At 44.9% G+C, this 72,089-nt stretch overlaps 1 long non-coding RNA gene across 2 annotated transcripts; it reads right to left on the bottom strand.

Annotated features, from left to right (window-relative positions):
- Positions 1–36,274: 36,274 nt before the first annotated feature.
- LOC130153223 (uncharacterized) lies at positions 36,275–71,388 on the bottom strand. Of its 2 annotated transcripts, none has more exons than XR_008823275.1 (3): positions 70,889–71,388; positions 40,609–40,670; positions 36,275–40,511 (listed from the first exon to the last, which is right to left on the bottom strand). It is a non-coding gene; the product is annotated as an uncharacterized LOC130153223 (long non-coding RNA). The 2 variants fall into 2 exon arrangements; XR_008823276.1 differs by lacking the exon at positions 70,889–71,388 and adding an exon at positions 59,914–60,016.
- Positions 71,389–72,089: the final 701 nt, after the last annotated feature.

Below are 72,089 nucleotides of genomic sequence, written 5' to 3'. Positions count from 1 at the left end.
TTCCAGTTACCACCAGAAGGAGCTTAGCAGATGATATTTTCATTGGATTGTGCAATAATGCGAAGTCTTCTCTAATCTTATTTGGCACATTACCCATTGGATTTATGGAAATCCTCGATGAACTTTAACCTGGAGGTGTAGCCGTCGCATAAACTCTGCATGTGAGTGTGTGCTACGGTGGTCATGATGACTGCCCTTGACATTACCTACTGCTGGAGTCTTTGGCTAGGCCTGTAAGTAACCCTTAAATCCAAAGGGAATGAAGTATAAAAATCAGTCTTCTAAACACATAGCACTTTGGCTGATTAGCATGGAGAAAAAAAGAATTAATAATGAGGAGAAAAAAAAGATAGCCAGAAACTACAAACACCAGGGAGCCCATTTCAGCGTTACTTGAAAATAAAGCAACAATAGCAAGACTAGTCATCTCATTAAATAATAATTTGTTATTTCCCTTTAATGCTGCACAAGTTCTTTAATGGTTCTGACTTCTTAAGACAGTTGACTATAATTTCCACATATTTATCAATAGGAAGCTTGTATAACTTTTAATGAGTCCTTGAACTGACCACCTGTGAACAAGAAACATCATAAACCTTGTCCCTTGAAATATGAAATATAATTTGAACATAAGTTTTCCTTGATCCGGCTGATGTAAAGTGGGTTGTGAAACTATCAGCAGGCAGCTCAACCCACCCTCCCTACAAAATTAAAACATGTCTACCGCTTCTGCCCAATGGAAATGAATAGAGGATGTTCTCATTTCCCACATTTGGAGAATTGCAGGTAATTAGAGAAGGAAAAAAGTCTTTGCTTATTAGAGATTGATTCTTTCATTAGAAAGGTATATTGATATATTTTTTTTTGGTCAGAGTCCAGCCATCAGGAGAAATTTCCAGTTGTTGAAACTAGACTGATGGTCCTTCATGTCTACATGATTTGTAAGTTGGACATCTTGTGACGAGAGATGAGTATGTGCTTTGATCTGGATTCTGGACTTGGGAATTTCATTTTCATATGAAATTAAATTATTATAACGTATTGCAAAATTTCAGAAAAAAATCACGTGAAGAATGTGATTTCATTTCAGCTTGAAACAGCTCGTAAGTTTTACCAGCTCTGATTGCAGTGCTGATGACTGGTTATAAAATGGAGTCTAACTTCATTTTATTCTTATTTAAGTATCATCCATCAGGTTTTCTTGCTTCAGATTGACTTCACTGTTCTGATTAAATGTTAATATTTCGGGTTTAAATTACATATCCACTGGCATGTGCTGCCACATGCAGAGATTTCCTTTAACCGTGTAATTGGGTGATGCTGTATCAATATATCTGTAGGAAATTTTTTTTAAATAGTGAAACAGGAATTATACGTTTTCAACAAAGAATTTTCAAATATATTGAATTAAAAGAATATTCCGTTCTCAAACACAAAACATGTAAATAATGCTTTTGGTAGAGAAAGGTCTTTTTCAGCATTTCTTGTAAATTTGTTATGTTGATGCCTTCAAAGCCAAATATTTTCAAGGCATCAATTTTTTTCAAAATATTTGAAATTCTGTATTTCCACCCTAAAGCAGGAAGAAACAAAATGTCAAAAGCTGAATGGAATTTAAATTCCAGGTTTACACACATTTCTTTAATTTTGAGTCTGTAGGTACGGGTTGTCCTCAAACTCTGAACATCCTGCAGAAACAAAATGCGTGTATTGGAACTCCAATGCCATTTCAGGGAAGACTGTAGATACCTTGGATGCATTTCCCAGTCTCTGATCTGCAAGGGAGCATGGTGAAGAAGCCAGAAAAAATGAGAAGGCAAAACCACCACAAATGCACAAACTGTTTTTACAGAAATACTGGCGTGAGCAAGGTAACTCCATCCCTTCACTCAGATGGCAATCACATCACAGGTAACATGATGTTTTACCGCTTTTGGCAACATTACAGAGCTAACCTCTCTGTGATGAACAGATCTGCAGCAGTTTTTCCTATGTGCTGGCCTGAACCAGGCTGTTCTTTGATGTTAAACATAAATATCCTAGCATTACTCTTATTCTTGCATAAATAAACTGTCTACAGGCAGTGGAAAGAGGTACTTCTTACTGCATTTATGTTGTGAGAATATAGAAAAGAAAACGATGCTAGGCTTTTCCAAAGGGCCATCTTTATCCTGACAAAAATCCGTACAGAAAACGTAATTGCATCCTTTTTAAAATATCGTCCCGGTGCCACAGAACATTGTGTGGATCTATTGAGTGATTTGCTGCACCAAGAATACTGCCCTTTCGTTTTCACACAGTTTTAATGGCAATACCTGAAAACTTGGAACTACACAGTATTTTCCTTTGCGGCATTGGTCTGAAATGAGCTAGGTCCCTCATTTTTCCATTTGAATTATTAGAATGAATATGCAGCAGGAGGATTACGTTTTCCATTCTTCATGTTACACATAATCTCCCAGCCTAAGTGCTGAATCACATCTCCCAACTATTTCCTGCTCCAATTGTGCCTTCACTTGTGTTGCTTTTATTTCCCATGTCAGCTTGCACCTTTCTTAACAGTGTTGCTTTTCTTCCCCTTCAAACAAAAATATCCTTTTCTCTATAGCAATTTTTGAAATGTGTGCTCAAGTCAGGGGTTAGACAAACCTTATCAGTATGCGTGTGTGTGTACGTGTGTGCACTTGTGTATGTAATTCAGGTATTTTCTCTTACTGAGCAGGACGGTTGCATTGGAAATCTCGTAAAAGCTACAGTGGAACAACAGCACAATGCATCAAAGGGGGAACCAAGATTCTTTTTTTCCATAATTTTAGCTGAATGCATCACAAAGTGGCAATTATATGGCACATTTTTCTTCTAAAAAATTGGCCTCGTTGTGCCTCTAGACAACAAAACAGCATGAAGAAACCATACAGGCACAGCTTGGTTCCAAATAACCATGTTTACCTAATATACACAAATATGCCAGGCCTAACTATATAAATATTGCTGTTCTGACTTATTTCTGGAAGTTTCTAAAACACATAACATGGTGAGTAGAAAAGAACATTCGCCATTTGTTTTTACTCTAGGAAAAGGCAGTAAGTCTCAAGCATAAACATATTTGCGATGTGATAGGGAAAGGTGACAGGAGTATCTATGGAGCATTTTATACTCACTTATACAGTGAAAAACACACAACGGAAAAATTCATTTCAGGTGTACAGCTCAAATTTATATGAGGCATTTTGATTTCTCTAGAAAGTGTTTTCTATAGTATTTAATTTGAATTGATTCCTGCTATGATTTTCTTTTTTTTTTTTCTTTTATAAGATATTCAAGAGATTCTCAGGGTGACATGAAACACTTTTAAGAGAACTACCCATTATCACCTCTTTTCTTATCTCTAGGGCAGCTTTTTCCAGCATTCAGAACTAGCGCTTGAGTTTTAAAGCTCTGTCCCGAGATCATTGTCAGATGAGGTCCATTGACAGGGAGGTTTTGCTCTGGGGACCTAATGTAGTATTTGAACGCATCAGAAATTGCAAATGATACAAAATGACTCAAAAAAAATATTCCTAACAAGAACTCAGGAAATTCCCAGCCCAGAGGCATGACTGACTTTAATAAATGGCATGTTAAAAATGTAACAAAAAGTAATTTCAGTCATTGCAGGGGAATCGATGGCACATGAATCTCAGCCTGTGGCACATGTACCTGGCAATTCTGTCTCAGTGTGCCCACGTCAAGGGCGCAGGGCTGAGATGGCAAGTTCTCCTTCCCTGCCAAACCTGCCCGATAATGGGATTAAGGGCTGTAAGAGGCACCCGCTATCTCTTAGTCAAGTTTTGACTTGAATCCTCCTGTTGGTGGCTTCCATGAGAATTCTCAGAAAACAGAGTCACAGCAGTCATTCCTCACTCATGATCACCATTCCAAGGATTTTCTCCAATTTTTGGTTTCTAGAAAATACAGGGAATTTATAGGGCCCAACTTACCTCTCAGCTGGTACAAAGATCAGTGCTGAGATCTAGCAAATATGACTTCCATGTGATACTGAGGCTGCTAAAAATTATTATTGGTGTTCATTTCCAGATGCGCCAATTTTGGGGATGTGGGTGACAACTGGACCTACTTCCAGCCGCTCCATCTCCTGCCTCTCACCCATCCTGATGCTCTCCCGGAAAGTGTTCTGTGATAGGGGCTGCCCCAGGGCATGAGGCGCTGGAGTCCTGCTCACATGCCTGTTTAAAATGGTTAAATTGAGGTACATCTGATCCTGTAAAACTAAACATTACTGTCATTAGAAGCAGTACAAAAAAAGAGGTGGAAGGAAAGAATGCTGGAGGGGAGGACAAGAGTATTTATGAGAAGTGTGAAATGGAAACACTGCTCATAGTTCAATTTTAATTTATTTTCCAAAATACCTGGCACTGTAATTCACTTGGAGTCCCAAATTTTATTACTGTAAAAATACCCCCCAAAATGTCTCCTCCTCATTTTGACATTTGTTTGTTTTTTAATGCATTTGAAACATGACTTGTGGTTTGGCTTTTTGGTTTGCTTTTATTTGGTGGGTTTGGATTTGTTTATTTGCAGGGACAGAGGTGGCTGCACTTAATTGCTTTCTTATTCCTCTCTATTTGTCCACTCCATGAACTTTAATATCTTCCTCCAGTTTAGAAAAAATTTTGACTAAATGACAGTGTCTTCTTTCCTCTGGCCACTTTCAAAAAGCCAGAAAATAGTTTAAAATTCTAAAGCAGCTAAAGAAATGTTGAAAAAAACGTAAAAAAGAAGGAACAATAAATCACTAACATTCTTTTGCACTTTTTGCCCACCGAAATTTAAAACTCAAAAATCTCCTTAAAAAGATCAGTCTTTGAGACTAGAATTTTAAAATTTCAACTTCAAGTGATTGCTTTGTAGTTATATTTTACACTCCTATAGAAAATAAGTTATTTTGTTGCTGCCAACCTATTCACTCATAAGCACATGTATTTTATTAAAAATACTTCTTGCCAGATATTTTGAGGCAAAAAAAAAAAAAAAATCAAACAGATCTAATAAGTCCAAAATGTAATCAGGCTTAAATTACCTACCAGTAGATTTGCTGGAGAAAATAATATACTTATTTAATATACAGCAGTCAAAAACAATGGAAGATTATTAAAAGAGAGCCTTTCCATGAAGAAACATGAAAAGATCTCATTCAGCTAGGAGAAACAATGAATAAAGCAAGAGAGATTCTTCAGGGAACTTAATTAAAAAATTCCGTTTTCTTCAAAAAAACATTGTGTAGTGTAGGTCCCTCTCTCCTGACACCATTTTCTTGTCTCCTCACTGCAATACTGTGGTGTTAAGGTAGGGATTTTATGCTCCACCAAAACCAGTTCCATCATGGATCTAGTCCAACCAAAGTAAAATTTAAGCTGAAACATTAACTTCCTTTTTGTTTGTTTTGACTAAATAAGAATAATCTCCTCCAGCTGTGATAATGGGATGGCTCTGGATCTTTTCCACTTCTTAGACCTGCCCCTTTATTTCTTTTCTAGAAAACATTAGTCTTTGATCACATGGGTCCAATTGCTTCAAAGCCACTACATCATAAACATATTTTTTTCCACCAATTTCATTTAGCTTCTATGACTTCTTCCCAGAGTTCTGATCCTTATTCAAATTAAAAGCAAACAAATAAAACCATCTTTTTATTCCTTTTCCTTGTCTGGTTGCCTTGCAAGGCAAAGACAAATAACGGCTTAGATCTGGAGAGACCGGGGATTTTCTTTCTTCTTTTAAACAGGCAGGGGATATTCGTGCAAGTGAAAGATCAGGGTCAGGACAGGCAGAGCTTGTAACTGAAGTTGTCTATCTTCAGGCCATGCAATTCTGCTGCAAGTTTCCCTAATGCCTTGGCAGTGATCCATAGCCTGACCTGGATACACTGAGCTGAGACGAAGAAGCCAATTAGGTTATAACCTGAAGTTAGTTCAAACAGAGGTCCTGTAGGTGAACTCTGGCTGCCTTATCCACTAAGCTGCCCTGAATCGGCATGTGGTTTAAATAGGAATGGCTAGGTTTTGTCAAAAATCATAGTTTCCCTAGGAATCAGAATGGTACAAAACACTAAAAAAAAAAATACAATTACAAAAATTGTTTTCTATGCAGTGGAAAAGCTGTTTTGTTTAAATTTATCTTCTTTGCTGTTTTCCTTTGGGTAGATTCTGTAAGGATACACTTCTAATTGCGTCATTTCACTAGCAAATCTCCTGTTGTATTTAAATGTGTATATATAAGAGCAGTGTTCAGAAAAAAAAAAAAAAAACAACACATTCTGTTGTATTTACATCTGTTGAAAGGGACAAACCATGAATGAATGCTACAACAGCATTTGGAATTTCCCCTGTATTCCCCTATTTTCTTAATACATTTGGAAGGGGGAAAAAAACAAACAAAAATTAAGACATGAACACAGAACCTCAACTTCCACAAATTGTCACAACTCCATCCACATCAGTGGAGCTGCTTTGATTTATATCAATTGAAGATCTGGCCTAAAGGTTTACAGGAGTAATGGGAATGGGAGAATTTCATCAGTGCTTCACCGACAGAGGGGAGAAGATATGCTGCGGGGAGCTGCACATGTAGTGCATGGCCATGACAGCTTACACACTAATTAAACCAGTTTTATATTTTGGTACTGGAAAGATGGTTAAAACCATCTGTTTCTTAGAATATTCTACTAGCTAAGAAGAAAATGTGGTCAAGATTAGATCTAGGTGATATATAGTTGTTTGGGTTTTTTTGTTCTGCAGCTGAACATAAAGTTCTAAATAATATTTGCGTCAGTACTTAAGTATAGATGTAAAAGTTTATTGCAACGTGACAAACAAAATGATCTTAGGTTAATCTGCAATGTTTTGTTCCAACCAAAGCAGTGATTTAATTTCATTAGTATTTTATTTAAGTTTCCCTCTTTCTGCATGTTTTAAACCTTGCAATATGAAAGCAGGTAATCTATTTTGAAACAAACGTTGAAAGAAATATTACTGATTTTTTTGCTAAAACTGAATATGACCCAGTCTGAGGCCTCTTACACATCAGGCAATCAACAGGCTGATGCCTCAGTGGAGCGTTCCAGCAAATTACCTGGCACAGCCATTGCAGGGTAGCTGTGCTGGAGCACATCCCTGGAGCTGAATTAGAGGTTGTAAATTGCCTCCACAAATCCCTTCCCTCATAGTCACTTATTGTCCCACATAAGTAGCTATCATTTTAATTGACAGAGTGTTGTATGAGGGATGCAAAATCATGAAAAATATGAAGTGCATCATACAGAGACAAAACACAGCTCCATTGAAATTATACCTTGTCAAGAGGGAAAATATTCTGGTTGGCTGAACATGAATCAAAGAATTTGGAGGACCAGAATGCTGGAATTACCTGGACTCGGAAAGTAAGTATAGAAAAGAACCCAGCTTGCTTATTTAGACTCATCTTTCTCTTGACTTATTTATATTTTCTGTTGGTCACAAAAGGTGAGAGTTTAAAAAGGAAAAAAAGGGAAGAACTAAAATATAAATAATTACAACTTGCATTTGTGGAGTAGATAGTCCAGGAGACAGATAACAGCACAGAAGCATTTCCCTTGGGAAAAGAGCTTGAACCCAGCCAGAATCTGAAGCCATGGCCATCCACAGGCTGTCCAAGGGCCCAAGTGCACTGGGTTTCTGGTCCGTGCTTCTACCTCATAACAGTGTTTAAGTGGTTCACAGGCTCCGCACTGGCCCTATAAACAAAGATGAATTTCACTCTCTGAACCCATCTGTCATGTTAGGGCTCTGACACCATGCATGATAGTGCTTAGCAGTCTTGGTACTGTGCACACGAAGAATTTTAGTGCTACCTTTTCTCCTCTAAAGCAGATACTTAATTAAAAAATAAATACGTGAACATACCTGTAATCACAGTTCTGTCATCTGATGCTGCAAAGCCACACATGGAATATCCAATTCCCACACCTTTCTTGCCTTTGTCTTCTGCTCCATGCTATGTATTGCCCTATGAAATACAAGCATTAATAAAATGAAGATTGAGGGTTATTTTCTCCCTTTGTAAAAAACATGAAAATGAAACATACATGACCAATAGGATGAAAAATGTGACAAATAAAAATGCCTTATCCCACCTGAGCTCTATTTAATTTTACATTCTGATATCCCTTGCTGACAAGGGAGAAATACCTTACACTACAGATTCTAGTGGAAGTCAACAAAGCTATTTCTGTCTTAAAGACTAAGGGTAGAATCTATACCTTAGTTTTTCTACTGAAAAGAGAGATTAAAAAAAGTTTACATCCACTATTGATTGATTTATTTATTTAATCCATCCACTGATAGCACGAAAGCTTCTGCTTTAGCACTTTACTGTTGACGCTTGACTGAACTATAGAGCTTAGGTTTTTTATGCAACCCTGAAATCAGCTTCAACATTGAAGCAAAGGCCATGACACTAGAGATTTTCAAGCAGATGGAGTAAAATATATTGGTTTTGTGTGTATCGGTGCAGTAGGTGTTGAAAATATAAAAAAGAAGACCATTGATCAAAATAATAGACAGAAGCATTTTTTAATCTGCACAAGTCCATACATGTTTGTATCTCCAATTGTACACACACATACAAAGACATGCAGAAGTGTATCTCTGTCTCCTGAAGTATTTGGCATTCTATATAGCTTTCAGCTTTTAGCCTGATTTCATCGACAGTTCAGTCAGAATACCATTTTCCCTTCCCTTGTGGCAAGCTACACACGTTAAGCCTGTTTTTTTAACAGTGCTCTTGTGCTGTTTTCTTTCTTTTGCTTGATACATGTTTTGTTTTGTTCCTGAAGCAGAAAAGCACAAGTTACCAAATAGATTTTTATTGCCAAAACCCAAATGTGTTTACAGCACAGCCACCTTGGTGAGGGTTTGCTTGAAGGGGAGAGGGAGGTTTCTCCTGCTACCCCAACAGCACTTGCAAGTGCATTGGCCAACAGAAAAGTCAGTCCCAGGGTGAGGACCAGGAAAACTCCTGACTCCCCTTTCCTCTCCCCAGAGTGCAAACCTGAAGGCTCTTGACATCTCCTATGATTTAATCATTAGGACAAGGTGCTTTGCTGAGGAGCAGCCTCAGCAGAAGGTCTGATTTCAAGAATAACACTTGCACCAACAGAACAGTTTAAAAGAGATCTATTTCCACAGTAAAGATATTTATTAAATATATTGTGAGTGCCACCAGCGTATTTTCTGCCCTCACATTCCAAGCACTTTTAAGGAAAATGTGTATCACTATACACAGCCTATACATGAGTAAACTGAGGCACAGCAAAACCAAATGGTCTGATGCCTCAAAATTAATAACTAAATCAGCAACATAAGTTGCAGAGGAACTCTAAGCAACTGGCTCTGGTGGCTTTTTTGTTATGCTAAACACGTTAACGTTAGTACCTCAGGACTGACAAATGTTCCTGAAGGCCAGGCTTTTTTGATGCAAAGCCTCCTAATGCACCCAACTTTGCACTGAATGCTCTAAGAAGTAAGAGTTAACTTTAATGAAAGCCTGTTTGTGCTTTAAAATGTCATATATATAGCTTGATTAATGGAAATAGTTTAGAAAGAAATGTATTTTCATAGGGAGAACGTACTTGCCAGTGCACTATCAGAGCACAACTGACATGGGACACAGTCTAAACAAAAGTCAGCAGCTACTAATGAGGCTTGTTAGTGATGCTAATCTATGTAAATGTTATTAATTGAGAACATCTATCTTTTATCTCCAACATTTGGTAATCAGGCAATTAAAAAACAATGACATTCCCGGCGGTTGTTCTCCCAGTAAAAAAAAAGTGATCAAAGAGTCCTGAATAAGGAAAGGGAAAGTCCCTTATCAAGAGCTGGGCCTTGCCTTGGGCTACCAGGCCTCATTAAAGGCAGAAAAGCTCTGTTGATCACCAATTAACCTGATTTGTAGGAACTCTGATAAAGACCTCAAACAACATGAGTTTTCTTAACTATAATAAATGACACAGTTTATTGACAAAAATAAAAACGTTTGGTTTAAAAAAGAACATAAAGGAGCTATTCAAATTGGATAGCCCTACCACACACCAGGCCTGAAAGACGTGGGATAGGTTTAACTACACCACATTGGTGGCATATTATCAATGCCAGATACAGTCAAACCTATTAACAGCCATATACACAACAACCAAATATATACATATTTGGTAGCTGTCACATAAATTTCTGTCATCTCTAGTCATAACAGACAGCAGATTGCATTAATTATGTATGTACTATGCTCATGAATGGAAATTCAGCGCTCTAGGGTGAACTCTGTATCTCGAAACACGAAAGTAAAAAAAAAAAAAAAAAAAAGGATATTTTCTTGAGGCTTAATTGGTGGACATTTTGTGATTATACTTTTTTTTTTTTTAATCTTAGCAGTTGCTTTAAATTATCCCTAGTGTAAATATGCCTTTTTAACCCATTCTTTCCTTTCTGGAGAATTCAATTCTTCGTCTCAGGTATTGTTCATAGTGTCATGACGAGTACGTAGAGCACTGCAGTGTGACTGTCAACTATAATTGTAATTATTGCCAGCAGTTCATTAATTCACACGGTGATGGCCTGCCCCTGTTTGTCTCTCTGGAGAAAGAGGGAATAATAACTAAATTTAAAACTTGGGCCTAGAGTTGAGTGAAAAAGTAACACAAATATGATACCAAACCCAAGCCTTCTCTGTATTTAAAGGTTAAATGGTTTTGTCTTAGCACTATACCTATTCCACCAGACGTATGCATTGTGAATGTATCTGCTAAAGATAAACTGTCTGCATGTTGGGGATCTTGCCAGCATTAGCATGTCTTATCAAATTGTACCCTGGGCTTACATTATTTCATATGCAAAACTTTAAATGTGTTTTAGATCTTCTATGATAATATGCATTTGAGACTGGAAGACTAAACCTGCCTTATTAGGTCTATCGAGTAGCTGATGTCCATGATCTTTATGGGCCAGATCTGACTGGTAAGAATCAGATTGGGTCATAAAGTGAAAAAATACCACTGTCACTTTTTCTGACATACCCATTTGACACATGCAGGACTGTATCTCAGATTTATACATCAAAAATTCAGCTCACTTTTCTTCCTTATGATGGAGGCTGCTGTCATTTCTATTAAAATATTTTCCACTATAAAATATCTTTTCCTCCTCACATCTGCCTTTTTCATTCTCTATTCATGCCTATTCAATGCAGAACTGAAGTAGTGAAGAAAATCATATGGGGAGGTCCAACGCCTTTAAATGAGCAATTTTTAAGAAACTTCAACTCTAATACACAAATTGATGATATGTCACATTTAGCAGAGACTGTTGGGTATCAAAAGACATATCTGAGAAGAAACAAAAAAAAGAGATAGCAGTAAGGGTAGCATGAAGTGTCAATAACCCCTTTGAAGCTCAGACCTCTTTCTTAAGACGATAAAATGAAATATCAGCTGCTTAATGTTGGAGCATGTGAATATTTTGATCTGAGATGATGTCTGGTTTTGCTTTTTTTGCTTTCTTAACTAATGCATTAGTGTCTCCCCCAAAAAAAAAAAAAAGGTATTGGTTAGTGATATCATGGGTGAGCTTTTGTCTTACCATATAGATCTGAGCATCTTTTACAGCAAAGATAATTATCTCTAACCAGTGATTTTGGTTGGTCTTTGATTTAGCTGTTCAAGCAGATGCCACCATAGAGATTCTATTATGCACAAACAATTGTATTTCATTGGTAAGTGCCCCGCATGCCTACTTCATTATTAGAACCCAATTAATTTTTCTTTGTAATAAAATGGAAAGACTTAGAGCTAACAGGAAGGCTAATCTAAAGAAATTTGGACCAACCGCAAAGAGTACCTGGAAGAAGCATAAAGAAAGAAGAGCGGTAATTACGTGACACATGCACACATACAAAAAAGAAAGAACATGAATTGAAGTTTCAGAAACAGGCCCAGGGAGCACAGATCGCAATCTGGCTAGATTGCGAAAGTAGTACTAAGATGTCTTAATTATATGATTGATGTAAGCTTCAAAAGAAAGCTCAGCTTTCACAATGGCTACAAGGTTATGAGTGTTATCTAATGTATAAAGAAATCTACCACTGAAGGCAAACACTACATGTGAAGCTTGAGACCTTTCTCTTTCAGAACCAATCAATAACATCTTAATTTTAATCTATATAATGTTTAAGAAAATGTGATGACATCCTTGATTGAAGATCACACAAATAATTATGCTAATAATGGCTCTCTTTGTAGGATCTACAAGGACTGGATCTACAAGAAGTGTCGTTTGAATTCCTGTGACACTGTATGTGAGGGGACCTAGTTCAATTACCTGATAGAAGTACACAGACTATTTGTTTGAGACAAACTGGGAAAAGCACTGCTTGGGGACATTGATTAACACATTCTAACACAGTTCTGATTACTTTAATCCAGTGACTTAGCTCACCAGCAAATTATCTGTTTTCAAGATAGTGGGGTTATCTGACAATGGGAATCTAATCTTGCAGGGAATTCCAGCATTTCAAAACTTGTTTTTCTCCAAATCAGATGATAAGCCCCTCAAATTTCATTATTTTAGGAACTTCTTTTTTTATTTCAAGCTTGTCACTAGAATTTACTTTCCATTCATTTTTACCATTACAACTGTTAATATCAATGGAAAATAAATAAAGAAAACTTAGATTTCACCAAAACAACATATTTTTTATAATTTGGGGTTAAAAATCCAATTAAGAAATCAATACAAAGTGGTTTCCATTTGAAAATTGTAAACAGAAGGTGGTATCTGAGCTTGCTAAAAATTTGCAAAAGATGACCAAATAGCATTTCTCTGGCTACCAGTATCACTCTCAATGAACCGCTTTTCTGCCTCTTTTTTTATGCTGAGCTCTTTTTTCAGGGCATATGAGGAAATGTTATCTTTGCATATAAAATGAACTTACCTGTGTACACCCAACAAAGTTTATTCTAAGGAACTAATAAGTATTTCTTTGCAAGTATCCAAAATTGCAGGTAAGAGAGATGGACATGAAATAGGTCTTTACCCACAATGGACAAAAGAATGAAATTGAAAGCTATAAATGCACTATGGCACAGCATATGTTTTTAACGCAAGCATCCACATAAACATCTTCCTCTGAGATGGGTTTGAGTAGTTCGAATTACCTGATCTTTGTCAGGGCTGTAGGTGAAGCAGTCTTCTCCTCTACCTATCCAATTTGTTTATTATTGAAGGATAACTCCCCTGCTTGGAGATACCCAAATATAATCTTAACACAGTTGGCCCAATTCTATTTAAAAGTCATTTTATGAGTCCTGATTGACCAGGTCTGATGGTAATAGAGTGAGAGTTAATGCTACAAGCATTACACAGAAGAGGCAAAAATAAAAGCTCTACTGTGCAGACAGGAGGGGTGAAGGGTCCATTGAAAATCAGAGAGATTAGCAACTCATCACATTATATGTGGGTTATCAGGAGACAGAGGTAATGAAAGTGAGACCTATATCCTTGATCAATAAGAGTTTGACTGCATTTTGAGTTCATTTTCCCCTGCCGAGAGTGAGACAGCAAGCTTACTATTGATCATGGTGTTAATCCATAACTAGTCTGGGCCCTAGCCTAGTGGAACAAGGAGGAAAAATAAGATAATAAGCAGGAACTCTTGATCTTTTATTATGGTGTGCTAGATAAAGAGAGTGCAAGGTTCAAGGTGAAATACTTTATGGTTAACCCCTTCTTGGCTGCTTAACTCCAAGTGCATGAATGAAAGTAAATTAGCCAGACCTCATTTATATATATATATATTGACCTTGAATCCTGTTGACAAACCTTTTGCTAGGACACCCACATGTGTGTATGGGTTACGACTCCACATCTCTTCAAAGCCCAGGGACAGAGGCACTCATGTGGCATGAGTGAGATGCTGAGACCACATCCTCAGCTGGCAAAAGCCTGTGTCTTTTCCCTGAAATAAGGAGATGCAAGTTGCGGTAGCTGAGATGAGCTGAGAAGCATCCCTAAACCTCACTTTCAGCACTGTTATTTGGAAACTGAACGTGCTGACCTTAAGGAGAGCAACAGTTTCCATTGCTTGTGGATTTGTTCTAGCCTTTGTTACAAGCACATCTAGATATTCTCTGGTCTCAGCTTTTGGTTGTGGTGTTGGGTTGTTGCTTTTTTTTCTCTGATGTTTTTAACTGACAACATGTGCAATTAAGACAACTTAATCTTTCCCATGGCAACAGCTGACTGATGCCAGTGACAGCAACTGTTTTGAGGTGAGCAGCTGATGGGAAGTAGTAATGGCCAATTACCTTTTAATAAATCATGGGAAAAGGAGGAAAATTAACATTGTTTTTGCAAATGTGTTTTTAAACCATGAATATTCCATAAACTGTAGCTTCAGTAAAATTTAAAAATAGCAGCATTCCTTTCAAGACTAAGATGATCTCCGTTTCTTGCTTAAATTTGCTATAAAACATTAGAAATACGAGTTATAAGTTCCTTCCATTTGAAGATGAGGAGCATACCAAGAGTCTGGTAATGCAGGAAACATCTCCTCTAGCTGCTCTATTGGTATAAAAGAAATATTTGCACCTATATATGCATTCAGCCTTACTGCTTCATTGTGTGATCCTGTCACATTTCACCAGATAATAGTTCAGTACTGGCATTCCTAGTCTGGTTTAGTGACCCGTATTCCAGCAGAGCAGTGGCATTCCCTGTGCTGTTCAAGATATTTTTGGGATGTGACTGAGAACTAACAGCCTTGTAAATGCAATTTATGAGGAATGGTTTCATTTTCTTTGAGGAAAATAAAATAAAACAACAACACAAAAACTCCTCTCTATTCCTTGAATTTTCGGGCAAAATTCACAAGTTTGGCCTGCCTAAATAAAAATTATTTTTATTCTGTAGACTGCATCAATGCACATCACCCCTAATGAACTGAAACACAAAGATGCCAGCACACATAGCACTGACAGAGCACTCTTACAGATCTGAGTGTGAATCTCACCACTGTGTGATTATTTGATCCTATTACTTGGCCAAATCATAATTATACTCTGCCTGCTAATGCCACACTGCACCTTTGGTTGGGTAGCAGACCTTTCAGCTCTCCTGGGCTACAACCAACTCATTCAAATAGCCTGTACAACTAATTTACAACCTCTGTAGAGCTACCTCACAGTTAGCTCCTTTTAGTAGTTGTTAAATTATCCTTGTGCATCATTTACATGTTGCATGAGTTGGTTGGGATAATTAATGCATGTAAAGAACTCTGAGTTTTTTGGATTAAACATACAGTAGAATTACAATTAATTATCCTGGTGATGATGGTGATAAATAAATACTACAGCAGCTGTGAGTGCCCTGTAGTCTCAGATACTCAGAGAGAAGATTAATCTTCAAGTGGTAGATAGCCAGTTGTTCTATAGCGTTCGGCATGTTTTACACAAGGGTGTGTAATGCAACTACATTGTAACATAAATCAATTTATGGACAAAACAAGAGGAGGAAAAAAATACATTGTTCTTCGGTTTAATAACACACACAAAAATAATACAGGGAAAAGTGAATTATAAGAGTCCCAAGAAACAGTAGAGTTGGGTTTTTTTAAATATCAAATTGTTAAAATATTGCTGTAGGCAGCACCCACAGGTTAAGCTGAGTGGTTCTTCCTACACGATATAGAGAAGCAGAGACTCCTGTAGATCAAAAGCAAGCATCTCTTCGCAGTTTTAGGGATTTTTCAGTTTTTACCAGACTTTTCTTCTTTATTTTATAGTATTTCAGTAGTTCGATGCATGTTATTAGTTTTACATCCTGAAACCACAGCTTTGACTGCAGTCTCTCAAATATTTGACACCTTTAATTCAAGGTGTTGGTTTTCCCTAAAAAGGAGGTTTCCCCAAACTCTCCCATCTCGTTTCTGCTGCATACTTGAAAGCACTCATTAAGTTTGCAATGAAACGAGGTGGTTAAAGCAGAGGAAGTTGTAAAGTGGATTCGTGCACAGGAGCTGCTTTTATAAGGCCATGATCTAGACCGGACACTGATGCCTCGATTTTCTTGTGCAGGTATTTATATATGCATGTGAACAAGGCATAGATTTGTGTGCTCTGAATGACATCCCCTAAATCTTTATAGATTGTATTTTCTGACTACAACCTCCGTTTATGCACATGCCAATATTTAGTGCAATCCCTGCACAAATAAAGGTTATTGTCTTCATCTAACCAAGGCAGCAACCTTAAAAATATCACTCATGACAGATATGTGTACAAAGATTCAGACATACAGATGAAGCCATCTATATTCATCTGTTACAGCGTGTGCCAAACCAATAATGAAATGCGATGTAACATTTATAGTCAGATCAGAGCTTTGTGGTTTTACTCTCTTGAAAGTCCTACGGTTCTCAGGCTGACATTTCTGCCCAAGGTGCCCCTAGGGAGGGCTACAGAGCCCTGCTAAATATTTGCAAATGAGTCTACTTCTTGTGGAAGTCTAATATGGAAAAGTTTACCTTCAAACTGTGGGGTGAATGACTCTCTCAATTCATTAAGGAAGGGGAGGGACCACAGTTTGGAGTTGGAAGGCTGCCTTTCTCTTTTTGTTAGAAAGGTTTCACCTTGTTTCTAGGCAGTGTCTGGAGACAGAGCAAGCCAAGGCTCCAGTTCAGTATATTGAGTTATGAATTGTATTAAATGGGGAATAATACATAGGAAAAAAGAGATATAGAAAACCATTAGAAGAATAATTTAAGGAAGATGGACTTTGATCAGTTTGTGGTCTAGTTGTCATGTACAGAAAGTGTCCAGGGTGGAGGCATAAACAGGGCCCCTCAAGTCTACATCTGGTGCATTCTTACCTTCCATGTCCAGTAGTTAAATAGGCTAGGATAGGTCATTAACTGCCTCACGAAACACTTCTAAAAATCAGAATTAACCCCTTGGACAATTTTTGGACAATTTGTCAAGTTACAGTTGGATTTCCTTAGGCAAAGTTAGACATTTAGTTCTACTATATTCGAGGTGCTTCCAAAGGACAGAGATGGATATGGCAGAAGCTGCCAGGTAGAACAGAAATGAGAAGACTTAGAGGACAACAATCACATGCCAGCACAAATCACATAGTGTTCAAAGAATAGCTGCCTGCATGGACAACAACAATAAAAAAAAAATTGCTTTGGAGCGGAGGAATGTTCTAAAAATGGGTTACTTTCCTTTGGCTTTGGGAAATAGCTGGTGTGAACCTCAGGAGCCATCCTAACCTTTGAACAGTGCCACACTAGGTGCAGCACAGCCTCACCATTTCACCCACTACTTCAGCTGTCCTAACAGGTATAAGTGTATGCTTCTCTGTCTCCCTGACTCTCACCATAGGACTGGAGCACCTGCTCCAGAAATATTTCCCTGGAAGATACTTTTCCTATAAAAATAGCACATCTATATGACTACATAGAAAGTGCTGTACCATACTTACTATGAAATGAGAGCTGAGGAAGGTATTTTTTCACCTAGAAAGTAAAATGTTTTCTTTCATTCATCAAATTGTAATGTCATAAATAGTAGATTGGATGATTTTTTTATTAATTTTTCCCTTTCAAAATGTTCACCAGTGGTGTAAACTGAAACTGATGGATTTATTTTGGGGAAAAAAGAAAATTAAATTATTTTGCATTTGTTGGCTTTAGTGCGGTTTAATTTTAAAATTACTTCAGATTAAAGAGAGAAAATAATACTGTTTAATACATTTCAGCACATTCAGGATTTTTAAAGTATCCGAAGAGGCAATGAAATTTTCATTTTCTAAAAATCATTTTCCAAAAACCATTTTTTGTAACAACACATGGCAGATCATTTTTGTCTGATGTTGTATTTTACATGGCTTTCATTCAAACACACAAGATAGCTGCGTTTTATACGCTTTTTTCATTTGAGTGCATGTAGCAATCTCACAGCCTCACTTACCACTTGTGAACGCTATAATCGCAAAGACGTTGAGAGATGAGCCACGACCCTATTCTTCAGCTGGATTTAGTGGGAAACTGCCATGTGGTGGAAGATGTCAATTATATTTGGATGGTTTGCAGCTCTTTAGTGGGCTACACAAAATGTGTTGCTCACAATTAGGTCCCCGGGCCATTTTGTAGAAGCCAATGCCTGGATGTGCTGGAGGTATCGGGCATAAAAATTAATTCTCCTGTACATACCGTTAAAACGATAGTGGGATATTTTACTGTAACACACACTGTAATGACTCCAGGGACTACTGGCATAAGATGTTACAAATAGAGTTTCGGCTCCAGATTGTCAAAACTAACAATAATTTATGTCATTATTTTATATTAATTATAGATTATCTACTAATATCTTTAATTAATTAATGCTGTAATATGATTATGTAATTCATAGTTGCTGTTGGAAAAGGTTAATTTGTCAAGAAAGACACAAGGTAAACAGAAATCTTATTAAAACCCCATATAAACATTCAATTCAAAACTTGAACTAAGCATAAAAAACCTAAAATAAGCATAAAGAACTAAGTGCCTAAACATCTATGTATACACATCTATACATCTACTGCAAGTTCATAAAATAGTTGGACTTCTTATAGGTCTTTTTCTCTCCTTACAAATGAGACAACTTCAATTTTTATTTTTGTTTCAGTGGGAATTTTAATCTAAAAATATTAATTTTCCAGTCCCTTGGAGAACATCATTCCTTTTTGCAATATTGTAGCTAAAGGAATTATTTTTAATTATGGTTAAATTATTATTGTGATTTCATTTACATGGAAAACAGTTCTTGCTGAGGACAAGTGTAAATTAAAAGATAAGTAGTTCTGTAATCACCAGTAACATTTTTGTAAGCACAATTTAAAATTAGTCTTTGAAATGTAAGCAAATTTTTCTTTAAATTATATATATTGTCAAAGATTTTGCAATTTGCTTTATTATCAGCCCTAAGAGGTGTATTTACCACATTCTTGGCTGAATTTCCCAGTACCATAGGGCTTAGGAAACAAGAATTACCTTTGGCAGGATTCACAGATCATTCTCAAAGGTCCTTTCCATGCTCAGGGTGGGCAAAGAGGACTTTTAGCCCCTGGAAGCCTTCAGATCCCCATTCTCCCAGCGCATCTTAGAGCCGCTGTCAGGTTTCTTACATCTCTACTTGCTGCTGGATCTCGCAGGCTATTTTATGCCTGAGTAACTTTGTGCAGCAGAATTATTTTTTTTTCTGAATTGACTGGAATCGCTGTTATTCATTTAGTAGCTGACAGCTGCTGAAGTTCTTGAGAGTTCTTTGAGGCACATTGCCTCTTCCTACGTGCTTGTGCAGGACCAAGGGTGTTTTGAGTTGGGATAGTCATCTACACCACGATGAACGAGGCAAACAACTGACAAAACCCATGCAATTGAAAGCCATGATGTTAAACAGGTGTAGTGGGATCAGAAGCCATCCCTAGTGTTCATTACTGGCATATGCTATAATACTATCAAATTATTTCAGCAACCTGATGTGAGAATGGGGTGTGGCGTAGAAATTTGCAGATGGTAACAAGGGCAAAAAATGCCGAATGAATTTTAAATCTGTGCAGCATAACATTTTAGCATCAAAGTGAGCATTTAGTACCAAATACCATTAATTAACATTTCCATGGGCTTTTTATTAAATGCTTGCTCAGCAAGTCAAGTGTCTTTCAAGCTCAGAACAGCTGTGAATGTATAAAAATGTATTGACACAGATATATTCATGCATGCAAATAATGTACTTCTTTCATTTGTTGTGAATGATTGTTATTATAGGTTTTTAACAAGTTAGAAACTAATTTGCATTATCAACCTGAACAGGTGAAAGGGGGTTATACATTAATACCTGTCTACCTGTTTGTAATCACTCTGTAGCATCTGGTCACAGCTAATCCTCTGTTTCCTACTTGTTAACAGCTCACTCCAAGGGGTATGTGCCCTAACCCAGATTTCACTTCCAGCATCTCTTTTAAGGCTACTCAGGTACTCATTTAATAGCAGCTTTCAATCCAGAAAAGAGTCAGTCACTGCCAAACAAGAAATAAAAAAGGCATAAATTAAGTTTAAAATAATGCATTGCAACAAACAGTTCTGCAACTATGTGCAGTTCTTACAGTTTAATCATCATATAGCTTGCTAATACCAGACCCAGTTAGCAGTCACCTGATAGCTTTTGTTCTTACCCTGTGATAGTAACTAAATTAATTTGTTTCCTAATAAAATATTTCAGGATGTTGAGAAAATACAGATAAGTAGACAGAATCCTTATTAAGATCATCAGCATTAACATAAAATCCTTTTGTGCTCATTAAAGAAAATACAGTCAATTTAATTAATGCACATTAATCCCTAGTTGACATTAAAATCAGCTAAAAAACAACACTGATATAGATTATTAAAATGAGACCAAAAAAAAGTGTACAAGGTGGCCCCTATAGGAAGAAAATCATTACTGAAGACCTAGGTTTCCTTTTTTTTTTTATGGAAAATGTAATCCAGCTGGAGCTGCAGTTGACTGCCTGTTACTCTAAGGACAGTTTGCACCACCAGTCATTTGTCTGTGGCATTTTGGAGCAGAAAGGTACACCAGGGATAAAAACCTGTCCCATGCAATGGTGATGTGAAAAAGCCCTAGTTGTTCTTAGTCCTTGCTGGAAGTGAAGTGATGGGGTTGGCACAGGATACTGGGCTGTACTATTTTCAGGACTATTCCTAAGCTTGAGAACCTGTTTTTACCTTCTTCATCCCATGCGTGATTTTTGTACCTTGGCCATAGTTCAGTAGCATGTTAAGATATCATGTGATCTCTAAGTGGGCGACTGATGTTATCCCTGTTCAGCAAAGCCCTTAATCTCACATTATAGACGCAGGATGTGTCAGTGTCTATGAGTTCCTTACTTGGCATCAGTTAAGCAGGTGTTTAAGAGTAGCATTATAATAAAATGCCTGAGTGACTCAGGTGTGTCAGACATCTTCCAAAGTATTGTAAGTGTTTAGGCACCAAAATGTCGAAAGTCTTACATGTGCATTCAAGTGTGTCCTATGCTTGTATGTGTGAGTGCACATCAAATGCGTTTGCTCTGGGAACAATGCAGGTATTTGAGCCCCACCTGATTAGGAGTTGTTTGCTGGCACAGGGCCATGCTAGCATGATGGTATCAACCATGGGACATGAGATCTTGTTTACTCAGGGACCTCTAAACATAGCACTGTGCTGAGCTCTGCAGGGAAGTTAAGCCAAGATCAGGCTCATCCAGGTGAATTTCCAGTCCATCATCAGGGACCTGCCCTGGTGCCCAACATGGAGTGGGAATCAAGGGACCATTCAACATCCAGTCTCCTCCCCTTAAGAGCTGAAACAACCTGAGGAATTGGGGAGTTTCAGGGCTGGGATTTGCAGCAGCAATGCTTTAGGTGCCTGCCACCACAGGGGACACCAGACTTACCAGGTTCACCCAAAAGCTAAGTTTCCTCCTCTGCTTCCCCTTCTCTCGCCACTGGATACAGAGCCATGCTCATACTGGCATGTTCTCTCTGGTCCAATTTTTCTGCAAAGCAGAACCATTTCAGGAGGAATTAATGGAAATGTGGCCCATTTCTTTCCTTCATCTTCCAACAGAGATAGGGCAGGGTCCCCTCAGATGGAGTAGGACCTTGAGATAGATCACCATCCCTCTGGGGCTAATCTGACCCCTTGAGGGCTTGTGGAAGTGCAGAGAAAACACACCTTCCAGGAGGAAAAAGACAGCAGGTCAGTCCTCTTTCTTCACCCAGTTCATTTTCTGTTTTAAAGCCCTGAGAATTCCTTCTGATGAGAGCCCTTGGGCAAGCGCAGAGGCCTCATTTGTGAAGGGCTCAGAGCAAAACCGGAAAACACCAAGCTGTTCAGCACTGTCAAGGGACGGAGAACTCTAGACCTGCCCAGAGGCAAATTCTAGGCACTTGCCAGGCTTCAAGGAGAAAAGCTGCAGTGCCTACAAAATCCGGATTTATTTTGACCAGCAGCTGCACAGGCATTCTGAGAAGCCACATTTTGGACAGAGGTGCGTAAGTGCCTTTGTACACCTAGCCTAAGTTGCCTTTGAAAATTGATTTTAGATGTCTCTGCAAATATTATCTTACTATTACTTTGTTGAATGGGGACTGAAATCATTTGCTTGTGGAAGGTGTGTGTCGACAAGAGATTGATCTTCAATGCGTAGCTTAGATTTCAACTGAAGATGGCAGAAATGTTTCCTGAAAGAAAAATATAATAAGTTCTGGTTTAGAATTCTTGCGTATATAGCAGAAATCAATTCATTTTCATAGAACATAGGATCAATAATAGGTATCTGTGCTCCTGGACACCAGTATTTCTAAAATACCATTCAAGTCACGGCAGGTCTTATTTAAGTTAATGAGAGTTTTGCCATTGATTGTTTGGTTACATTTCACTTTATATTTCTTCATTGGTACCTGATGTTTTTATTTTGCACAGATTTTAACTCCAGAGTGACAATTCTTTTCTTTCTCCAGGATTTCTGTCCCCTATTAAAACCTTATGCCCTCCCTTCACTATCGATTACACTAACAGACTCTTATCTTCATCTTATAATTTATTTGGTTCACTACCTAAAAATTAAAGATAAAACATGCAAAAGGAAAAAGGGAATTGTGTGATTATCCCATGAACAGTGAGGTTTTATTTTTAGAACATACCTAGTTGCTAACAAAAGAGAAGAACTTTTTCTTTTTTTCTTTATGACACGTTCCAAACTATGATAAGGTTTTGGTCTAATTAAATAAGAAGGAAAGTTTGTTAATGTACAGTTTTTATGATAGATGGATGTTAGCAAGTCGAGTCTTTCCTTCTTCTTTTTGCTTCATATTTTAAAGTTTCCTTTTATGTATGTGAAAAATGAGTAAAAGTGTCAAGCCTTATCACACCTGACCTTGCTTTTTGGCTAGCCTCTTTCCCTTATCTATCAAACACATTACTCTCCCCATCATAACGTGGTAGTGCAAACATCGCAGCTGGCCAGCAAACATGACCAAAGCTACCTTTAAACTACCTCTAGACTCTTTAAACTCAACTAAAAGGCTGATTAGGTTCCACCTCTTTGGTCATTATCTCATTTCGATAGCCACGCAATGAAAAAGCAATCTAGTAAAAAGCTGCCTCATAGGAAAACTAGTTAGAGTGTGTGCTTGCTTAGGACGGTGCACCTAAAGAAAACAATTTATTCGTTCGTCAAAACCAACTGTGTAAACTAGTTCAGCTGTTTGCCCAGGCTTGGAATGAACAAACGTTGTTGTTTTCCTCCCACAGCCCGGCGGGGAGGGGAGGGAGCGGGCGCTTGGCGGGGCCGGCCCCGGGCGCTCCCGCAGCGCAGGGCGGGCAGGGCGCCGGCAGCCCGCCCGGCACCTCGCCGCAGGCAAAACCCGCACCCAGCCCCGCAGCGCCAGCGGGGCGCCTGGAACCCCCCTCCGCCAGCACAGCGGCGGGGGAAACCCGGCCGCGCTCCATCCCGCTTGCTGATGGCAAGGGGATGCTCGCCCCGGGGCTGCCTAGGCAGGAGGGGTACCGACCCCCGCTTGCTGTTTGATCCGTTCGCCCTCCCCACCTTCCCAGGATTTTTTCTTTCTCTCTTCCTTTTCTAAACAAATTTAAAAGGCAGAGATTAGGAAGAGGAGGGAGAGGCTGGCTGCGAGCGGCAGGGTGGGGTGCGAGGCTGCAGCCGGCATGTGTAAGAAATACACAAGCCTTTCCCGGGCCATGTTTGCTCGGGTTTCTTTTGCAAGCGCGGCACAATGGCAACTATTCAGGAATCGGTCAATATCACCTGGCACTAACAAGCCCTAAAAACATATATGCTTCATTCTCACAGAGCCTAGGAATCATGTTTTTAAGTGAGATTTCCTTCCTTCCCACTTTTAAGTGGGATTTACTTTCTTTGTCAACAGAACAGGTAACGTGGGAAATCCCTGCCGTAAAAGCGCTCACCATCCTCTCCGCCCGAAGAGGATTTGGACCATAAAACCACTTTTCCTGGCCAGCTGACGAGGTCCCAGTACAGGTGGTCCTAAGCGACAGGATTTCCCCGGACCAAAAATAACCTGGAAAGGAGAAATGCCCTGGAAATGCCCGAGCAATCAAGCCAGGCTCCCCTGGGTGAGCTTCCCAAGGGGTGAGCTCACACGGGTGCCGGGAGGGTGGGCAGGGAGAGGGCCTCGGCCACGAAGGGGTTACAAGCCCGACTATTTGTCACCGACATCCACCAGAAGAAACACACACAAAAAAAAAGAATTACTGATTAACGTGAGCTGTCAATACGCCTTTGCCCCGCGGGACTGGAGCCGATCTATTACCTGGCACCTCCTTTGCCATCTCCCTCACCTTGCTAAGGCGCTGCATCCCTCGCCTGGCCCTGAGTCATGGGTAAACACCGCCGGGTGCCAGGCTGCGCCCGGGTACCGGCCCCGGGGCTCCCGGGGCCAGGCCAGCCTCCCTGCCCCGCGGCCAAGGCGCGGGCTCTCGGGCTGGGGCTGGGGGCTCCTGCGGGGCGAGGAGAGCAAGAGTGTGAGCTCCCCCCCTCTCCGAGGCGCACAGGCAGGGCAGGGGGGGAGAGAATCACTCGCAGGCATGGAGAGTCGGTAGCGGGGGGCCAGGACTTGCCCCGGAGCGCATCCCTGACTCTGCAGGGGGAAGTTGGGGGAAACAAAAATAATCAAAAAAAAAAAATAAAGAGCAGTTGAAAAACGTTACTTCCCGTAGTAAACCGTGGCTGCACGCAGGAGAAACAAACAAAAAACCCAAACAAACAAACAAACAACAAAAAAAAAAAAGCCAAAACACAACCAAGTAGTACCTGAACCAAACCTGCCGCAGATACCCCCGCAAAGGGGGCTGCGCAGGGCAGCAGGGCAGCAGCCCGGACCCGGACCCGGCCGGGGACGCCCCTCTCCGGCACCGCCGCTCCCGGGCTGCCCGGGGAAGCGCCGCCGGGAACCAGACCTCCTTGAGCAAATTAATTCATCCCAGACCTTGTTAACCAATTTGCAGGGTGGGAATGTTGTGGACTGGGGTTGTTTTGGGGGCCGGGGTGTGTGTGTGCTTTTGGGGGGTGGGGGGTGTTTAGTTTTTAGCTCCTCTCAGGGGGCAAACAGTAGCTGGGAGCCAAAAATCTAAACTGTTTAATCTGGGGAAAGTGAGGAGAAAACCAACGTCTGACTCCCTCCTAATTTTAAATATGCTTGAATATAATGGAGCTACCGCTGCTATTAAGCATTTGACGTGGCTGATGGTGCTGTACTCGGGTGCTTTGAAAGTCCAGAAAATGCTCATTTGCAGGAAGAACTTGTTAAAAATAAAGGGCTTGGATTAGATGAAGAGGCTAAAGGCATTTGCTGTGCCACCGTTCACATCATGATTGTGTAAGCACTCCGCCACCTCTCCCCGTATATAAAATTTTTAGTTCAGAAAAGCCTGGTAGCTGTGCGGCACTAGTTCATAGAAACCCCTCACTGTATTTCCCGAAAACCTCGTCTGTGCTGTAGGACCTGCTGTGTTAAATTATGATCCAAAGGCTGTGGGGTGGGAACAATCAATCAGAATACCTGGGGTAGTGTGTAATGTGTGTGCTCTTGCCAGCGGGAGCAAGCGGCCCCTGAACACAGTCCCCCAGCAGGTTAAATAAATATGATACTATAGACAAACCGAGAGGATCACATGGCCGCATCAATCAGCTGTTGATAAAATACAATCTTCCTTTAATACACGCTGGGAAAGTTATTTAACACTTACAAAACCTGAATCCAGTGCTGTTTCTTTTAGTAAAAGGGGAGAAAAATATTCTTTGAAAGTGCAACTCTTCTTAAAAGGCAAGGAGAGGTGACAGTTGCATTTTCCTGGGGGATATAATAGAAAGCTTTTAATGAAGCCACAGACACTGTACAAAGTACGTGAGCCACGACGCTAGAAAAATACAGAAGCTGTTAAAAGAACAAGTTAATGTAGAAGCGGCCGGAGTCGATTCCAGGCTGCGCTTTAGGGTGTATTTCCTTTTCATTCATGATTTCACAGGCAGGGTGGCTGAAAGGCTCCCGAGAACTGTTTCTTCTTGGCATGCAATTAGGGACGAGCACCTCCAAAGAAGAAGCGACCGGGGGCTCTTGCCTCCCAGCTCAGCATTTCATCGCGGCTGCTGGACAGTTTGAGAGGCTGAAGAAGCAAGACAGACACAGATTTTTTTTTTTTTTAAATAGAATGTGTCAGAGAAATAATTAAATATTGGAGTTTCCTAAAAGAAATCAGTTCTCTCGGGTATTTGTTGAAACAAAAAGTTGTTGGTAGTGGCTTATCGTGGGGCTTTGGGGTTGGATTTTTCTTTTTCGCGGCCAGTGTGAGGGAGTGGGGCGGTCGGGGTGCAATGAGTTTTCCCCACCCCAGGTAAGGGAGAGTGGAAGAAGTTTTGCCTACCGAGATATAAAGGGCTGTCGCCCAAGCACGTTTTGGGATTCTTGCCCATTCGTTATCTTCCCGCTTTCCACTTACTTAAATGAGCCTTTTCTTGAATGACCGTGACGGTGCCATGAGGCACTTGCACCCCGTGGCAGGCCCCGATCCTGCCCGGCTCTCCCCAGCCGGCTGCGGGACCCCCGGCACGGTTGCGGGGCTGCCGGCAGCAGTGCGGGTTAAACACCTCCCCCGGTCACCGAGCCCCTCTCCCGCTACCTGCGGCTCCTGAAGGCACGGGAAAAGTCAGCACCAAGCCTCGGGGAGATAAGGCATAAATCACTGGGCAGCCAAACCTCCAAGGCGAAAGGCAGGAGGAAATTCTGACAAGGCTTCCTCTAACAAATGAAGATTAATGCCCACTAGAAAAAGGAAGCGGTTGGAAGTGGTGTTTGTACAAGAGAAATCCTGGAAATAGGGGAAAGGCGGGGGGGGGGGGGGGGGGGAAGCCCGGGAGGCTGCCAGCCCGGGCTGGTGTCATCCCAAGCGTGGGAACCCGCTGCCGATGAGCCAGAAAGGCGTTTGACGTCCAGTGCCCTCCGAGGCGCGGCTGCCAACGCATCCCTGGCCGCCGCGGAACACCCGCGCTGCGCGGCCGCCCTGCCGCGGGCCGTGGGTCAGCCCCGGCGCGAGTGGGGGGCGCGGGGTTGTCCTGAGCCACCGCGGGGCGGGGGGAGAGCCCTGTTCCGGGGCAGGGGCAACCCACGCGTGGACACGGAGCACGGGAGGGGGCCTGGGCGCGGTGCCCCCCGGGGGCGGGGGCAGGCGGCAGGGTCCCCGCAGCCAGCCCCGAAGGAGCCGCGGGAGCCTCCGGTCCTCTAATCTGTTTGGAAAGTTGCGCTAAAGAGCTCTTTACCTGCAACAGACACCCTTAAGCACTCTCCAGGGGCTTGTTGGGCAGATGTAATGGCAAGGCCAGGGGGTCTTGTTTGGCTAGACGTAGGGACATTTGTCATGGCTGACCTGTGAACTTCAGCTTCTGAGCCCAGAACTGTAAGGAGAGGCTCGGGCTAATGTAATAAAGCAAGAGAGACAAGAGGAAAGGCCTATCTTGCCCCAGGGCCACCACATGTTCACTCCGTTTTACTGTCAGTGCTACATGGAAGCTGTGGCTTCATTTCATATTCCATTAATATTTACAGCGACGATTGAATTTCCCATTACAAAGTTCACCATACACACACTGCTAATATGAAATATTAATAGTATTGTGCACATTATGAAAAGTCTTACTATTAAATATATATATATATCTACTGGGCAATTTGCACGGGTAAATTCATTTACCGTGACCAGCCGGACCAGGGGACCCGCGGCGCGGGAGTTGCGCGGCGGAGCGCGGGGGCAGAGCGGGACCGCACTGGGAGCAGCCCCGGAGGCGGGTGGCACCGCGGGAAGCAGTCTGCCCCTGGCACTGCCATCTCCACCCAGGAGGCTGGGTCGTTTGCTTTGGAAGGGTCACGTTTTCCATCTGGTCTGGGGTATCCTGGGGACGGGAGATGCCCAGCGCGGCTTTTCCCTGCAAAGGGCTGGGGCTGGGGCCGGGGGGGGGGGGGGGGGGGGGGGAGCGGGGGGTGGAGCAGGTGAGCACTGGGGGGACGGAGGGGCTGTAAGTTTTTGGCTGCTTCCCCCAGCTCGACTTTTCGATCTGGCTCCAAGCACCGGCAAACCCTGTGCGTCTGAAGGATGAGTAATCGGGCATCAACTTACTTCGCAGGCTGCAGCTGAGTCACTTCTCAGTTGCTGCTCAGGGCGGCCAGAGAAATCCTATCTCCTGTGAAAAGAAAATTGGCCGCGAGTCCCAAAAGTGCCCCGAGGATCAACTGAAATGAAAGTAAACCGATAATTTCCAGATCGCGTGGAAAACAGAGCAGTATTGAATTTAACCGGTGCAAACTTAGCCCGACAGCACGACCCTCTCTTGGAGCACTTTATTGTGCTTTCATTTTAGAGAGCTACCCAGGATTATCCTGCTCTTTTTTTATTATTATTATTATTCCGAGCACAAACAGCCCTTTCTTTCGATGCATCGCAACTCTGCACGTTCTTGGGAAAATATAAATTCGTCACTTGCGTGGGAGCAAGGTGCAGCGAGGGAAACGAGCGAGTCCGGGAGCAGCCAGGCTGCAGCGCCGGCTCCCGGCTCCTCACCCAGTCTGGGCGCTCCAGGCAGCCCCACGTTTAGCATTCGCAGGTGCAGAAAATATTAGGAAGACAGTTGACGTAGCCCGGGATTTTTCTAGGATTTTTTTCCCTCGAGATAACTCTTTAATAAACTGATGCCTGTCTGCAACTCAGATTCCTTTAAAAAAAACAAACAAACAAACAAACAAAAAAAAAAAACCAAAAACCCAAACACAACAATAACAAACTAGCTTGCTTGTTTTCTGTCAGGAGCTGGGCTGTATTGATCTACACGGGTATTTACTTTCTGCTGATTGCAGTAAGTAAAAGCCGCTGCAGTCACTTTCTCCACCTTGAATCTTTGGTGAAGGTTGTGTTTGAACTTCGCTGGGAGTGTTTCACCTCCCTGCACTGCCGGATTTAACAGTTTCCTATAGGTCTGGGCCCTGGCTAAACTGTGCCTAGGGCTGGTTTTTCCCTGCCGTATTTTGAGGGGGGTGGGGGGGGTGGGTGAGTAATCGGAGCCAGAAGGAAGTCCCTGGCCAGCTATAGGTGCTGGCAGATGTGGGTATAGATGTATCTGCTAGCGAGCATATCGTGGTGGCTCCTCTCTTTTCCCAAAGCTTCCCCCACGCACAAGGAATTAATAGATCTGGATTAAGGTAATTCAGGAATCCATAGGTTCGTCTCTCAGCTTGGGAAAGATGACAGGCTCTAGGAGGTATGGATGGGTGACATTTCCACCATGAGATCCGTCCTTTCCCCCTCCCCGCTCCCCCCTCTGCGTGCCCCCCTTCCAGCCCTAAATGTGTCATAATGTGTCATGCTTTGTCACATCTTCTGCGTGTGTGTTTTTAGAGAACATTTGAATAAAAGGCTCGATGCCAGGTATTGGTGACACAGTGGGTGGAATTTGCAGCCTTTCCACAAAGAGTTGGAAGCCTCCATTTGCATAAGGTCAGGGTACAGCTTCTCACAGAACTTTAGCAGCATCTCTGTCTCTTAGCAACACTCTTGCACTCTTGGTCCCTGCATTAAATTGACTGGTCCTTTCCTTTTCTTCCTTTCATAAGGAGGCTTACAATAAAATGTCACCCTTCCAACCTGTGCCTGTCACCCAGTAGGTCATCTGTTTCTCTTACACCTCCTTCCCCCCCCCCCCCAACTTCATCTCCAATTAGGGGATGAGATTATTCATTTGGTGGATTCCCAAAACTGCTTCATTTTTTATTTTGTTAATTAATATTAATAACATTTCTCCCTTTGTATTAATAAAAAGGAGCCCTCATAAACAGTGAGGAGATAAGGAGCAAATTGCAGGCACCTGCAAAACAATGGGATTGGAGAGGGGTAATAAGGCGAGTGGAGATAGAGAGAGCAAGGTTTAGGTCATCCTCTCCACCCATTTAGTTGATGCAGGGTTGAACTCAGCATGGAAGCCTTCAATGTGCTCAGAATATTAGAGTCACCCCTCTTGGCTCCGGCATGGGAATTGGTGACAGAATACAGATGCTGATAGGTGGTGTTAATGGAGGGTCAGGCTTGGACAATAGTATCCATCACTTGCCTCATGGCTCTGCTGTCAGATGGAGTCATTTCTGACTGCTCTATCACCAAGATTTGGGAGAGATTCAATTATTACCTTCAGCTTGGCAGCGGAAGATACAAATCTATGCCCAAAGGACCGGAAAGAGCACACCCCTCTCTCCCAGAGTGGGCTTTTCCCCTTTCTAAAAAAAAATAAAAACCGAAATATCTGTGCCATTCAATGTGCCCCTCTGCTACAAGTTCCTGGAAAAAATCAGCCACCGCATTGCTTGGCCTGAGAGTTGCCGGGCAGTTACACAGTCCCTGTGAAACTTTTGTAGGGAAGGTGATGGAGGAGCCTCTAAACTTTGAAGCCTGTACGGAGGGTTTGTGCCCTTTCCCCCGCCAGGACTTCGGGCTCCGCATCCCTGGCAGAGATAAATCTTGTCTCTGGGTGTCGAGGGGCTGAGCACGACCCACTGCTGAGCCCTGCTTCACCCCGGGCAGGGAGGTTATTTATAAAGTGTCCTCAGTAACTTTAAGAACGGGGCTAAAGGACAAACTTTAATCGCGGAAAAGCTCTCCATTTACCCCTTCCTACTTTTTAAAGGTATTTAAGTGGTGATAGTCGTTTTAAATTCAGTCCGGATTTTATTCCCCGGCTCCCTGTGGCGAACTGATCCACTTCTAAAGAGGAATGGCTTGTTTTCTCTAACACGTTATCCACCTCTTGAGTGGTGCAAATGCTAAGGTGAAACCTGGTGCTTTTCAGCGCTATTTCTTCAAAACTCTTATTCAAACGCCCCCCTCCCTGCTCGCTGCTCCTCCCGAAGCTTTCAGACACTGTAATTCCTGCAAGATAAATTCTCAGGTAATGGGTTCTGAGAAAAAGCAACAGAGGTTAGGAGTCAACTGCCTCCTCTTTAATAATTCACATGTCATATTTCTTCCACTTTGTCAAGTTGGCTAAAGAAGATGGGCAGGGCTGAGGTAGGCAGACACTTGAGTTTATTATCCGAGGGCTGGGGGGACCCAGGGAAGGGCGATGCCCTCTCTTCCTCTAGAAGAGGGGCAAATCCTGCTGTCTGGCTCCCGGGTTGCCATCTGCTCGCCCATCTTCCAGCGACTTCTCAAAGAAACCCTTGTTCTCCATCAGACGCACTCCTGCCTGACTTTCCTCATCCTAGGATCGCTCATTCTCCTCTCCTGTTTTACCTTTAAAGATTTTAATCGTCCTTTCCTTCTTTTACCACCATAAAAAAAAAAAAAAGACAACTTACAAATACACCTGAGCGAAAGCCCATACTTTTTTTTTTTTTTTTTTTACCCAATGCAAGGTGATGTGTCTTCCTGAGTTATAATATCCTTTCGCATGGAATATTTCTCTGTTCATGTTTGTAAGAGTTTCGGGGCTCGCTAGCTCCAATCCAAACAGTTGCGGCTAACCAGAGGGGAGCTGGGGTTATCGGTGGGGTGAGGAAGCCAGGGCTGGGCTGCCTTCCTCCAAAGCACCAGTGCAGTCAAACACCAGCCGCTGCAAACGCCAGCAAAAATTTGTCGCTGAAGTGAAAGATGCAAACAGTTGACTCTTTCGAAATTTGTCAGCCTTCCTTACGTGACACAGGTCCCCGAAAAGAGTATATAATTGATACATTATAAACCCAGGAGTCCCCGCTAATTTGTCTTTTCATACCGCTTTTAGAAAAACTTCCAGGATTTTCCAATTTTTCACTGGCTTGCCCTATCCTTAATGCACACTTCCACCACATTCCCCCTAAACCTATCTTCTAGCGTGGGTGCGGAATAATGTCATGTATCTGTGAAGGTGTCGGCTGCGTTTTGAAATAAAATAGAAGAAAAGGAGACGAGAAGCGGCTCCCTGAGCCACTCCGCCTGCTCTCGAAGGCTCAGGCACAGGTGAAAACGCGAGTGACAGCAGAGCGGAGAATGCCTTTATTCTTCTGGGAGCTGCCTCTTTCGTCCTCTTACTATATTATGATTTTCCTCATGCTACGGTTTAAAGTAAAACACTTTTTTTCAACAGTCTTTCATTGAAGCAGCAACACATTTTAACTGATCTTTTGCAGTGTAGTCTCTTAAGTCTGGCTCTAAGTCTTATCCAGAAACAGTAAATCTGTCTTATCTGTCAGATTTCGGTAACTTTATACATGAAACGGAAGAGCAAGCAACTTTGGGGGATTTAGCAAAAGGACTTATCAGTGTAAGTAAGGATAAGAGCAAACCCTGAGGCCCATGGGAACTTTGCCCTTGTGATACTGGCCGGGGTTTGTTACATTTTTGGTTAGAGCCTCATGACTTTCACCCTTTCTGCGAGCGTCGTTTCCAGAACCAGGCAGCTCCGGTTCGCTGTGCCGATTGCTCTGGGATTTTGTTGGGGTTTATTTTTCCTTCGGAGGAAACCCCTGATGTTACTGGGGGGTCAACCTTCAAAAATAAATATAAACCCAGAATAAGACCCATAAGCCAAAGAGAAATGCCAGGCGTCAGACAGTGACAGTGACCTGGCCGGCAGGCTAGAGGGGGCCGGCGGGAGCATCATCTGGGGGGGCAAAGAGGCGCGGAGGTGCTGTGCGCTGCGGTTTGTGCCCAGTGCTTCTGCCCTCGGCTCTTCCGATGGAAGCTTGTGTGGCTCACGGCTTGCACAGGGGTGGCAGGCTGGCACAGAGGTCATCCTGGGGCTCCTAAAATACACGCGTGTCCTCATATTGTCTTTGCGATTGTCGCGTTTCTCCCCGTCCAGAGGAGGATGAGGGGCTCCCCGGGCGTTGCTCACCTGCCATAAGGCATAACGTTACCCCGGCTGAAACTCTGGCACTTCGAAACTTTTTTATTTTTCCAGACACAAGCACTCTTCCTCCCCCCACCCCCCTAGCCCCCCACTCACCCCCGGCTCCCGAGATGTGAGTTTATTTTCCCGGTGCCAAACCGCTCCCAGAGACACCCGGCAGGCGCCGAGCGGGGCTCGAAGGGAGAGACTGAGCCTCCTCCATTGGCAATCAGCAATGAAACGCGCTTGAAAAGCTGCCAGGGAGAATTAGGATAGTAGCCTTATCCTGCAAAATCAGATGGTTTACAGTGTCCCTGAGCAGCTGTTAAGCTTGTTGGGTTTATTATTATTATTATTATTATTATTATTATTATTATTATTATTATTATTATTATTCGGCGTATTTTTTTTAACACCTGCGAAGTTTGTCTATGAGGATGCCACTACAGACAGAAGCCCTGAGTACTTGACAGACTCCAGAAAGTCCTTGGCATCCCTCTAACGACGTGCAGGTCCAAGGACTCAGAGGCGGGAGCGGAGCTGCGAGCGCGGCCCCGCGCAGAGCCTTTCCCCACCCGCTCCGCCGGGCACGGGCAGGCTGTCAGCCCCCCCCGCGGGCGGCAGTCCCTGCCCTTCCGCCCCCAAAGAGGAAAGAGATGGAGGACTTGGGAGGGGAACCCGACTGCAGCTGGTTCCTCCCGCCTCATGCACAGCCTGCCCTGCGCGGCGCAAGGAGGGAGGGAAGCTCTCTAGACATTCAGACAGCCCCGGTTTAGTAGCGAAAACAGGAGGTCTGGTGCTTTCCGCTCCTAATTTCCCAGGAGGAGCTGGCATTGGTACCCGGGCGCGCTGGCTCTGCCGGGGCAGCAGCCGCCCCGCTCCGCGCAGCGGCCGGCGGAGGATGCGATCGCACCAGGGCTTCTGCTCGCACCGACCACCTGCGGTCATCTTCGCTCTGTCTTCCAAACATCTGGAGCATCCCCCCCACCCCGCCTTGATTCCACTTGCTGTTTCTTCTTACTGAGTTCTCCAAGTCTCTCTGCAACTTGTCATAACCTGTAATAAAATGCCCTTTTCGTCAGGAGTTAAAGTCCAGAGGGCATCAGATCCATTTCCAGCTGACAGCAGAGAAGCGAGGCAGGACAGCGGCTGCAGGATCGCTTCTGTCTGCCTCCAGGGCTTTAACCATTTCACTGCGAGGCTCCTCGAGGGCAGCCGGACCCCGGTGTCCTGGCTGTGTCCCCCCACCAGTCCCCCCGGGCAGTGCATTGCAGCCTGTCGTGGTCCCCCAGCATCACACTGGAGCTAGGGCTGGGGATCCTGGGCAGCCCCTGCCCTGGCAAAGCCCGCAGATCCCTGCCAGGGAGAGCATTAAACAGCAGGGCATCCTCCTATCTCCTTGGCCCAGCCCAGCTATGTGTTGTTGTTGTTGTTATTATTATTATTATTATTCCTATTACTGCTATTACTAATATCATTAGAGTACACTGGAAGAAATGCAACTGCTATGTGCTACACATACCATTATGCATTATATAGAAGGCAACATCAGATGTGATGAGTATGTGCTCTTTTTATGTCCATATTCATATGCATTGAGAATAATGCACAACAATAAATATGAACATTTATAAATATGTGCTGTACGTGTATGTATATACTTATGCGCATGTATAACCATACTGTATATATGTGTGCATGTGTGTTTGCACGCAGAGTAGGTGTATGTACACAGATACATAAAGACAGGTTTTCCGTGTTACACTACACGAAGCAGTGTGTGTCCTGCCCAGCCTGTTGCCTGTTCCGTGTACAGAGGTGTGTGTAGGACTGCAAAAGTACGCCAGAATATAAGGTGTGTGAGGCCAATGAGCCTTTAAGTGGCTACATGTGATTTTCTATTTTTTTAAAGATCAAGCAAACAAATAACAAACAGGAGGTGGGTTGAAATTAGGACCAGCAAGGTGCTTTGTAACCCCAGTGCTGCCCGGCGTGTCCTGGCAAGGGGTCAGGCTGCGGGCTTGTGACGGGGCTGCGCCTCTGATCAAGTATTTATGGCCACTGCATCTTTGCATAACATTTACTTTGCTTTCTTTAATGGTTTCCTCGACTCCTCTCCCTCTCCTCGCTGCAAACAGCCTCAGTTCAGCCCCAGCCCCTGTGATGATATCAAGAAAGGTTTTTCTTTTTTTTATGGTCAAGCCAAAGCGAGGTCATTCTAATAATACCCAAGGTCACTGGTGGGAGCCACCGAGTCTCCCAGTCATTTTTCATTTGCTTGCAACAGTTAATGACAGTCACAGGGATGGAGCTGGGAGCTGATGGCCATGTGATGTCACCAGCACATGCTAGGGGATTATAAGGGCAGGTACAGGGCAAGGTTGTGGATTAAAAATGATGGGGGAAAAAAATCACTATTAACTGCTTCACTCCAGCAGCTTGGTGGAAAAAAAAAGGGTGCAGACAAAGGAGGGGGATTTTTTCCTCCTCCCACTTCCAAATCAATCCTCCAAAATACCAGCTCAACTGCTCCATTTTTTTCCAGATTTAATGACTCAGCTGGAAAAGGTCTGCAAAATGTGCGAGAGGAGACACCGCTTACTGTACCAGCTGCTGGGCAAGAGGTTGTAAAAGCAACCTCGCAATTACCCGAGGGCGTTCCTCTCCCTCCCATCCAAATCAAAGGCCTCATGCCTTTCCTCCTGCTGCCAAGGGCAAAGCCTGTGGTGACACCAGCAGGAGTCAGACCTAGACAAGTTTTCGGACCTAGACAGGTATGTTGTGGGGGGTTTGTGGTTGTTTTAACTTCTTTCTATTCTAGCTGTCCACTTGGGGAAAAAAAAAAAAAAAGAAGAAAGAAAAGGAAGCAGACCTCCCGGTTAGATCACTCCCTGGTAGAGCTTTGGTGCTCTTTGGCTGGAGGAGCCCTGAGGGAGGTGGGTATTGATTTAACCATGTGCACCAACTGCGAGGTTCACACTGCAAAGTGCCCCTCACACAGCCATGCTCGCACTCAGCCATGCCCCTCGCCTCCGAGGAGTCACCCCAGAGATCTCAGTCCTCATGTGTGGCCCATCACTTAAACCCATGTACTGTAACATTACACGCTGGAAAGCCAGGAGTTTCCACCAGCCTGCAGGGACCAGAGAAAGAAGCTACATAAATCAACTAGATTCCAAGGTTTCTTATAATTTAAAAAATATAATTATATTCTGCTCCAAAAGGTGCAGAGGTAAGAAGTTTTTAACCTGTAGGATAACTAATAGTTTGGACAAAGTACTTTTTCTCACTGGCAAACAAACCAAAAGAAAGATAAATTGCATTTTAATATTCACTCAGCCTCTCATCATTGCACTATTTTGTCTTAGTTGTTTCATCTTATTGCATTTATTTATGAAACATGACCTTCCCATAGCCTTTGTGTGTATATTTTTATTCTTTTCTGACATATTAACGGTATAGTGACCATTGGTTTAGTTGTTTATTATTGCCATCATATAACTTTTAAAAAAGGAATTCCATGAAGAAAGTTGGATATCAGTTAAATTTTTTGTCTGATAATATGGGGTTTTAATCATTCAAGCTACAAAAGTAAAAAAACACCCATTGAAATGCGGCAATCCAGAATAAAACAATTAAGACAGAAAACAGGCTACCCCTAGGCTTGTTTCACAGCCTACAACCATTTATGAAAGTCTCGCTATTGAGGCCAATGGCCTTTGGATCAGCTCCTATTTAAGGCAGAAGAGATCAATGGCATGAAGAGACAAATTCAGGCTGATGTAGTTGTCCAAAATACACTGGCACGCATAAAACCTGTACTTTCTGTTTTATGTGCCTGTTGTCTTCCCTTAATGCTCATTCCTGCAAATAACTTTTCCTTCAAATGCTGCATCTCTTTTAGATGAAAAGAGAGAAACAGATGCAGCTGGAGGCTGAATTTTTGAGCCAAATCATGCTGTTGTAAACAGTCGTGGCTGCAGTGAAGGCCTCTGAAGGATGCTGAGCTATGGCAGTATGATACCTGCTCTGAGACACGTTGTTAAGGATCTTCAGGTGTTACCCGGTATTTACTTCGGCAGTTCTGTCAGAATCAAAGGCTGATTTATGCATTATTTTTTCCCTGAGAAGATACAAACCCACGTGCTGCTCCTCGGATGAGAAGAATGTGGTGCGTTCTTCCTATCTGCCTGTTTTCCACCAAAATGAATAATGTCCCGTTTACAATTAGGCCTGACTTGATTTATCGTAGTTAATAGGATTAGAGTGTCAGCCTCTCTCAAGAATATTCAAATGCACGGGAAAAGTGGTACTGAGTTGCTAGTGTCTTTCTTCTCCTCCTGTGATGGGCATAATGACACACCTCCAAACAGAGGGGATTTGTCCAGTGGGAGCAGGCAGATTATCTGTATCTAGTGAAACAAGGCGTGCATGGCAACCTTTGCCAAGGCTCAAAGCCAGAACCTACTCACTATAAAATAATTGTGTCACTACCTAACCAAGGCACTCTTCATGTTTCATTTATCTTTTGACTGTAATTGAATGGTTGAAAAGCAAAAAATGTAGACAAATTCCAGCTGTATTGAGATCTGTTTCTTTCTCTGCTACCATGGCCCATCATTAGATAGTTTCCCTCTCTGTACAGAAGGTCAGAGAGTATAAATATAAATTGCATTTTGCATTACTTCTAGATGAGTGAAGCTGTCAAAGCAATAATATAAGCTTTCAGTCCCACATTCTACCACTTCTTTCCCATTTTTTGGCCAGGAGGTCATGTGCAAATTGAACGTGACAGCCCAGACGACATGTCCAACAGACTTATATTGTTAGACTGTTCTGCCATGGCACTCATCACAAATTAAACCCGCATCAGACTTAGAGCTCTTCAGAAGCTGCTAACAGTAGCTCAGACTTCTTGCAAAAAAGTTTGTGTCCACATCAAGCTTATACAAGAATAACAACTCTTTGGGAGGATCTTGTTGAAAATGCAGAAAACAGGAAAAAAATCTCACAGGCAGGCAAACCTGAAAGAGCAGATCACAGTAATGCAAAATTTCAGTTGGTTGAAAGCTGGATACATTTATAGTGCATGCATATGTGTGTACTCTTCAATACTGTAAAATCTTACACCTCCACGAAATTTAGGTGAACGTTCTATTATCTTATAGTAAGCGATAATTCAGTATTTAGGGGATATTTTTGCTGTCAACATTCAAAAGGGAACAATCCTCTAATTTTCCACCTCTTTTTACACTAAGTTACCTTAATTTCTGTTGGACAAAACACTCTGTATGCCGGTTACTAACACTGATGATTTGGAAATAAATGTATGTTTATGGCATTGAAATATGCCTGGGCAGTCTCCACTAGCAGCTATTTGGATGATGTAGTCTAAATGAATTTGTGAAAATAAATGCTGCTGAGCATTGTATTTTATACTAACTCCAAGCAAAGTTTATCTGCAGAACACCAGAAGGATGAGACTGAGGTTGTTGTCTTCAGCTGGGGTAGAATCAGGTGTCAAAGTAGCTTTAAAAAGTTCTTTGTGCTGTGTACGATGTTGGAGAAAAGATAATGCTGAATGACAGTGAAACAAGATGGCTCTGGGGACAGAAAAGCAGATTTTGAGCCCTTCACCTTCAGGTATCTAAAAATGCAGCACAGGTTGTGAACGACTGAAAATTCTTAGCATCTGGCAGCGGTATGCTGGCCTATGCTAAAGAGCTGGTTGTCTTAGTCCAAATCTCGGCAGAAAGGAGTTCACAATATAAATGACATTATCTGGCAAATCTTTGCGATAGTCTGAGCAGAGGGGCCAAGAACTAACTTGGCACAGAAACCCACGCCTTCCCTCATCGCAGAAATGTTCTCTCTAGATAAGGACTGAGGCATACATATGGATCAAGAAAAGTCCCTGCCACTCTTGCTCTACAAGCTTTCCATGAATTAACAAGAAGTTCATTTTCAAGGACTGTCAGGCTTTTGCCTTTTTTTTCCCTTTCTTTTCTTTTTTTTCAGAAGGACTAAACTTAGAGCGAAGAGTTTGAGTCCCATCTGGTACAAATCGGTAGGGGCTTTGCAGGCTTCAGTAGAGCTACACTGATTTACACCAGATGATGCTATTAGAGGACTGAACTATCCAACAATAATTATAAAAAATGTCTTTGATTATGCATGTGCAACAACTATTTATGTTTACGTTGCAGAGATTTGCATGTAGCACAGTGGGGAGTATTTTATCTCTTCAAAACATTGCACCAGCATAAATAATCCACCGACATTCAAATGAGCAAAGAAATACCCGCTTTTTACCACAAGATGGACCATAAAGGTTTTTTCTTCACATGTCTTTTTCAAACAGATTTGTCAATAATCCTCAAATGCAAAGTTCATTCTAAAGAAAGAAACATGGAAAAAGAAAAAGAAAAAAAAGATATGTTCTTTTCCAGGTGGTTATATTATAGATTGCTCTGAACAGCAAGTAAGTCTAGGTGCAACCAGATGATCCTGCGTTTGAGAGAAGAGGATGGGGGAGCCAGGGGAAGGTACGACATCAAAAATGCCCCATAAAAGGCAGTACCACACCTCATCTGACAGCGCTCAAAGCAAATTGTCAAGGAATATGAACCAGTTCAAATCCAGAGTGAATACTTGAAGCAATTGGAAGCAAACCTATCAAAGGAGGAGATGGAGATAATCATGTGAAAACTGGGAGACATTCTGTTGAAGTACCCGCCTGGAACGGCACAACAGAAATTACCATTGGGGGAATTACACTGACATTTAAGCTTTCAAAATAGAAAATGCTTAAAATATGCAGTAATGTGTTCTACCTTTGACTCACAAGAGGAAAGGGAGATGAAAGCGCAGGTAATATTCCTTTGATGTTGGAACTACATACATAGGTCTCCTGCTTTGACTTCTGGGTTTTTTTTTTTCTATTTGCTAATTGAGCTTTGGTGGTGCTTCGAAGGCATTAAATATCTCAAATGAAGGCATGTTGCCCTACTCCAAATACAGCTTTCCTCTTGAGACCAAGGGAGAAAAGCGTTGCTGGCATTGTAAGTTAGATGCCCAGCAGAGAACAGAAAGATGCAGAGACATCATTTTCATGGCCTGGCTCCCTTCATTCACCTTTGCATCATCCTTCAAATGCCCCAAGTGCTGGTGACAGTCGCACAGGTCTGGTATAGCAGCATGGTCACGATTGCAAGGTCATCTGGGCGTATATCCTGGGGTGAACTCACTCAGCCCCAACTGAAAAAGCCCCTGGATGTTGCTGGGTGACGGCTGTATCGCTTTTGTACCCAAAGGACCTTGCTGCCTTTAAGAGCGACCTTTGCTTCTGCCAAGAGTGTTGATGCAACAGCAGGAAGTTTAATCAAAACATGAGGAGGAAGCAGAGGCTCCAAGACTTGATAGCTCCATGCTCTCAGCTGTTTCCTTTGTTGAATTCTGGAAGAAAGACTTGAGATAGCAAGGTATTCCTCCATTTACACCCAGAAGAAGTAGATTTTGCCCCACATGGAAAAACATACAGCACTGAACTCACCTGGGTGGTTTGGCAAGGATTCTGGTCTGTTGTCCTACGCAGGTCACGTTGCCTCAGTTTCCCTATCAACAGAATGAAGATGTGATAATGATAATTCACCTCTTGGGAGCACTCTGAACAGTAATTAGTGTTTTTATTAGGTCTCCCAAGATGAAATGTGTCACATAAATGGACAGAGTTATTAAACTGAATTTAATTGGCAAGGGCTTAAGAAAAATGTCTATCATAAAAGGCATAAAAGGATACCTTTGAACAAGTGAAGGAGCTAGTGGACTTGATCCTGGCATAAGGATGCCCTTTTGTGTGACAGAACACGGGCTTGGGATGAGGGAAGGAAAGCCATCACACCCAACACTGGGTCCTTTAACTGGAGCCCAACATGAGGACTCATGTCAGGTGTATGCTCAGGATCCATAAGAGACAGAAACCTGAGCTGAATTTCTGAAGTAAACAGGGTGAAAGTGAGCTTCTTTAGAAATCCTGCATGCTCAAAGCAATGAAGAATCAAAAAAATCAGGCCCAGGTCCTGGCAGAGGAACTTAACAAGGGGAGCCAGGCTTCGTTGGGAGCTTTCAAACACCACTCAGATTAGGTAACTGTAATTTTCTATCTTGTGGATCTGTTTTTCTCTAAAAGCAGGTATCTCTATTTTCATGATTGTTTTGGAGGAAAAATAAGCTACTGTCTTTAAAACCAAGACTTTAATCCTCACAAACTAGCCAAACCTCCAGGCACACTGCTCACCAGAATTGCCATACAGGAGGAATTTGTCACGTTATCACTACAAAATGGGGCCAAATTTTCAAAGATGTCTCTGCAATGATACTCCGAAATCCGGTACTAAGCCATCAGGGGATTTGCATGCACAGTTTGGGTTTCCAACATTACAATAAGAAGTTTAACTCCAAACACAACTGTATTGCACACGTGCATTGAGAAAAGCCTCTTTTCATTTTCCGGGACAAACGAGAGTAAACTAAAGTGAGACAAATTACTTCTGCTTTGCATGCAGGCTTCCTTTGATTTTTCATGAGAGCTTAGACACCCAGAAGTTATGTTTATAGGACCTAATCAGAAAAAAAAAAAAAAGTTTTAAAAGCTTCTGCTGTTTTAAAATCAATGAATGTTGAGCCCTGAAGTCACCCAGTAGGTATTAATTTCATACCCCTGAAATTTATTCTGTTAATGATTGTAAATCTGTCTCTAGATCTTTTGAGGACATATAGATGTCCAAGATGTTGGGGAATGTAGTGATAGGATGAGGGGCAACGGTTTTAAGCTGAAAGAGAGTAGATTTGCCTTAGCTATTAGTAAGAAATTCTTTTCTGTGAGGGTGGCAATGCGCTGGCACAGGCTGCCCAGAGCAGCTGTGGGTGCCCCGTCCCTGGCAGTGCTCAGCGCCAGGCTGGATGGGGCTGGGAGCAGCCTGGGCCAGCGGGAGGTGTCCCTGCCCGGGGCGGGGGGTTAGAACGAGGTGAGCTTTAGGGTCCCTTCCAACCCAAACTATGATTCTATGATTAAGATGGATCTGTTCTGAGAGGTTAAGTTCAGTCCTCTCTGTCAGTAGGGAGAGCAAAGGTAGAGCTGGGTAACTCTTGCCTGCAGCATCAGTGGAGGCGGCTGAGAGGCTGTAGTGTACAGATCTGCATAGGACTGAACAGAATCGGACAGTTTCGCTGTGGTTATAGACTTCTCTTCCTTAGCGGCACCAGCTATTTTAGGCTGGCAGACGTATTGAGTGTGCTTCTAAATCTGCTGTTTCTTTTTAAATTGATTTTATTCTCCATCATGATTTAACCAGTTAGGTAAGCAATGTTTCTCTTTCCAATTTTATCATTAACAGGTTTTGTCATGGCTCCCTTTCTTCTACAGTTTATGCATTTGTAAATCAGTAGCTGCTTTAATAATATTTGCAGTTATATGTCCCTTCCCTGAACCACATTCACCATACTTACAGCATTCGTTCAAGTACCTGTGTCAAGGCTACTGTGTCAAAGGTTTTCATCTTTTCTCCCTATCTAAAAGAGGAGTTTGGGATGGTCCATTACAGGTACTTGTGCCATACACTTCAGATCATTCATTTAAGTGTACTTCCTAAATTGTCACATTAGTGCAGTCCCAAAGCAGAGTGTATAATCATACAGCAGATGCTAGATGAGATGCTCTTCTGGGGTAAAGTGACATAGCTGTACAGTCTAGCATAGTTCAAGGTAAATTTTTAAGACTGGTCTCTGCTTTCTATTAGTCTAATATGGGTATGCAGTTATTTATGAGTTTATATGTATTTCATCATTTGCTTGCGTATGAATCCATTACATGTATTTTCATGTTATGTGATAAAATACAATGAAAACAGTTGCAAATTTATCAACTGGAATCTTTTTCCTTCTCTTCTTTCTCTCCTCTCTTCCCTTTACCAAATTACTAATAAATTAGTGCTTAGGGAACCCATTTATGACGCAGAGGAAATGTGTTCAAATCTTCTGTTTATCTTTCTATTTCACTCTGTGAATATCTTCACTGTGGGTCCATTTGTTATTCTTATATGAGCATCTCTGCCTCAGAGGTTTTGACCAGAAAGTCATACCTAGATTTGAGAAGTCTTAAAGTTTAACTGAAATGGATGTAATTTATTTTTAAACATTTATATTTTCCAGTGGAAGAAATACATGCACATATGGGATTCAAGGTAAAATGTCTCAGGGTCTTCTCTGGCAGAAGAGTTTGTTAGGGCTGTGGGTTGGATGAACTGACTACAACCTCTTCCCTCCCCCAGGGATGGCATCTGCGAGGAGGTAGTGCCCAAGGTGAGAAGAGAAATGGCCAGTGCTCCTCAGCCAGGGGAAACTGACACTTTAATCAATTCACAGTCACTGTTTGCTTCCCATGTCATCTCCTCTGATACACAACTTTATACTGTCCTTGTTGGCACCGCCTTTTTTTTTTTTTTTCTCATGGAAGGCCTGCAATCATTGGCATTATTTTCCACAGCTCTAAGATCGGTAATATACACATACCATCAGTTTCTTACCCCAAAGCATTTGCTGTTCAGATCCTCATTATCAGATATGCTATAACAAACTAGTATTGTTAATGGGATGGTTGAAAGCCAATGACATTTCTTGAATAAAATAATCCGTGATGTATAGCTGCGCGTGAGCAGGAACGGCCAACATTTTTAAAGACTCCTATTCATACCCATTGCTGGAGCAACTCAAAACACCAGCGCAAATTTTAATTTATGCATCAGATCTGTGCTGAGCAAAGGAAGTGCGGAGAAAACGAGGCTGAAGAAATTGATCGCTGTAAATATCTGTTCCTTTGCAGACATTTTGTGAGCAGAGTTCTTTGTCACCCATGTCAGGCTGTTGTTTTGGTGATGCCTGACATAATACAGCCAGCCAAAAATGAATGTGGACATCCTGAACGTTTGCACCATGGCTCATATCCTTGAAGGTCTTTAGGTGTCTACTCATTGTGGTGTGGCAGGGTAGCCCTACACCATCCGGCTGAGTGACACAGCAGTGCCTGAAGCCAGGCTCACCTGGCTCTGCAGGACTCCCCCAAAGAGGGGGCACCAGGTGGTGCAAAGCCACTGTAGTGGATCTGGTGCCATCTGCCCTCCTGGCCATGAGCACGGAGGCTCTTGGATGTGCCAGCAAGTCCTGGCTGCCAGAGCAATCCCTCGATGCCGCTGACAGCTTGTATGAGGGACAGGACTGTGTCCAGATGGCCCCAGATTTTGAGGAACTGCACTGAGAGATCAACACTGAACTTACCCCTCCCACGTCAGCGGTGGCGGCTGAAAGCACTTTCTTCTCCCACATCCCCCATATCCTACTCCCGTTGTCTGCCATCCCTGACAATATCGTCACTGACAATGCCACCCCATCACCATGCGGGCTTGGCAGCCATCCCTGGCTCCCCCTGACCTGCACCGCCTGTCACCTTCCCTCCACCACCCTTCTGAGGTCCAGCCTGGTCTGCTGTGTGCCCCTTTCTCCTCCTTTCTGTGTGTCCTTCCTCACCACAGCCTCCCATCTGTCACCCATCCCAAAAACCCAAGTGACAAATCACTTTTCTCAGCATCCTGTGCCTATCTTCCAGACATCCTTTACACTCCTTTTTTCCATCCTACAGCAAGGTCATACTTCTTAACCTCACTTCCCAGATGCCCATATGCTTTCTTTTTTATATATATTTCTTTCTTACCTTATCTCAGTTTCTTTTTCCCCCAGTGATGCCAGCTTGGATCATCTGTTTAGCCACATCTTATACAACTGCCTTTCTTCCTCCATTCCCCCTGTCCTCCCTTCATGGCACTCCTTTAGCATGAGTAGCCAATAGTTGCTCTCTCTTATCACTTAAGAAATCTTCCCGAGGTAGGATCTTTAAAAAAATTATCAAAGTCATAACAAATAGGTCAAACGTGTCAGGCAATCTCTCTCATATGTTGTCATTTAATTTAAAATGGACACTGGATGCAAAGTATGTAACAACTGTGTAAGGTGATGGTGATGCACCCTTTCCTGCACCATTTGAAATTTATCTTGTAAACACTTCAGACTCCAAGGAGCATTTGCAGTGATGTGGACACCATTTGATATGGCACATGTTATCATGCAAAAAGGACCACCCAAGCAAGTAAAAAAAACCCCAGCCTTCCCTATTTACTAAGATCTGCTTTTATTGGGGATAGGTTTACTAGTAGGACTAAGGAGATTGTATCCCTCTTCCCTCACTAGCAAACAATCCATGGATTCCCAAGAGAGGAAATAGAGCCCCATCTCTCTCATGGTACTATTCATGCCCATTTGTGAAGAAAACCTGCTCTGTGCCACAAAACCAGCCCTTCTCGCTAATTAATCTCTTTGCTCTGGAAAATACAACTGTTGCTTCCCGACTCTTCTTTTGTCTGCCCCAGGCACACCACAAGCTCTTGCTAACCACCTCCCTCCCCTTCTCACCAGTCATCCTGTCTCCAGTGACCACCTATAATCACATCAGGCATCTTGACCCTTATCCCAAAGTTTAGAATAGGCCACTCCATTGTTTTTATTTTTTTACTCTCATCATTCTGTGTTGCCAGTACCATGCACCGGCTGATGGGCAGCTCAGTTTGCTTTGCCAACCAGCTTCTGAACAGAACTTTAGCTGTCTTGATATTGGGAAGCTCACCGGAGCCACTCTGATGGTTACCCTGTGTCTGTCACTTACAGAAGACAAAGCCTGTATTTCTTCTACACTATGAAATAATAACTAACTGGAGCTCTGAACCCTGATCAGTAAAAACCCTTCAAATATTTGCAAGTTTTCTACTGTTTGCCTCTCTGTGTTCACTGCTCTTGGCTGAAAACATAATTGCTGAAGTAGGCAGGAAGGAGAAATGACACTAACGCAGTGGCTGGGGCCGCAGCCCTGCTTGGAGTGCTGGATCTGCAGCTAAATCTGCTCTGCAAAATGCAGAGAGGGGTCATGGGATATTTCTAAATGCTGTAGAGGAAAAAGTCACCCTCCTTTTCCCAGGTTTGATCTCCCGAGAAGCACATAAACCCCTCTCTCTGTTTCTCTGTATATTGACACATGTCTCTGTGTGTATGCACACAGACACATGTGCCTGCAAGAAGGTGACTTGTTCCGATTGCAAAGGTTTAAAAGCCAGACATGCTGATTTCTTACCAGGATTTAAGGGTCCAGAGCAAAACAAAAATATCAGAACTAATCAAACTACTTCCGAAGAAAATGTAAACATGCTAGAGATAAGGGAGGCCCAAGGAAACGTTAATACTTTAATATCTAAGCCAACTCTTCTTATTCTATATAGGACAGTGGTCCCCAATCCACAGTCCTCTGATGTTTCCTGTAGCAAAAGAAAATTTTTAAAAAGTTGAAATTGAGACTGGCAGGCAGAGCAAAAATAAAATGTTGCTTGTGGCACATTACTTGGTGTGTGTGAGTATTGTGCCAGGCCAATGACCCTGCAAGAGGCTTGTTCTGCTCATTCACATTCCTCCAAGCAGTAGTTTTCAGCCTTTGGCCAGGAGAGACCTTGTGGTCCATGAGGCAACCTCCAAGTGACCGGGAGAGGTAACACCAACTGGCAGGTCTGCGGTCAGCAAGAAAAATGGCAGAGGCTAGAACACTGAAATGGATTGAAAAATCCTGCCTTATGGGAAGAAATTAATTTAACTCTTTACTTCTAGCTCCATCACTAAGCCAGACCAGGATGAAGCCATCAGGCGGGCTGCTAAAAAATACACCCAGAGAGATAATTCTGATGATGATGTAAAAACACCCAGAGCACAACCTAAGTTTTACAGGTGAGAAATTCAGCTGCAAGTCTACCTTTTACCCTTTTAATTTTAAATGCAGTCAAGATGCCACAGTTAATAATATAATCTTCTGTGTTTTGTGGGCTGTACAGATAAAGACCAGTTGGTGGGTCAGGCATGGCTGCTTCAATCCCATCCTCACCGGGAGCCTCAGAAAGCTGAAGCCATTTGCGTGTATCTGGACAGGCACACACGGAGTAAAGAGAAACCAGTTCTGCAAAGGCACCAGAGGATTCCCCTCCCTCGTGCTGGTCAGTGATGGAGTTAATAAGAGCAGAGCTAGTTTCATTTGCTACAGGCTGGTTAATGTGATAGTCCCTGATGAAACCCGTGACCATGATGGACCAGAGAGTGACATGCAGCTGGGGTCTGCAAGGGGCATGATTTTAACACAAATGAGAAAAGGGATAATCTCCCCCCTCGCTTTCAACTTCCCCTTCTTTCCTTTTGGATACATCTATTAAAAGTGAAAGATTTTTTATGCATATAAGTAGATGCTTGGCTGGCAAAAACCATCACAAGATTTTTGAGAAACTTACAACAATCTTTGGGACCTAGCCGTCACGCTCTTTGTAAAGCATTCAAGTCGGTACCTCATACCAATCTTCTTTCTAATTTAATCCAGAGTAGTTGAGACTGGGCTACATTTAGATCAGTGAAAATCTGGTTGAAGAGCCATCATCAAAGGCAAGGAATAAGAGGAACAAATTACCAAATTACAGAACTTGGTGCAGGCATCTCCTGGAGAACGGCTGGGCTCTCCGTGAGCATCCTTTTAAAGCTTATTTTGTGCAGGGGAAGGCTCTCACCTCCCCTAGTACCAGTTCTGTCACAGATTAATAGTCTCTTTCCATAGCAACACCTGACCCTTTCCTCCCCTTGCTGTGATTATACATACATATATACATATATATACATATAGATATATTCCCTGTCTAGGGAAAGAATGGACAGCTGACAATTTTCTGTGGCATCAGCACAATTTAATGAAAGGAAGGCTTAAAAAAAAAATAGAGACCTGGAATGCTACATCTGAAAAAAAGAAATACAGGGAGTCATGGGATCCGCAACCATGTCAACAGCACAACAAGCTGTTATCAGTAGCTTCAGACAGGGTCCTGCTTCCAGAAGAGACTGTACTATGACAAGTATTGAATAAACGTGGGTGACAGCACTTTGGAAACAGGCCACTGCTGGGGCAGCTGTAAGGGATTGCCCAGGAAAAGGCAGTTATCTACTCTGAGGCAATGGTCTTCTCGTAGGCAATGCTATGAAGTTGGTCTGCAAGTGCCTGGCTAAAGTCCCAACTATACTCACACCATCTCTGGTCACTGCTTTTCAAATGAAAAGCACATGTTTCGTGTTAGAAGCAGAACCATCTTTCATGGCACATTTCAGGCCGTGGTATGTAGGATGGGTTGGGTGGAGCTCAGCCTCCTGACACCTCTTGCAAGGAGGAAAGTACAAATAAAAGCAAGAGAGAGCTGCACCTAGAAAAAAACATAGTACCCGAGAATGGAGTAAATAGGAATTCTTTCCCAGAAAAATCCAGAAACAATATTGTATTTACAGGAAAAATAAGTTTGCACAAAGAACTGAAGAGTTCAGCTTGCAAGAACTGAATCTGTGCACAAACCCAACTTATAACCAAAGGGGAGAATGTGATCAGGTCCAGGAACATACCCTAAAACCATTCAGAGGCCACACACAGCTGCTAATAAAAATCACATGAATGAAAGGTTAACAGCTCTTGATAAAGCAACCAGCACACAGGAGTGTCACCCAGCACTGAGCAAGACTGCTGCAGATGATGGGTGACGCTGAGATGTTCTCAGTGTGAGAAAGAACAAGTCCTGCATGCCTGGCCCAGCACACTTAAAGGGTAGGGAAGCATTTGGAGGAGGTGAACCCTACAGGACAAGCTCAGGATAAAAACAGATCTCCCAAGCATGTTAACAGAGAAACAAAACAGACTTTTAGCACTGGTATTGCTACTGACTTAAAAAACAATAGCTTGCACAGGAGAACATCATCGTATTTAAGAAATCCAGTACAGAATGGATCCACAGCCTAGAGATAAGGGAGCTTGCAGGTAAATTGAAGGCTGGCAATGACCCAAAACCACTGAAGAGCGCATGGAAAAGCATTGAGTGCGTGCTACTGATACTCCAGTGCTCTGATGTGAAGAAAAGGTATTATCCGGGGAGAAAAAAATCATTCCTAGGGGCCAACAGATTAGGTAGCGTGTTTGTTCCAGCTGTGAGGAGCAGGAGGCAGTCTATCAACATACTAAAATATCTTAGCATCTCTCATTAGAGCTGATGAATTTTTTTCTTTTTTTCTCTGATGAAACAGATGTCCAATTCATTGTATCTGAAACATTTTATTTCATCCCAGAAGATCCGCGCTCCTCACCCTGGCGCAGCCCCCTGCTGAGGCTGGCACCGGAGCTCAGGACCCCGTGAGCTCGGGGACTTGGGGCCGTCGGTCAGGAAGGATTCCCGCACGGCCCCATAGCAAAGCCAACAGGCATGTTTCAGGGGAGGCTGAAACAAAGGGGTTTGAAATTCCCAATTTGTTAACCTTATGGACCCTCTGAGGCTGCTCACAGCCACAGGAATTAAAAAGGATGGGGACAGGGGAGGAAAAAAAAAAAAAAAAAAAAAAAAGACGCCAGGGCATTCCTTGCTTGATATTGTTATCCCGGGGCTCCCAGGGCCAGCGTGGGCCGGGGACCACTGGGGCAGAACAAAGAGTCAACGCAGACATCAGCGTGCTCAGACAGAGGGTCCTGCTTGCTGAATGAACGAAAAACTTTTGACTTTTTAATCCCAAACTCAGTCAGAAGGTTATTAGACCAATGACTGCTGAGCCTAAACCAACAGCAAGCCCCTGACTGACAATTTCTACACATTATGCTAATAAAATACAGGACTTCTTTGAAGCCGACGCATGTTTCTGCTCTTGCCATACACAAACCATCCCATAGAACCACATGTGATGCTTTCCTAGCACTATTCCTCTGGTGTTTCTGTGCATCTCCGATGAAATATGGTCCCACTAAAATCACAGGCAAATTACATTCAGCTGTGTTTGAATAATACAAATACACTCACGTAAGAAACTTCCAAGCAATTGTAACTTCTTAAATAAGCCTGAAAGACTGAAAGCCAGAAAGGAACTGCTAGCGACAAAGTTTGATGTAGTAAAACTCTCAGTGGTGGGCCGTATCCTAGACCAGTGTTTACACTAGGCTCTCAACCCTGTGGCTGAGTTAAGGGTTAGCTTCTAGAAAGCTATCCAAACCTGCTGTTACAGACTGAAGTGATGATAAACTCACCAGGTCCTTCAACATAACAGTTCAAGATATATTGTTCACCTTTAAAATGCTGTTTATTACGGTACTTTTAAAACTAGATGCTAGAAACTCAGGGATCAAATTATAATCCCTATGTCTAGCTGCAGTTCTGATCCGCCGTCTGCTCTCTGCAAGTCACCTCGCAGACACATGTACTCAGTCTACACTGCCTGGATATTTTTATATTCTTTCTTTGGAGCAAGATGTCAAGCAGCAACTATAGGCATAAGTCAAGAGAACAGGAGGGAATCGCAGCTAATCACCTTAAAAGACAAAGCTGCCTTTTAATTTCTCTAATATTTTATCTTTTTTATGTAATTTATTGTGGTGAAAACAGGAAAGATTTGCCTACCTGTGTCAGTAAACTTTCCTGGGGTCCACATCAAGCTGATTTATTCTCTTTTGAAAAAGACTTCTCTAAGGGAAGAGTATATCCAGATTTACATCACAGTAAATGAGAACAAAATCAGAGTTCTCAGGAGGGTAAAATAAGCTTTGGATAATTGCTGGAATTGTCTTCAGCTGAGCCAAATTAACAAAAGTTTCAATCAGAAAGAGACTTTAATTCTGTTTAGCATTTCCCACCACCCCTGTTAGGTGGAATCGTCTCATTTTAGAGCCTAAGAAAGTACCAGGTGGAGAGAGCTCCTGGTGACAAGTCCCAGAGAGATGCTGTGAGGGTGCACTGCACCCCTGCCTAGCGGCGAGCACCCGTGCCCTGTGAACGCGTCCCTGCGGGGGCTGTATGGACGGCTCGAGCCGCGCCGGGCACCTATAGGGGGCACGCACAGAGTAGCGGGCAGCGGCCCGCTGGAGCCCGGCGGGGCCGCGGGCGGGGGGCTGGAGGGAGCGGGCGGCACTGCCCGCCGGCCCCGCCGAGCATACCCTGCCCTGCCCTGCGCGGCCCTGCGCGGCCGGAGCCCCGTCCCCAGGACGAGCGCTTGCCCTGTAAAACCCCGGGCTCAGCGGCGGAGGGGAGCGGGGGTGCAAGCGGGGACCCTCGAGGGGCGAGCGGGGGTGGGAGGGCGGCGGGCGCGGAGCGGGCGCGGATGCGGGACCCCCTGGCAGGGCGGCCGGCTGGGAGCTGAGACACGGCCTAAGAGTGCAATTAGTATTATCTTGATGAATTTATAGGCAGCGAGTCCTTGCTGTGCCTTTCAGAAGTCGCAGGGCACTCTGTCCCCATCTGTTCCTTTATGATTATTACTTCACTTCTTTTTTTCTTTTTTTTATACTAATCGTTGACCTAATATATATGGCTGGGGGAAAGGGGGAAGATGCGGCTCCTACACCGTCAATCAAAACTCTTCCTCAAGCCCTCCCCACACGAACACTCTCTATCTCCCAGCGGTGCTGGCAAGATGTTCTTAGCCAAATACATGATTCTATTAATGAGCACTTATATTTGCTAAGGAATGCAAATTCTTTCTCTCCGTGTATTATTAGCTGTATCAGAATGTTTGTCCTTTCAGTCCTCTTTGAAGTTGAAGGAGGAAAGGCTGTTATGTGGCACTGAGAAAGGGAGGGGGGGGGGGGGGGGGAAGGAGAGGGGGAAAAAGCACTTCTAACTCCTCCGGGTTTTTATTTGTTCTCTTGCCAAAAACGCCAAAGGTAGTAAAAGTTACAGAAATTATTTAAAATGTGTGGTTTTTTTCCTCCAAATTAGATAGATATTTTCCAACTGATCGTCCCCTTTTCATAATAATGGGATCTAATGAACAGCCTGCTTTGAATTTACTTTATAAACTAATCTCTCTGATGCTCTAGAGAATCTATTACGAGTTGGAAGGAAATAAATCCAATTGCCTCCCCGAACAGGAGAACGGCTGTTCCCGGCGCTTGGAGCGATGCAGGAGCAGCCCCCCCGCCCCTCCGCAGCCGCCGTGGGACCGGGCAGCGCCGGGGGTCCCGCCCGTTTCAGCCCGGAATTCCCGGCGGGATGCGCGGAGTTTGCGCGGGACGCGGCGGAACCCAAGAGCCGCTTGCTGCGGGTGTGCAGCGCGGGTGCGGAGGGATTGCCGTGCCCCTGCGCGGGGGCTGGATCCTCGCCCACCCCCGGGGCAGACACGCGTGGGGGCTCTCTGCAGCGAAGTTTTCCTTCCAGATAAGCGGCGGGGCGGGAGGGGGGGCTCTGCGTCAGCTCAACTTTTGTCATGTATCACTTTTCCTCTTGAAAGGTGTTATAACAGCAATTCAATTACAGTAAATAGTGTACATCATCTTCACAGCTGGAAAATTCTGTAACTAACTGTGACCAAACGTTGTAAAGGAATATAGCTTAACCAGTATTACTTTTTTTGTTGCTGACCACAGGTTAATTAATTTCAAGGAGCTTAGTATATCTAAACAGAAACACACTGAGATGCTGGCAAGAAATCATAAAATATAAAACGTGGAATTAGGAAGATCATGTGAAATCTCCACAGCAGTATTTGGTGCCTGGGAATAATTCTGGCGGTCCCCCTCAGACAGCCGCCCGCCACAGCCCCGACCCCCCAGCCCAGCGGAGGCACCGAGCCCTCCGCAGACACCCCAGGGCACACTCGGGTGCCCACGCGTGGGTGCTCATCCCCCGTGGGGGTGTGCGGGGAGCGCACCCACCCGCGCCCGGGGGTGGATGCGCCACGCACTGAGGCTCGCGTACACGGTCCTTCCAGCAAACCCCGCTTCCACGGCAGGCGTGCACCGAGCAATAGAGACATCACAGGCCATACGTATAGGCTGCGGCTAAGCGCCCGCTTCCAGCCCGGTGCTGGGCGTGCAGGAAGGTAGAGAGTGTTTCTGGGCAGGGCCGCAAGGTGTGCGTAGAGCGCTGGTCTGATAAAAAAATACATGGTCAGAGAAGCCCCGAACCACCCGTGTAAAAAAACCGAGTGAAATTCCCCATCTGTCAAGCGCGGCTCTCATTTCAATTAATGGTAATATGAGCTGCCGTCTCCAGTTGTGACTGAGAAGATTTAAGGACGATTTCATCTACTGGGGGGTATACGAAAGGGTGCTATGTACCGGCGGGGGTGTTTTCAGCCCGGTGGGTGCTGTTTCCCCTCGCCGGGGGAGCGCGGTGCCCCCCCAGCCCGCACCCGGCTGATCCCGTCCGAGGGGCCCGCAGCGCGGCGGGCTGGGACGGGAGGGGGTGCCCTGCCGGGGGGCAGGATCGGGCCCGGGGAGGCACATGCAGAGCCAGCTAGGAGCTAATCCTGCTGCTGAAACTGAGCTCGTCCTGCGTGGTCGTGGGGCAGCGAGAGGGGGAGGTTGGATGCTGTAGGTGGGGGGGTAGGGGGGGGTCCCGATTTGGGGAATTAAAAATAACATACACATACCCCCCACCCCCCAAAAGAAATAGAGAGAGACTGGGATTAAAGCTAGGTGGATTTCCCTGAGAAAGGGAGACAGGATCGGGCCCCTTCGCCTGCTCCTGCCCCGGGTTAGGGACGCCCTCGCCAAGCGGGCTGGAGTCACCAGAAGCGTTTCCATTAATTTCCACGTTTGTTAGCAAGCTGTTGGCCACGCTTCAAAACAAAACAAGTAAAAAAAAAAAAAGAAAAGAAAAGAAAAAAAAAGAAAAAAAAAAAAAACAATCCCACCCTCGATCTGTGAAAACTTTATTGAGCAAAAATTCTCCAGCCACGGACGGTCCCGCTTTGCTTTATAAGGAAGAAATTGTAAGTCGCCACCTCCAAATTGCACTCGCCAGCCCCAGAACAAAGGTCTGAGCCCCCACGTTTTGCAGTTGTCAGGACAATCTTGTCCATCTCTAGGGTGAAAGGAATACAAATTCCCGACCTCCCCTCCCTCAGCCTCAGCGAAAACCCGCAGGAGGGGAGATCACCACTTCAGCCCAGCGCCCACCGCCCTCCTCGCAGGACAGCTCTTTACTATTTAATTTTTTGACTCTCCCCAAGTAAAAGTTGGAGGCTTAAACTCCTACCCCGCGTCCTTGCCAGGATGGTAACGATTCCGTCCTGCCAAGTTCGTTTGCTGCTTCTCCTCCCCTCCCTGCCCCCCGAGCAGGTACGAACTCCCCGCAGCGGGACGGGACCTTTTCAGAGATTAAAAAATATCAGCGCGATACGAGCACAAACGTGCTGGTTTCCAGGGCAGCTCGATGACAAAGGCATGGTCAGGACTTGCATCAATTTTTTTCTACTTTTTTCCCCCGAATACAGTTTGTTCATCTCAAAGCGGGAAATTCGGCAGCAGCTGAAATTTCTGATATACATGTGCAAAAATAATTGTGTTATTTCCCCCAAGGAGGGAAGTAGTTCTTATAAATTGTCTTACACTTATTTCTGTTTTCCCCCACCGTCCGTCGAATACCTTTAATCTTGCGTCTTTCTAAGTCTTTCTCAGATTTTCCTGTCTTTATTTCTCTATTTCTAAAGCTGCACCCGAAAACATGGACCGCAAACGCATCACCATCCAGACACAGGTAGAAAAGTACAATACCCTGAATCCTCCTAATTCTAGTTTATCTTTTCCGGAGGGGAAAAAAAAATAATAAATCGCCCCCCAGAAGATGTTTTTGATCATCCTTTAAACTGACCCATCACTGCATGTTCGAATTACTTTATTTAAAATTCTTTAGCCTTGTTTATTTTCTTCAGGAAATTGCTTCCACTACCGCGTAGGTTCATTTTTGTGACACAGCCCAGAAATATTCCCAGCAGAGAAAAAATACACCGCAAACACAGCTCTCCAAAGTTTTTTTTCTTCACACCCTCAAGTTCTTCGATAATTTTCTTCATAAAATTCTCACCCATCATTTAGAAAAGGTGGGTCCGCGCAAAATGGGGGGTGTATTTCTTAATTAACTGATCGCTTCAGATGGCAAGGGGAAAAAAATGGATGTTATTTCTATTATTGAGACGTCATTTAGCAGAGTGACCACTGTCAGATGCGGGGGGGGGGGGGGGGGGGGGTACGGACGGACGGACACGGGGTGGGATGGGGGGGGACGGGATACTTTGGCGGGTTTAAATACAGGTTTTCTTATCATAACTTCAGCAATGCAAATCTCATCATTTCAGGCATTTTGCAGAGGTTATTTTCTGCTTCCCAGCGTGCCAGGGCAGTTATTTTTTATTTCGAGAGAAATTTTGAAACTCCAGTTACTCAGTGGAGTCTGAATCCTTTTTCATCCCTTCCAAGGGGAAAAAAATGTTCATCTTCCTGGTTAATATTTTTTTCTTTCATAAAGTTATATATAGATATATATAAGGTCAATTATCAAAAGCACATTTTCTCTGCTTCCCTGCCCGATCTTTACCTGAGGAAGTGCACTCGGCGCCAGAGAGGTTAACTGAAAATAAAATTAAAAAAATATATAGAGATATATATAGAGAGAGAGAGAGATGGATAGATGCATGGATAGATAGATAGATAGATAGATAGATAGATAGATAGATAGATAGATAGATAGATAGATAGATAGATAATCTCAAATAAAAAGGCATGCAGGTTGTGAAATATGGGGGAATTTTTGCTATTTCTTAGGATTTGGCTTGCAGAATACCTAGGAGTAAAATGCAGAAGAGGAAACTTTCCCGTGATCCGAGGTCCCCAAACGCTCGCCTCGGAGCTAATTAGGAAAGAGCATCCCGGCAAGTTCCTATTTCCAAATCCAGCTCGTTTATTTCGGAAAGTTACCAGCACCGCTTCTTTTAGCAACCACAATAATTAGACCTGAGCTGAGTTAACTACTCTTCCTCCAGGTCAACAAATCAATAGCAATTAATTTGAAATAGCTGAGATGATAAAACACTTCCTATTGCGTCTGACCTTTCCAAAAGAGTTATAAATAGAATATAGTGAATATATGTTTTAACACAATTCCCGTTGCTTTAATCTGTCTTTGGCTGTTCCTCGGCTCTTAGGACACTTTTTAATTTTCTATTTCCTTCCGTTTTTCCGACTTCTTTTTTAGACTTTAAACAAATGTTCTCAGAACGATTTAATGTTTTCGACAAAACAATAATGGCATGAGATTATTTGTAGCAAAAATAATCTCTTTACATTAAGTTCGAGGACAACATGCAATATATTTCAAGTAGGCATATACGATGAATGATACAATATTAGGCATGAATATACATGTAGCCAAGATTGTATCACTTATGCACACTGTCTCGGAGGACATGAATTGATCTAAAATTGAAATTGTAGAGGAGAAGAAGGTGATGGGGTGGGAGGACTGTAAACGGGAGGGATCAGAAACGTTTAGGTGTGGAATATTAATTATAAAACACAGAACTCTCTTTACTTTTCTTTGCCTGGTAAGAAAGCCTCGTCTTCCCCCACTCCCCCTCTTGCTCCCTCTCCCTCTCTTTTATTGGAAAGAGGATCCTAAATTCCTTTTGACTGATAGGAAGTTACAAGACAAGATGCTATTTTCTCTTTCTTTTCTGACAACTCTGTCATCCCAGGGATCATAGTCATGTCAGAGTGTCTGTCTGGGAGAAGAAGAAGAAGAAAAAAAAAAATCAGTGAAGCCTGTGGCCATCTTTGCATCAAAATTTTCCAGACCTCTATTTTTGATTGTGATCCCGCTGATCTGAGTTTGAAATGCGAACGCAGCAAAGCCCCTAAGCCTTCAATCGTGTGAAATTTTCAAAAGATCTCTAGAAGCAATCTCAGGCTGTCTGACCCCTGACAGGCGGAGATCTCTTTATACCTCTCTCTGCCAGCACTTCATTTGTTGGAATATCTTTCAGATTTGCACCTCCAGATGACAACCTGAGTGTTTATTATGTGTATGAATCTGAAATCTTCACTGCAGTACAAAGGAGACATCTTAAACATCGTATTTAATTTCAGATCATAATTACCTGCTCCTCTTTTGCTTCTAATTATCTATTCCTCCTTCCTCTCTGTGGCATGTTGATATTTTGTTGATTCTCCCTTTTAATCAGCCTTTCTTGCTTTCTTTCCTTTTTTAATCGTATTAGTTTAGTCCACGGGGGAATTAAACATGTCACGATGGACACACATCATGCCTATGTGGAGAGAAAATTCTAGCGACGAGTGTGCGCTCCCTATGGCTCCCTGTATGTATGTATGTGCTCTGGAGAAATAATAACTATTCCTGCCATTATAATCCAGGTTGTTAGTATGCTTCATCTCCCATTAATCTTTATACATCAATTTAAATTGGCAGCAGTGTTTATGTTTTGTCCCGTGACGTAGCAGCAATGTCATTTGGTAGCAACCAAAGCAGCCGAAGCCCTTTAGCGTCCCTCCTTTCAAGAAAACAGAAGGGGGAGGGGGGGGGCGGCAAGGAAAAAAATGTGAATATTTTTTTAAAAGCGCCAACACCTCTAACTTTTTCCCTTTTCTTTAAGGGAACGTGTCTGTCTCCCTCCTGCCCTCCTGTTCACCTGGTTAAAAGAATCCCCTCTCGCCCCAGACTCTTTGGAGAGAGATGGAGCTGGTCACGCCCATCCTGGCTGTTTTATTTTATTTTGTTGGCGTTAATTTCTCAGGTGAAATAACCGTCCATTGAACAGCATGATAGGTGTCGTCCCAAGTGCCCAGCTCATTTGCAACCTGTTTGCCAAGGTGGGATCCCGGCTTGCTCTGCAGCTCAAAAAGCGGGGAGAGAAGTGACTCCGGTGGGCTGCGGGAAGCCCGCAGAGGTGGGAGGCGGGTGCGGGACCCCCGGAGCCCACCTCCTCCGCGGCGACCTCCCATCTCTGCCCAAGGTGCTTAGGAGTTGAAGATATTTTTTTTTTTTTTAATAGGGGTTTCACATCATGTCTCCCTACCCCTATGCTATAGATCCGGGGTGTTGCTGTGATTAACTTATTAAAATATCTAGTCATTAGTTGAAGTTGTCCCGAAAACGCTTGCCTATGTGGTCAGATGTTTCTGTATTTACCCATTTTTTCCCATAAAACTTGTATTAAAACAAAATGTTACTTTTCTTTCTCTCAGGAGCTGTATATAGAGACCCTCCCTTTTTGAAATAGACCGCAGGGACTGTCATTAGATCAGATGGCAAGCCTTTATAGAAAGTGTTTTGCATAATTACATACCAAAGCCAGAATAGTCACCCTCACATTTTATGGGTCACAAACCATCAACAATTGGCACATTATTGTCCAAGAAACCCCAGTCCATTCACTGATAGAGAAAGCTAGACTGCCTAATCTAGAACTGAAGAAGATTGAAATTTCTTCTAACAAGAACCCAGAGAAGATTATTTTCAAACTGACAACGTGTTTACATATAGTTATAAAGTTCAGAGGATCGGTGGGGAGAGAGAAAGGGTATAAACCACTAAACATGATTAAGAATCGCACAGTGGCCTAATATAGATGGTTCATCAAAAAGGAACAGACTGAAAGCTCCCCCCCACCCCACCCCCCCCGACAGCCCCTCTCCTTTTCAGATCTGTTCCCTTTTCTACCGTTGTGATTCAGTAATTAAGATATTCTTATTTGGACAGACAGCTCCTCTGGTAACTGAATAATATTAGTTCCCTTTGATGTCAAACTTTTGACAGTTATCACACTAGCATTGGGCAATTTAGCACAAATGCCCTCTTCTTCTTTTTTTTTAAAGGGGGAAAAAAAAGTCTTTGAAGAAAAGTAATAAGTGTGATCGCTATCAGCAAATGATGTAAATCTCAGTGGACAGGCATCCCTGGGTATAAATTACATTTTGTTGTATATAATGAAGCGAGTTTTGTTTTTACCTCATTCGCTTATCATTGTCCAAAATTAAGGCAATAATCCCACTTCCTTCACACCAATTCACCACAGTCCCTCTCCCCTCTGATTATTTTCTTTTCTTTCACAGGAAAATTGGACGGGTTTCCAAGCCTTCCCCCCACCCCCCACCCCCCGCCCCCCCACCCCCCCCCCCGCCCCGCTTCCCACCCACCCGGCGCAGCGCGGAGCCGCCGGCGCTGCGGAGCGGGCGGCAGCTGCGGGCGGAGCGGGGCTGCGGCCCCCGGCCCCTGCTTCACCTGAGCCCCTCCAGCCTCGCCCTAAAGCCCCTCCTTGTGCCATGGTCAACCTCCCCCAGCCCCAGCCCTTCACCTGTGCCTCTGGGCAGCACCGGAGCCACGGCATCATTGTAATAATAATAATAATAATAATAATAATAATAATAATGGCAGCAGTAGCAAGAAACAAGGTGCATCCCCGGGCTGGATTTGCGAGGGGCGTGGTGCCCGGCTGGCTGGGAATAGAGCTGGTTCCTACCAGGAGTGAGGAAGGGGGTGGGGGGGGTTGCAAACATTGCAATATCCAGTTCGGGACTTAGGGAGAAGGGGTCTCCTGGGGGCTGCTCGCCTCTCTCCAGCATCGTACACACCCCCTCCCGCCCAGCCCGCAGATGCCACCCGGCCAGGAGATTTTCCCTGCAGCGTTAGGGACGACACCCGCCCCCCCCCCCTCCCCCCGGCCCCGCTGCCCCCGGCCTGCTCCGGGCGAGATACCTACACGGTACCGGGTGGTGATGGGGTAGGGGGAGACTTATTTATTCTGCTTTTTTCATCACAACTTTGGGGGGCGGGGGGAGGGGAGAGGCAGCTCTCGCCAGGTTTGCCTTATCGCGAGATCTGGGCAATTAAAATAAAATAAAATAAAATGAAATAACATAAAATAAACCCACCCGTCATGTCTTGGAGTTGGATTTAGGGGGGGATGATGCAGCTCCCCGGCTGCAATGTCCTCGCTAATCCCGTGTTCCCCGGGACAGCTCGGTGGAAGCGGTGTGTCCCGTGTCCCGCCCCCCCGCATCCCTCCGCTCCTGCAAGCAGCGCCCGCCGGCACCGGCACCGCAACGTGCCGCCCCGCCGGGGGCAAAGCACCGACCCCTGGCCCCTCCCCAGCCCTCAGCCCCGGGGAGGGGGGCGCAACCGCCGACTCCTCCTGGCGCGGCGCAAAACCCGCGGCCGCGCTGCCCGCCGGCCCCAGCCAGCCCTCCCTTCCCTCCCTACCTAATTAGTAGCCGTGGGGAGCGCCCTGATTAATTTAAATGCTTTTTGTAACACTGTAAGGGCGAGAGATATGTCTGCGGCCGCAGACGGGTTATATTATTTTCGGGCTCACGTTTCGGCGGGTGCCGGGTCGGGAAGGGGGGAAGCCGTGGCTGGACCGCGGAGGATGCGCTTGTGCTTCCCGGGAGATAACGTCGGCCCCGGCATCGCCCCTCGCCCCCAGGGAAGCGGCCAGGCTTTTCTGGAAACTTTGCTCCAAAAGGGCATCCTCGTGTTGTGTAACATTTTCCGAGGATTTTCATTACACGTTCAGCCAAAGGTAACACAATCATAGAGGGGAAAGTTTCTTTCCGTGGCCTTTTCCCCGCTGCCGGGCACTCTGGGGCTGGCAGGGGCAGGGGACTCGCTCGGGCCGGCTCTGGCCTCAGCCGGCGGCGAGGGCATCGCTGGGTTGGTGGCCCGGGGGGATGCAAGGGAAGCTGGGCCGAGGTCGCCCCCACAAACTCCTACCGTAAAAATAAATCTTCGCCTGCCGCTGCTTCCGCATCTTCCGTGCAAATAAACCTCGGGGAGATCTCCCCGGAGCGCCTGGAAAACACACGCGTGGTGGCGGGCGAGGGGAGCGCTCCCCCCCGCAGCAGAGCGCCGGGGCACGGACAGGGCCGGGCCGTGCTGCCGGGGCGGGCAGGGTCCCCACGGCCACGGGCGACCGGGGGGCGGCACTCACGCACCCCCGCTGCGAACCGCTGGATTCCTCCGGCAACGCCATCAGCCGGCTCACGTCGGACCCAGCCCGGGGCCGCAGCCACCAGCTGAGGCTTCATACTGGGGGGACACGGGGAATTGGGGGGGAATCTGCACTCAGGTACTTGCAACAGGTATGGAAGTGTTTTACCTTTCTCGCAAGCTCGTCTCTAAAGAGAGAGTTTATTGTTTTTTTCAGGAGAGAGCTTCACGCAGAGGGATCAATTGTTTTTTAAAAAAAAGGGGAAGAAAAATGTATTTGCGCCTCAATCTTTTCCAAGGATAAAGAGACTTGAGAAGAGCAATGTAAAAGACAGGTTCAGCTTTGGAGAGAGTGTAGGCAGCCAAGAAACTTCAAATAAAGTCCTTGAGCGGTGAAAGAGAAAGTGCGGAAACTTTCCCAAAGGTCACCTTCGCAGCAGCGGAGAAAGTTCTCTCTCCAGTTCTCCGCTCTTGCGGTTCTCGGGGAGGGGGGCCGGGGGCGCCGAGACTCGCTAAAATCGGTAACACCGTCTAGGAGCCGCCGGGGGTAACACCTTCCGTCCCCCGCCCCAGCCCGGGGAGCGTTCGTGGTCGCTGGTCCCGAGGCGGGGGCCGTGACCGCCCCCGCACCCGCTGCCACCGCCCGGAGCCTCTCGCCACCCCGGGCGGGAAATTAGGAGCGCTGGAAACACGGAGGCAGGCGAACTGCGGGGCAGGGGCAGCTCTCGGATCCGCAGAGAAAGAGAAGGGGAGCAAAGCCAGTGAGAAGTCTACCCCCGCCCTAAATCACAGACGGGGTCCCCGTCGTTTGTTTTCCAATTTACCACTTACTTTAAAACCATTTTACAACCTACAAAAAAAAAAAAAAAAAAAAAGTGTAGAAAAATCCGAGAAGTAACCCTGTTTTCCAAGACCAAAGGGACCCCCGCTGCCCACGCCGGGTGGCCCGGGGCCGGACGGGAGCCCTGTGCCGCCGCAGAGCGAGGCCGGGATTTGGGGAGGGCGAGGGGGGAGCCTGCGGGAGCGAGCCCTCCGCACATGTAATCACAGTCATTAATTCATTCATAATAATTCATTAGAAAGGAGCGTTAATTACTTCCTTTGCAATACTTTTCGGGTTGCAGGCGAGCCCGGGAAGGGACGGGAGGGACCGGCGATGTCCTGCCCACGCCTGCACTTGGAAGGGAAAAAAAGCTTCGCCAGCGAAAATTGTCTCCCCCCAGAAAAAAGAATGGACCTTTTCCTCCTCTGTTATTCCTCCTAATTTCTTTTTTTCTTTTCTTTCTTTTAATTTTTCTTCCCCACACCGCGCCTGGTAGCACGCAGGTATTAATCAGGTAAAAAGAGAGGAAATGGCCCGTATTTATTTTGAACACGTTCCTGCATGCATTGTCCGGCGGAGGTGGTGGGTTCAGGACTCGGACCAGTTTGGCCTTAAAAACCAGCAAAGCGGCGAGAGTTGCGCTGAGAAGGCCTCTAAAAATGAAAAAAAAAAAAAAAAAGAAAAAAAAGAAAGAAAAAAGAAAAAAGAAAAAAGAAAAAAAAGAAAGATAATAGCAGATGCCTCTCTTTCCCAGCTGGATGTTGGGGATCGTTTAATTACCCCTTTTTTCCCTTCGAGGGTCCATAATAAAAGCGGTGAAAATGACACTGGGTCCCGTACAAGGTGGGATATTTGCTGCTTTAACGTGGTTATTTTTCTCTGCGGGGAGAGGCTTGGGAAGGGCTGCAGCACCCAACGCCGCCGCAGCTCCCCGCCGCTCCTAATGCGACACTGTATTAACTCCTAGTTAAGCCAGCAAATAATATTGTTCATTCATCTTTTTCAAAGTTGATTTATAGCAATCGACAGGTTAAAGCGTCATCTGACTTCATTACTTTTAAAAGCTGTCTATTTCAGAACTGTCACTTTTCATCACTTAAACCGAATAAAACGGTTGAAGAAATGAATTGAGAGAGACTTGGAGATCGTGTTTATAATTCTTTGTCTCGACGTTAACATTCCTAATGACCTGACCTGCATGGGGAACCTGTGTGCCTAACGCGGGGATTAAAAACAATAATAAAAAGAAAATAAACACTCCGGGCTCCGAAAGTTACAGACAAGGTGAGAAAGTGGCAGGGGACAGAGGAAGAGCAGAACAGAGATGCTTCACACGCACTGAAGAAGCACCATGCATGATCATGCATGTACTGCCCACGCCCAGAGAGGTGGAAGTTAGCACTGGCGTAGCAGTTAATAATTCTCTCCGTTTCTTCATCGCACTTCTGTCACAGCTGTTTAAAATACGGAGAGGGGAAAAAAAATAAAAGGAAAAGGTATTTCTGAGTAATTCAGCTCACTGAATATTTTTCATACGCTATTAGGCTTAATTTTTTTCTTTTTTTCTAATCTACAACCGATCATTTCGGAGAAGGTTGCAGGTATTGTAGGGAAAAGATAGAGCCATAAAAGACTTTTTCCACCATCACAACCACCCCCACCACCACCACCCCCCGTCTTTTAGAGATGTTTAAAACACTAAACAAAAATCTAAATCACAGAAAAGCAATCCGAAATGACAGCAGTAACTTCTCTGACCAGACAAAAACTGGCTAGTCCGCGTTTGCGTGCCATGCTGGGAATTCACCTTTGCAGCAGTTTTCCTGCCTGCACCTTCAGGTTTCCGTGGGGTATTTTGCTTTATAAAACTATTGCCAATAACAGGCGGTTATTAATAAATCCGCACCCGAAGTGCAACGGTAGCAACTCGCTGTCGGGGGGCAAAGCTGTGGGAGAGGAGGAATTATTTTAAACAAACTACACAGGTTGTTGCCCTGCGTTTGCTTTCACTTAATGCCGTGGGCGTGACCGCTTGCCTGCTAAAATAATAGTGTCCCCCCGTAAAACCGGAGCAGAGGTGCCCGACGGCGCCCCGGGAGGAAGCTAGCCCCCGCGCTCCCGGGGCCCTGCGGAGCTCCGCGGCCAAGCAAGCCGGCGGGGTGGGAGGTGGGGTGGCCCGGGGACAGGGTGAAGTTGGGGTGGGCAGGAACCGCGGAGTGTCCGCAGGTGCGGAAAGTGGGTGCTCCGGCTAGCGAGCACCGGAGGGGGGGAATTCCGAGGGCGGATAGCTCTCGCCGACCGGACCGTGTTTTTATAAAAACACGTTTTATTTATTACGCTGATTCTTTCTGGCGGGGTTGGCTCCCCGCTGCGCACCCACGGGGCGCCGCGCAGCCGGCCCCGCGCCGCCGCCGCGCCGGGCCGCGGGCGCCGCGCTCCCTACCGCCACCTTGCTGCGCAGGGCGTAACTGCAGGGCGCGGGGCGCCGCGCAGCCGGCCCCGCCGCCCACGCACCTGCGGGCCCTCCCGCGGCGGGGCCGCGCGTGCGGAGCCGGGGGCACGGCAGAACCGCAGGGCACAGCTTCCCGGGGTACCGCAAGCTGCCAGGTCTCAGGGAAGCTGTAAAACATAACAGATAGTTTTCCTCGGCCTCCCTGGAAGGTCCTTTTTTTAAATTTCTTTGTGTTTGGGGTTTTTTGGTTTTTTTTTTTTTGTGCCTAACCTCTCCGGGAGGTTGAACTCACAAGTGTCCTGTAGCACAAACAACTAAGACAGACTTGTACATTCAGTTTAAATGAGCAAAATCGAAGGATCACTTCCCGCCGGCTATGGCACGGGCGCACAGGCAGCGCCTGCCGTAATTTCTGCACGGGAAGGAAAAAAAAAAGGCATTTAACTACTTTGTTCTGGATTATCAAAATGGCACGTAGAAGGCAGAGTAATTTCTTTAACTACATGGAGCACGTACAAGTATGACATTTCTCGGGACCCCTTTACATTTTTTAATCTCTTTGTTTTCCCCAGGAAAAAAAAAAAAAAAAAAAAAAAGTAAATGGTGAAAAAAACCCCACACCAGCCTCAGCTGTCACAGTCCGAAATTCCCGCATCGTTTAAGGGAATAATAAGCAGTGAATAAGTAAATGTAAAGAAGAAGATGAAAACGTAAGGTCTCGAAATAGTTTCAGTACTTGGAAGGTTCTGTTGGGAAATTATTAAAAAAAAAAAGAGAGAGAGAGAGAAAAGGAAGAGAAAGACCCCCCTGCAGGCTCACAATGGGGACAGTGTCACATGCCCGTTTGAAAGCGCTCCGCGGATCTCTGCGCGGGCCGGCTCGCAGTCAGGCGGTGCGCGGGGACGGGGTGTTTGGGGGGTCCCTTTCGGCTCCGCTGAGGAGGGAGCAGTGGCACGGGCAGGGAGGAAAGGGGCGATGGAAAGGAGAGTCCTCATCTCCCAGAGCTGGCTCTGGGTGACAACGGAGGGCAAATGTCCCCCGGTTTCCCTTCGCCCTTCTGTTTACAGAGAATTCCTGCCCACCAGCGCACATGGTAGTTGTTTAGCATGAAACGTGCTATTAAGTATTGATTAAGAGCTTCCACATGCTATTCCGAGAATATAAAGAGCTATTAAGAGCCATTTGACTTTACCAGAAAGTAGCGAATATTAGTTAATGAGTAATGGAGAAAATAGAGGTGCGGAGCAGCCGGGCCCCCGGCCGGCGGTAGCACAATTGTATTATTTCAAAGAAAGCAGAAAAGAAGAGAAAAATCGCTCTATTTTTTAATTCCAGCGAGAATTTCTATCGGGAACAATATAACCCAACAGCTGCGACAGGTGGAAGAGAGATAATTGAGCAAAGGCTGCTTTTGACAATTAATATTACGGGGAGATAATGTCCCTGGTCCGGGTTTGTTAAGAGCCGGGTGTGCGAAGGGGCAGCGCAGGGGGATGCAACAACACCCAGAAATTATGAAAAATACTCAGAATTGTGCGAAAAGGGAAAAAAAAAACCCCAGGAGTTAGAAAAGACTGCAAAGAAATTCCCCCTGCCCTGTGCAGACAGTGGATCCCACGGGCTGAGAAGTTGCCTCGTTCCCCCTTGCCCCCCCCTCCCCCCCCTTTTTTTTTTCGGGGGAGGGGGTTAAGAAAAGAGTATTTCAGGTAGACGACTTAATGCTCGGAGTCTTTTTTTAAAAATGCTTTTATTGCTATTGCACTTCCTACCACAAGATGCAGAGCAAGTCAGCGGAGTTTGTATTACAACTATGTCATAATGTTTCACTGATGCAAAACATGTAGCCAGAGGGGGTTGCTAATGATTCCTGGATTAGAGAGAGGGAGAGCGAGAAGTGAGAAAAAGAAAACCTGGTTCTTTTTTTTTTTTTTTTTTTTTTTTTAAGCTACGTAAAACCTACCCATTAATATCCAGCACTTGCAACATTTCAGTATCTCGCACAGGCACGCGGATCTGCCATGAGCCTTTTAAACACCGCAAACGTTTTGCATATTCCACCTATTAATTATGTTTGCAGCCTATTAATTTCAGGAGGCTTTTTTCTACAGAAAACAACTTCCAACTTTGTAGCGGCGGGGTGGGGCGGGATGCTCCGGGAGCCTGGAGTTTCCGCTCGGGATGGAGACCGCTGCAATGTGACCGTGCCCCAGTAACCCCCCAAAATCTCTCCCCTCGCCCCAGGACACGCAAAACCTGTGCCCCCAACAGCGGGCTGGCTCCTCTCGGGGTGTGTAGCTCCACTGGAGAAATGAGGAGGGAGGTAGGAGAGGGAGATGTTGCCGGGATTAAGGAGCATCCTGCAGAGATGCCGAGGGCACTGGGGGCTTTCCTCGCCCTCCTCCTGCGCTGGGCTCTAGGCCCGGTGGTAAAGGCTCCCCCCGGACAGCGTGGGAGGTTTGGAGGGAGGGATGTGAAAAAAGTGGGGGGACAGAGCCCTTCTGCACGGGGAGCAGGGGTTCGGGTTAAGCCCCGGCTAGGGGGGCGGCCGCCCCGGAGCGGAGCGGGGGCCGCGGAGCAGCCGGGCTCTGGGTGCCCGCTCCCGGCCGGCTCCCAGCCGCTTCCCCGCAGCCTCTCCGGCGAGGTCGCAGCTGCAGCTGGAAAAGATTTTCCCCTTTTGACAAGACATTTTTCTTTCTTCCCCCTCCCCTCTGAAAACCTTGCGGGGAACGACGGGGGTGCCGGGGAACCGGGCGGGGGAACCGGGCATCGCCACCTCCTTTTGCCCGGCGCCCCTGGGCTGGCGCCGGGTCCAGCCCCCCCCGGGCCCCGGGTGCGCTGCCCGCCGCCGTGCCCATCCTCCTCCTCGCCCTCGGGCCTCGGCCCCTCTCTCCGGGGTGGCCCATTTCCCGGTGCGGTCCCTGGCCCTTGGCCCGGCCTGCCACCATCCCTGCCGCGAGGCGGGATCGGGCCCGGCGGGGGCTGGGGAGGGACCTGCGGGGCAGAGGCGAAGCGGAGCCCCGGTGGGAACGGTAGCGCCCGAGATTTGGAGCGTCCTCTGGAAAAGGCAGGGGCGAGGCACCGGGGGAGGAAAGGGCTGGGGTCGTGGTTACATCCCTGGGGACCTGCCGGCCAGGGCTGAGCTTTGCACCTAAATCCTGCCTAAGCAGGACCCGCGGGCAGCCCCCAGCGCCGGAGCCCGACCCTGACCTCGGGGCTGCCACCAACCTCGGGCACCCCGCGGGGCTGGGCAGTGGCAGGAGGTGTCCGGCCCTTTAATCTCCAGATTTCGCTCAGGAGAGATGAAAAATAAAAAGTTTCAAATGTGACCTAGTTCCATCTCCCCCTCCCCCTTCCCTTTAGATATTCACGTCATCTATTAAGGGGGGGGGGGGGGGGGGAGAAGGGAGAAGCTAAATTTACGAGGTCTGGTGGGTTCTGGAGTCTGGGTGCTGGGAAACAGGTGTTGGCAGTTCGCTAGAGTGTCAGTCAACTTTTGGAGATGAAGTCATTAGGGAGGTAGTCTCCTCGGAACAATCTGGTGGTTTCAGTCGGAGTTAATTTATACCGAAAAAAAAAAAGGGGGGGGGGGGGGGGGGGAGGAAGAAAGGAAAGAAAAAAAAAGAGCCTGTAGAAATACCGAAGGGGACAAACATAACGAGAACAGATTCACACTCCTACAGATTATGCCACTTGGAAGTCACATCCTGAGAAAAATAGCCGGCTCCTGCACAGCACCGGCGCGGGGCGGGCGGGGGGGCTGCGGGCGGGGGGACTGGCCGGGGCTGGCTGCCCCGCAGGCCCGGGGGAGCGGCAGGAGACTGCGGAGGGCAGACCCGGGCTGAGAGGGGGGGGTCCTGTCCGCTCCGCCAGCCGCTCCGCACATCCACCGCTTCCCCTCCGGCTCCCGAGTCCGGGAGGCGGCTGGCCGGGGTCACCTTTTGCCTGTGCCCCCCCCCCCCCCCCCCCCCCCCCCCGGGGCTGGAAATTGCCAGTGACCCTGAACTGTTTCTCGGCTGCGTTTGAAAAGGCCGGCGATCCGCGGGCCGAGACAAAAGGTTTCATGTGCACAAATACAATCTACTTAAGGCCTGAGCACGGCGCTGCTCCGAGCTGATGCCGCATGTCTGCGGCCGGGCTCGCCGCCGCTCAGTGCCCGTGAGCCGGGGGCGGGGGGGGGGCGGCGGGGGGCGCTCCGGGGTGGAAGAGCCCGGCAAAGGCGTGGTGCGAGGCTCTGCCTGTTAGGCAGGCATCATGGCATATCATTTGCTTCAAAGAGGTGCCGGTGGGGTGGGGTGGGGTGGGGTGAAGAAAGGACTGATGCTCATAGATCCGATCGCCCACCCCCCTTTGGAGCTGGGTGACAAATCACCTCCGTTGTATCAACCACTTGTTTCTTTTAGTATCGCGGGGAAAGATTTCATTAATGCTCCTCCGGCCCCCCCTTTCCCCCCCCTCCCCTCCCTCCAAATCTATTTTCTTGCTCAGAGTGTGTCTTCTAATCATAATTAAAATCGTCTCATATACATCGGCGTCTCTTGTGTGCATATTGAATTGCAGGTGACTGGGCGGAATGTTATTTCACTCTAGTCTCTCATTTTTACATTTCCACAAAAAAAAAAAAAAAAAAAGAAAGAAAAAAAACCCAACCACAAAACCCCAACCCAGCAAAACCCACCAGCCCCGGCGCTACTACCCCTCCGGCCGCAGATAAGGCGTATTGTGAATATCGATAGAGAGGAGAAAGGCGATATTCGCAATCGATCATTTAACAGGCAGCCGTCGTGCATCATGTTCAATTCCATGGTAAACCCGCTACTTCACTTAATATAATTAAGATTAAAACTCAAGTGGTGGCGGAGGGAGCGGCTATTGATGATTTGCAAGGGCAGCAGCCGGGATCTGATGCCCGAGCTCAGACGGGCAGGGGTCACTTTTATATATGATTCCCGCGTTATATCATATATACAGCTTGGTAGGTGTGGGGTACGCATATGCGCAGCGGTGCGCGTAGGTTCGGCTACGGCACTGGGCAGGAAGCTCCCCCAGATGACCTTTTCTTTTTCTTCTTTTTTTTTTTTTTTTTTTTTTTTTTTTCTTAAAAGCAGAGGAAGATGATCGCGCCGTTATTTACAGTCACATAATTAAGCCAACGTGATGGTTTTGAACCAGAAACCCCAGTGCCACTCGCGGTGGAGCGAGAGGGGCTGAAGCCAAGTTTATTGTCTATCGTTTCAAGAGGGGGGGGAAGGGTGTAATTTACGCGCTATTGCTATTATTATTATTTCTGTGTGTCTGAGGCCACAAGCAAAGCATAAATCGAGGTGCTGGGTGCTTATTCCAGGCGATGTGACGGTCTGGAGGCAAGGCAAGGAGGGACTGTGGGAGAGTTCAAGCGAGGGCTGAACCAGCCTCGCAAGCAGGGCTGAAACCCGTGTTTTCTTCCAGGCTTACATGAGGGCTTGTCATTCGTTTCTTTTTCTTTTCTGATTCTTTTCCCCCCAGTTTTGTTTTGGTGTGTTTTGGTTGGGTGGTGGTGGGTTTTTTTTGTGTTTTGTTTTGGTTTTTTGGGTTTTTTTTTAACCAAACAGACACGCTTGGTTCATTTTATTTCCCGACACCGTATTCAGCCTCTGCGCCTGAAAGTCCTCTAAGCGATAGGTCCGCGTTTACCTCCTCTAGAGCAATCGCAAAATACACTTCAGCTTAAGGGCTGGAGAGAAACCTCCGAAAGCAGAAGCTCCACACAGCAGCCTGGTGCTGCTGATTATATAGTGCAACTTGAAATGATCTCAGCCGGTGGAATATTAATCAAATCAATCAGGGTTGACAAATGAGAAATATTTGAGGGAAGGTGGTAATTTACAACTTTGTTATTAGTTAAGAATCTCCCGCCTTGTAAAAGTAATTAATAACTCCTGGATGGGAACAATTTGGTAACGGCAAGAAGACAGCGTCTTGAAATAAAACAGGATAAAGAGAGGGGTTGAGAAGTGAACTGCGCCTCCGTGAAAGAGAAATTGCAAATGATTTTTTAAAAAGATGTCTACAGGGGGATTATATATATATAATATGTATATAATGTATACACACGTATAAATATGGCATAATCAGCGAGAGGGCGAGCGAGCGAGGGAGACTAGACAGGAGATAAGTACTGAAAAATAAATCAAAACATTGATTCTCGTGGTCACATCTCCCATCCAAAGATTAGACGCAACGCCAGATTTCAAAGTACTTCAAAGAAATGATACCCTATACGCAAAAGTGCGAGTCAGAAACCAAAGGAGCGACTCCAAACTGATTTGAGAAATGTATTTCCCCCCCTCTCCCATTCACACCCACACGCACCCTCTCCAATGCCTGATAAATGTGAAGACCCCTTTTCTCCCCAACTCCCTCTCAGATGGGAAAACTCAATTGTCTGTAATGTTTATAGTGTTAACCCTACTTATCTGCAGAACCCTCCCCTCCCCACCCCTCCCTTTTCACTTTCCATAGACACACATTGATTATTAGACTGTATGGACCCCCCTCCTTTTCCACAACCCCACCCTCAACAACTGACCAAAATAATGACTTGTTGGAAAACTATAAATCATTTTCGTGTTTGAATCCCTGAAGACTCTATTTAAGTAAATAGGCTTACTGTGAAACAATGCATAGATCCAAGTCCTTCTCCGGATTGCTTCCAAATGCTGCCATCTCAAAACTTTTATTTACGAGAGAAGAAGAGGAGGAAGAAGGGGAAGGGAAAAAAAAAAAACCAACAAACAAACTTTGGCAAACTTTATCTCTTCTTTATTATAAGCTTCAGCCTTGCCTTGGTAAGCCCCAGCCCGTTCTACAAAAGGTGGCTAGAGATTGAGATTTATTGGTTTCCAAATGAAAAGATTCATTCGATATAAGAGGTTAACTCAAAGTTCCTTAAACCGTGACTAGCATTGGCAAGGAGCTTTGCCTAGTCAGCACAAAGGCAGTTCAAAGAAACCTTTAAAAATACACACAGATATACATACACACAAACACACTCTCACACTTTAGCCTCAACTGCAATTTTCTTTTCATTTTTGTTTCTTTCTGCCATTACAAAGCCCTGAGCCCCTTTGTAGGTAGCTGGAGGGTGTTTTTTTTTTTTTTTTCTCCAAGCTGAACTTTGCCATTTTGGTGTTGACCAACCCCCTTTTCTTTTGCAACCAGTGAATGAAAAGACTCAAGGGGAAAAAAAAAAAAAAAAAAAAAAAGATTAAGAAGTAAACGGGGTGAGCAAAAAAAAAAATCCTTCTAATTTATAGCGAGCAGAACAACGTTTAAAAAATAATAGAACCCCAAAGAAACCCCCAAATACGTACAAAGAGGGGGGGTCAGGCAAGGTGACAGGGGGAAGAGAAAAGCAGCGAGACGGCCGCATGCTGCTGGGGGTGCTGGAGAGGGGTGCGAGGCTTTGGGGTGCTGCCACGCCACTTGCGTGTCCCTGCGGGTGTGCCCGGCCGGAGCCGCACACGGCGGCAGCCGGGGCTGCGGGCTGGAGGGCTCCGTCCTGCGTGTGCAGGCAGAGCTATGGAAATGGTAATGAGGGAAAATTAACCCGGCCGTTTGTTACATTGCCGGGAGATCAATGCCTGACCCAGGGCTGAGGGATGGCTTACTTCTGTAGGAGAGATATGAGATAATCGCTCTGAAACACGCCGGTGGCGGAGACAAACAGGGACCCATTTGAATATCGCCTTTAATAATAATAATAACAATAACAGTAATCCCCTCACCAGAGAGTGCGGGAGATAAAGCGCGGAAGGTGCCGCCCGGCTGCGCGGCGCTGGCGCGGTGCGGGGCCGGTGCGGGGCCGGTGC

Source organism: Falco biarmicus, chromosome 7 (genome assembly GCF_023638135.1).
Source record: "Falco biarmicus isolate bFalBia1 chromosome 7, bFalBia1.pri, whole genome shotgun sequence".
Classification (NCBI taxonomy): domain Eukaryota; kingdom Metazoa; phylum Chordata; class Aves; order Falconiformes; family Falconidae; genus Falco; species Falco biarmicus.
The sequence above is the reverse complement of the archived record's forward strand: the minus strand, read 5'-3'. Positions and strand labels throughout refer to the sequence as shown.